This window comes from Capricornis sumatraensis, chromosome 2 (assembly GCF_032405125.1).
Source record: "Capricornis sumatraensis isolate serow.1 chromosome 2, serow.2, whole genome shotgun sequence".
NCBI classification, from domain to species: Eukaryota; Metazoa; Chordata; class Mammalia; order Artiodactyla; family Bovidae; genus Capricornis; species Capricornis sumatraensis.
The window spans coordinates 16,031,565-16,102,418 of NC_091070.1; the positions used below are offsets into that span (position 1 = coordinate 16,031,565).

Sequence of the window (70,854 nt, forward strand, 5' to 3'; positions counted from 1 at the left end):
TGCAGTGGAGAAGGAAATGGCAACCCACTCCAGTGTTCTTGCCTGGAGAATCCCAGGGACGGGGGAGCCTGGTGGGCTGTCGTCTATGGGGTCGCACAGAGTTGGACACGACTGAAGTGACTTAGCAGTAGCAGCAGCAGGTAAAACATAAATTTGGTGTGCTCTGCTGTGTCAGGTTTGCAGAAAGGGATGGGGTTTTGGAAGACACAGGATGGGGGAGAGGGGAGGGCAAGAGTGAGCAAACCTCCATCAAGTTTTCTATTATTCTGAATGTGGCTTTTTCCTGGTTGGGCATATGTTTGGTTGCTGACTTTGAAAAACTCCTATAAGAAAGCTATTTTAGCCACTTTCTAGTTTGTTTCATGTATCTGTGGGAGGGACAAGGGTGTGGAGCTTCCTGGTCCACAATCTACTAAGGGACAGGCTGGGTGGGAAGGTCAAGGAAACTGAAGACGTAGACTTGATTCCATAGAATTGTCGGGCCTTCAAGACTGCCTGCCAAGGCAAAATGGCCAAGACAGAAGTCAGGCCAGGCTACCAGAGCCTCCTCCCATGCAGTGCACTGAGCTGCAGGTCAAAGAAACAGGATTAGAAGCTTCTGCTGTGGTTTCACCTCACAGGCCTGCAGGGCCTCTACCACCCTGCCCCGCACTCCCCAGGGTTCCAGGATATTTTCAGAACCTCAAATGAGAATTATAAGCCCCACCCAAGCCCACCCTCCCATCTCACTCTGGAGAGTAACTGAGATCCCAGCTCCTCCACCTGGGAAATGGACCCATCTATAGCAGCAAAGACAGGCCAGCCCTTACCGGAAGCCGGCTCCAGGCAGGAGGGCGCCTCCCCAGGGCACTGTGCTCCACTCTTCTGGTGAGTTCACGTCTGATCACAAACCTCGCCTGGGAAGCCAGGTGGAAACACAGGCACCTGGCCTCTTCCCTCGAGGATCTGATTTGGAAGTCCAGGTGAGGGCCCAGGCATCTGTAGTCTGTCCTGGACCCACAGGTGAGGTAAATGGGCACCATTTGAGGGAGCACTGGTTTAGTTTCCTTCCTGGAGTGGCCAGCCTCTGAGCTCACCCACCTGCCTATATCTTTGGTGAGGGCTTTGCATGAAGGAGAAACCAGAACTGGCATTCAGTTCCTCTTTACCTTCCCTAGAAGTCTCATCCTAGAAGTCTTATATAACCCACAATTTCAAACATTTAAAATAACAGTAATTACGGTAAGTTTTTGAGTTTTATCAGCACATGAAAAAGAGTTTATAAGCTAGACTCAAAAGACAAATATTACTTGATTTTAGTTATATGCATTATCTAGAACAGACAAATTCATAGAAAGTAGAAGAGCTTACTAGAGGCAGGAGGAGGGGGAAAGGACAGGTTGTTATTTAACTGGTACAGAGTTGTTGGGGATGAAGAAAAACAGTTTTGGGTACATATATTGGTAATTCTTATACAACCTTGTGAAACTAATGCCATTGAATTGTGTACATGTATGACTGGGTAAAATTATAAATATGTCTATTTCAACACAATTTAAAAAATCAGGTTCATAACATGCCCAACTTTCTGGCCCATAAACTCACAGAGATGCAAAGAATTTAAGATTCTCCTTTCAGAATGAAGGAAAAACAAAGGCTTTCCAGGACTTTCCGTGGTTTGTAGGCCTTGGAAATCAGAGCAACAGTCCTTCTCCATCCCCCTGCACTCAACTCTAACCTCCAGGGAAGGAGGTGGGCCCCAAGCTCTGCTCCCATTGTCCTGGCCTCAGCTGTGTATAAGGAAGGTGAGAGCAACACCGGGGCCACCGGGGCCCCGACTGCTTTCCATGGGAAATGGGAGATACTGCGCTTGGGGAAAGCTGGTTCAATGGGCAAAAAACCTCTGCCAAACTCTAAGACACAGAATAGTCTGACATGCAGGGACTGCTCCCCAAGAAAGAACAGCAGCACAGAATTCACAGGCTCAAGCTGGTGAAGTAAGCTGAGGAATGAGATCATAAAGACGGCAACAGCAGGCTTTCTGCCTGCAGAGGAGATACCATGGGTGACAGGAAAGGCCCATCCTTCTGTCTCCCCACTTTTCTCACACAGTCACTCAGCCACATTTAATCAGACTCATCCACACTTCACCTAGGGTTGCATACACTATTGCAGTCGGCAAACACAGCTTTCACACAGTGAGGCAGTTTGGTACAATGAATACTCAGTCCCCAGTGAACACCCACTCCTCCACCCACCTGATTGCAGAGGACAGCTATGGAGCAGGCTGTTGACACCTCATCATCTCTGAACCAGACGGAAGCAATGGGGGAGGGCATACCCAGGATGAAGACCTGGGCCACGGAGCAGACGACCTGGCCCAGCATGGTGACTGGGAAGAGATGTGGCTGCAGGCTGCCCAGCTTCACCCAGGCCCCCAGGCAGTTGAGAGCAGAGCCAGTGAGGGCGATGGTTCGCAGGCTGAAGTTCTCCAAGAGCCAGGCCACTGGCAGGAACAGAGGGATGTAGGCCAGCATGAAGCACATGGACAGCCAGTCGATGGCAAAGGCACTGACCCCGTAGAAGTGCATGAAGATGTTATTGATGGCGCCGTACTGGATCCACTGGAAGGCGTTGCACATGGAGTAGCAGCTGAACACCAGGACCACCGCCCACCGGCGCCTGCTCACCTTGATCATGAACTCTCTGTCCGAGACTCTAAACAGGGTGTAGCCATGGGCTTCTGCCTCAAGTGGGGACATCTGAGAAGGGGTGCCATCATGCTCCTGTTGGTTGGGATCTTCATCCTCCATGTCTCCAACTTCTACCGGAGCCCTGAGCATGTGCTAGGGACTCCAGCAGTCTTAAGAGACGGTGCTTTGACTGGTTGTTTGAAGCCCTCAGGCCACTTGCCCTACCTGACCCAGAGTCCCAGAATAGAACCAGAGATCAAATTGCCAACATCGGCTGGATCATGGAAAAAGCAAGAAAGTTCCAGAACAACATCTATTTCTGCTTTATTGACTATGCCAAAGCCTTTGACTGTGTGGATCACAATAAACTGTGGAAAATTCTGAAAGAGATGGGAATACCAGACCACCTGACCTGCCTCTTGAGAAATCTGTATGCAGGTCAGGAAGCAACAGTTAAAACTGGACATGGAACAACAGACTGGTTCCAAATAGGAAAAGGAGTATGTCAAGGCTGTATATTGTCACCCTGTTCATTTAACTTATATGCAGAGTACATCATGAGAAATGCTGGGCTGGAAGAAGCACAAGCTCGAATCAAGATTGCTGGGAGAAATATCAATAACCTCAGATATGCAGATGACACCACCCTTATGGCAGAAAGTGAAGAAGAACTAAAAAGCCTCTTGATGAAAGTAAAAATGGAGAGTGAAAAAGTTAGCTTAAAGCTTCACATTCAGAAAACTAAGATCATGGCATCTGGTCCCATCACATTATGGAAAATAGATGGGGAAACAGTGGAAACAGGGTCAGACTTTATATTTTTGGGCTCCAAAATCACTGCAGATGGTGACTGCAGCCATGAAATTAAAAGATGCTTCCTTCTTGGAAGAAAAGTTATGACCAACCTAGATAGCATATTCAAAAGCAGAGACATTACTTTGCCAACAAAGGTCCGTCTAGTCAAGACTATGGTTTTTCCAGTAGTCATGTATGGATGTGAGAGTTGGACTGTGAAGAAGGCTGAGCACCGAAGAATTGATGAGTTTGAACTGTGGTGTTGGAGAAGACTCTTGAGAGTCCCTTGGACTGCAAGGAGATCCAACCAGTCCATTCTGAAGGAGATCAGGCCTGGGATTTCTTTGGCCACCTCATGTGAAGAGTTGACTCATTGGAAAAGACTCTGATGCTGGGAGGGATTGGGGGCAGGAGGGGATGGGGATGACAGAGGATGAGATGGCTGGATGGCATCACTGACTTGATGGACGTGAGTCTGAGTGAACTCCGGGAGTTGGTGATGGACAGGGAGGCCTGGCGTGCTGCGATTCATGGGATCGCAAATAGTCGGACACGACTGAGCGACTGAACTGAACTGAACTGAGCCTACTGAAGAGCCTAGAGCGGGGCTTCCTGTGCTCCCCTCCCAGTTACTGCTCCCACTCGGCCTTTATGTCCTCTGTCCCTGACTGCTATGCCCTCGGCTGGTGGAAAATGCCTCAAGCCAGTCCTGGCAAACTTCCAAGGCTTTCTGGCCAGTTCAGCCCATCAAAAACAGTTATCTGCTTGCACAAGAATTTTGCAGGACTCTGATAGCTCTGGGGCAGGCATTGGGGCCTGGCTCCACCTCACTCCCCCACCCTAATTCCCAACCCATTTTGCTAGACTTTCAGTATAAAGAGAAATTTATAGATTTCCCAGGCTGGTTGTGCTCTTGGGATAAAGTGAGTTATAGAAAACTTGTCTCCTATTTGCTTTCCCCCCAGACCTGGTCTTTTGTTAGGGAACTCAGAGTTGCAGCTAATTGGCAGGGTTCTTCTTTCCTTTGGATTCCCAGTGGTATTCTACACGTGGGGACCTGAGTGGGAGGGGAGAGGGGAGTTCTGAGATGCTGAAGACCCAGTGTCAGTTGAGTGAACTGCCTAGCCCAGCACACACTGTTAAGTGGGCTCTGCAGCCAGGTAGCCCTAGACTGCCCCCTGCTGGTCTGCAGCTGGTCCCAGGAGGTAAACCCTCAAGCCAAAGCCTGGAACACTCATTTATTTCAGCCCTGAGGAGAGATTAGAGGCCAGATCCTCCCTGGTTTCAAACACCAGCCCAGCTGCCCCTAGGTGTGTTCTGTAAATTAAGATTCTCCACATCTCCGTGTCTCAGTTTTTTGAAAAATCTGTGAAGCAGGGATGATGAGATAATGGTACCTACCTCACAGTATTGTTTGGAGGCTTGAGTGGGTTAAGATTTGAAAGCACTTGGAAAATTCCTGGCAGGTAGTAAGCATTCCAGGAGTGTCAGGTATCCTAACAATTAAAAACACACAAATGTTTCTATTGTGCTAAATCTGTTTACTATATTCGCTCATGTAAGCATCACAAGAATTCTGTGATAGAAGTGCTATCACTAGTGTGCGTTTTTTAGATTTGAAAACTGAGACACGAAGAAGGGAAGTAACTTCTCACTTAAGGTCTCAGCTGATGTAAGGAGGCATAATTCTCCTGCAAGTGTGTATCCGTCCATGATTCATGCCAGCTACTCAGGCACAGTCTGGGGACAGCTGTGTTGGCATCCCCTTGGGTTTATTACAAAGGCAGAAGCCTAGCTTCACCCCAACCTCCTGAATCAGCGCTGCATTTTAAAAGACCTCTAGGTGATTCGTTTGCTTGCATATTAAAGTTCAAGTGCCACTGGGTGCTGGGCTTTCTTGTTGTGTTCTTTAACTTTCACAGCAAAGGAAGAATTTAAGGCTCTGCGGATGTGGTTCTAGACTTGTTCTGCACATTAAAATCACATAGGGAAATCCACATTCCCAAAAGCCTCTGCCACACTCCAGAGCAGGTCTCTGAGAGTGGATCCAGCTGGCATGTTTAAAGTTGCAGCCAGGTTTGAGCACCCTTGTGGTTTGAGAGCCACTGGTTTCCAAGAGTGGGAACACTGCTTGAAGGCATCCAATTTTCCGGTAGAAATCATGAAGTCTTGGAGTATAGTAGAGTGTCTGAAGAGGGAACTCATACCCATCTAAGGACTTGTACATTAATTTCCCATCCTCTGTCTCAAAATTCCTAAGTTTTCCCCATCTTCTCCAGGGAGCATGGAACTTCCACTCTCGGGAAGCTCTCTCAGAGGCTCTCTCTCACTGTTTCTTTCCCTAGGTTATCATGGTTCTCTCCTAAAACTATGCAGATACATTCTTAGATCATTTTATGGATCTGGAAACTGAGACCCAGAGAGTCAGAGGGTGTTAGAGCCCCACAGCTGACTGGCATCAGAACAAGCAGACCACTTTCCTGGGTCCCTTTCCACGAGTCTCTCCCATGTGCTTCTCTGGGGCAATGCTTGAGTTTAGTGACAATTCCCAAGTATCTAACCTGGGATTCAAGTGGTATTTGGGGTTGCCTTGTGTGTGGAGGGAGTCGGGTCTACTGTGAGCCTTGGACTTAGTGTACTCAGGGTTTGTTCTACATTAGGGGCTTTGGGATCCTGGGCAGGTTATTTTACCTCTTTAGTCTTCAGTTTATGAATGTGTGAAATGAAGATTAAACTACATGTGTCATAGGGTTGCTGTGAGAATCATTAATAATTAAGATAATGTGTCAATTGTTTTCAAAAACAATATTCTGACAGCCACCAAGTACTGTAGTACTGTCTCTTGGCTGATTCCCACCAGGGAGAGGAAAGGTATACAAACGTGGGGTGGATTTTACATTGAGAGAAATATTTTGTATTCAGGGAAGAAACATTCATTGAGCAGCTGACTACATGTTCTATTCATCAGTATATTCTGTCTATGGACATCAACTGGTACACGCTGAAGCTGAAGGAGAAGTACATTTTAGCGTCTGCTTTCTTAAAGTCACCCTCTGACTCTCTGGTTCCTGGTTCTATTCCAATTGACTCCCCCAGGGAGCTAGAGAGAACCCCTGATTTTGAGTTCAAGTCTCCCTGGTTCTGCGCAGAAAGGTTAGAATGTCTGCCCTTTGGAGGCCAACACTACTACTGGCGTTAGGAGCTGATCCTGAAGTCCAAAGATGGTGTTTTGTTTTTTTTTCCTTAGTTTTCCTTTGGTTACACATCAAAGGCAAAGATGAGCTGGACTTAACGGTCAAAACAGATAGAGATGAGACAGGAAGACACCATTTGGCTGGGGATATTGAGGGAGGTAGGCCGTCCTCAATCCTTCCACCCCAAGAAACACACGTAGGGGTGGGCAGTGCCTCAGTTTTCTCTCTCCCACCTCCCACAGCACCAAACAAAGGCCTCCAACCCCAAGGGCTGCTCCCCACCGCAACCTGGGCTGTACATGCAGTGGTTTCCAGCAGTCCCAAGGTCAGGGGGTGTGGCACCCTTTTGGATCGCTTACCACCACCTCCACGGGGGCTGTAGAGTGACAGCATGGAGGATGTGGAGGGCATGGGCAGCTAAGTAGCTAACGAATCACGTTGAGGCCCTCGGTGAATCCCCCTTAAAAAGTACTGACACGTGGAATTTGTATACATGTTGCCCTTACGCATCCTGCATGTCATTTCCATGTGCAATGCTGCACTTGCGACACCCTGTCTGCCTCAGCTTCCGCGCTTCCCGGGTATTCCAGCGGGAAGCTCTGCTGCATGTCTCTGTTCAGCCGGGGACCCTGAGTGAGGGAAGCCCCACTGCACGTGCCTGTCTCAATATCTGTGTGTAGAGTGGGCTGAATTTCTTGTCACTATGGAATTTTGAAAACTGAATGAAGAGGAGAGCCGATCAGTTTACACAGAGAGAAAACAGGTTCTTAAAACATTTTCAAGAAAACAGGTGCAGAGTGTCATCAGGCTGTCGTCAAGCCTGGAACCTGGAGGTCAGTAGAACAATGTTTTCTGAAGGAGAACCATTTCCTGCCTAGAATCCTACACGGAGACCACCAAAGGGGAAAAAAAGTACTAGAAAAGAATCACACTCTCACACATGTAAAGTTTTTTAAAGGCACTTCCTTCTCTTCTCAAGAAGCTGCTAAAGGATGTGCTTCACCAAAATGAGGGAGGAAACCGAGAGAGAGTAAGATGTAAGATCGAAGAAGCCAGGACGTCAATCCCAGGAAAGGAAAGGGGACTCAGCAAGATGACAGCAAAGGAACATCCAAGGGGACAGCTATGGGCCAGGTGGAGAGACTGACTGTTCAGACTGAAGCCGATCAAAGACTCCAGGAAAGATTGGTCAAAATGACCCTGAGAAGACTGTGTTTTAGAAAACTGAAAGAGGTTACAGACTGGGAGAGAATTAGGGATGGGACTCGTGATCAGTACCACAAATATAACTAAATAAATGGGGAGGGGAGGCAATCTTAAATTCCAGTGAAATATAAAAAGCTATGGAGGAAAAGGGAACCAAGTCATGATTACCTTAAGAGACTCAGTTGTGAGCAACGCGAGCACAATCATAATAATATGAACACTGAACTTGAAACGATCAAATTTGACAAGTGTATCGGGAGGATGGGGGAACAGGAAGTGGGTACATGCATGTGGTGGAGATGAGGGTGGGGTGAGCAAAGCTGAATCCTTGACTGCCGTATTGGAAAGTCAGCGGATAATGCCAAACATGGATAAAATCAGGAGGTATCTGTACACACATGTTATTTAGGTAACTACCAAGGAATCATCTGCTAATGGCTGAAATAGTTGCCTCAGAGGACCAGGAAAGCAAGGTTGGCAATGATATATTTGGTAGATGATAATTTGAGTTTTTTAAACTATGCAAAACTTTGGCTTAAAAAAACCTCAAAATGTAAAAATAGCTCAATAATAGAGATGGAGCTGCTTCTCTGAGGCCCACAGGTGATGTCCAGGGGTGAGGTCAATTCCATCCTGGACTTTATAATGTTGGTGCCAAAATGATCAGCAAGTCTCCAACCCTGGAGCCGCAGGGAAGCCTCTTCAGTTGAGCTGTGTCCTCCAAAGCTGTGCTGGGTGTCTCCTCAGAAAAGCAGGTGTGTGTTCAGAGGCCCTGTTACCTGCACTCAGGTCTTCACCCTTCTCTGCCTTCCATCTGCTTCTAGGGGCTCTCAGGCTTGCAGCCTCTGTGGGGGTCTGATGCCTTCTATAATATTTGTGACTCACCTGCTGCCCCAGCATCCAAAGGCCGACCCAGGGCTGCTTCTCCCCTGAATCCTGTGTATCAGTGAGGAGCTCTGCCAGCTCGCAGTCAGCCAGACCCAAGCCCTGAGAGGCACCATTACTGTGTCCCCTGGGTGCTGACCTTCTCACCTTCTTCGTTCAGATCTCATGGCTTCTCACCTTGATTCTGTGATGCCATCTTCATCGTTCTTACACATCTTATCCACATCACTCAGTTCCACAGGGCATTTCACTTCCGTCCCAGCCTTTGCCCTGCCTTGAACGCTCCAGTAGCCACCTCTCGCTTCCAGAAGGTTCTCACTCCCTGACTTAGCACACAGGAGGTTGTGGTGTCACTCTGGCCTCCGCTCCCACCCCTGCTCACTCCCACCTTTCCCTCCATGTGCTGGACCCACCTGCTGCTCCCAGGCAGCACTAGGAGCACATCATGCCTGTGCCACGCTTGCGCCACGCATGCTCACAGCATGTGCCATGCTTCACTGCAGGACAAGCATCACACCCTCCAGGAAGCCTTCCTTAGCACCCAGGTCTGAGTCAGAAGTCACCTGCTCACCTTTCTGGTAGCTCCTTTCTAATGGCAGCATGAACGCTTGTTTTCCTCTTTAAGTCCTCTATTTTCCATGGGTTCTTTGAGGTTATGAGTCATCCCTCTCATAGTCAATCCTGAACCTCTTAGCTTGCTAACTGGCCCTAGAAGGGCATGAAGGTGTAACTGAAGTGACTTCCGAGAGGCAATTCCTGAGTGTGCCCCTCCAGAGACCTCAGCATGAATGAAAGCATATCCAGCTCTTACCCAGTCCAAGCTTGCTCTGCTCGCCACACGACAGGGCAGTAAATGGGAGATGAGTTGCCGGGGGCAGCGAATAATGACTTTAATCAGGAAGCTAGCAGACCAAGAATTTGACAGCCTACTGTCTCAAAAAACCTATCTTCCGTCAGTCTGAAATGGTCTCCTTTTATACTTAAAACTATCCACAACAGAGGAAGTGAGCAGCCACTGTGACGGCAACCAATGGCCGAGGGACCTCCAACGGTTTCTGGCTAACATGTCCGCCCCACCCTTATTATAATTCCCATGTATCAATCTAGATACAATCCAGTGGGGATAAGGGGTGATAATCTTTCCAGCCACTTCCTGCTAAACAGGGATGATGAGGGCGAGGTTGTGAAATGGAATTGATCAGCATTGGGCTAAGAATATTTTAAAATTTTAGTAAATAATACAATTCTCTTTCCTCAAATACAGCTATTTGAACCTGATGAAATTTCTTCTACAAGGAAATTTTAATGTCAATATTTGTCTTTTTTTTGAAGAGCAACCTTAAGGCTTTTAAGGGCTCACAAACCTATTGCACTCTAGGCCTCTCAGGAGTTGGGTCATTTTCTGATGGCAGTGGGGCTGCTTTGACCTGAATGTGATGTATCCATGGCTTTACTCCAGCTAACTTCACAGATGACTGCATGGTAAGTAAAACCAGGGGCTCCCCTGGTGGCTCAGAGCTAAAGAATCTGCCTGCCAAGCAGAGACCCGGGTTTGATCCCTGGAGAAGGAAATGGCAACCCAATCCAGTATTCTTGCCTGGACAATTCCATGCACAGAGGAGCCTGGTGGGCTGCAGTCCACTGGGCTGCAAAGAGTGGGACACGACTGAGTGACTAAAACTTTCACTATTATGTGTGGGGCTTCTATAATCAAATTGTCCACATATTGGAGGAAGAGTCCTCCATCCAATTTGAAGTTTCTACGGTCCCTAACCAACACTAACGTTTCCCAAAAAGGTCAGGGGAATCCTTTTCCTCTGTACCACGTGCAGCATGTGGGATCTTAGTTCCCCAACCAGGGATAGAACCTGTGACCCCTGCAGTGTGGTAGAGCGTGGAGTCTTAACCACGGACCATCAGGGAGGTCTCCAAGGCAGGGGAATTCTTAAATCCTTGAGGCAGGACTGTCCAACTATACTGTTGGACTATCTGTTCTTGTGGGATATTGTTCAAAAACAAACAGCTGCTATGATTCTTCTGTCATAGGAATGCAGAGAAGAAGCATCTTTCAAGTCCAAAACTGACAACCAGCTTTAATTCTCCTAGAATAGTTGAAAGCAGAGTGGATAGTTGTAAGTAGCTACCACAAGGTGCAAGTCTTAGACTATTTCATTACTAGCCCTCAAGTCTTAGACAAGGCAACACTCTGCTGAGTTTGAATTTTTAACTGGGAAGATAGGGGTGTTATATGGAGACAGACAAAGTGTAATCAGTCCTGTTTTCAAAAACTTTAGAGAATTGGCTGAATTCCCTTGTGGGTTTCTTGCTTAAGGGGGTATTAGGTGTCCCAGCATCCCTTTTGAATGGGGTTTGTATTAGCCTTGTGTTTTTGCCCTATCCTGGGGTGCCATCAGCCCGCACTTCCAGCCTTACCTTTCTGTAGGCCTCGGAGGAGAGGTGCTGGGAGACAAGAGTCTGTATCCTTTTCTGGGATGTCCATGAGTGCCATGTAGGCATACAGCATGCTCTGGTGGGACCCTGATGTCAAATTCCTCTAACAGAAAAGTTACTTGAGCATTTAATTAACAAAGGAGATCTTGGCCCAAAAGAGATTGGACACACTGGCATATGCAAGATACTGTGATTCAGCGTAAGGTCCCCTAATTGACATTCTAAAGTTTGTCAAAAGAACAATTGTGTACTTCTTCAGACACTGTCATGACCAGGATGGATTGAGATGCTTTCTGTGCCACCGTGGTGTTTACCACAGAGTGTGTTCCACCCATATCTGTCAGAAAGTCAGTCAACTTTTCCCCCTGTTGAAGTCCCCCAGGGCTCCTGTGGGGAAACTGGAACTGGATGCCTCAAGTCCAAGGGAGATCTCGGGCCTCTGCATTCATCAGAGTGCTCCTCTCTTTCTACCATATGAGAGGCTCCGGTCTTTCTGTCGTTGTTTTCTTTCTCATTCCTTATCCCTGGACATCCTGTTTTCCACTGCCTTTCCCCCTTACAGTAGGTTTGTTGTTCCCTTCCCAATAGTGGCTTACCTCTCTTCAGGTTCCTACCTACCTGGGAATCCAAAGCTGCTGCCAGAAAAGTCAGGTTCTGTCCTGTATCCTCTGGCTTCTCTTGTTGTTCCCTGTTGTTGAACACTTTAAAAGCAACATCTACCAGTAGAGAAAGCGTCATTCCAAATGCACCATGTAGCTTTTATATAATTTTATTCTAATATCTAGGGCGCTTTGCTCAATGGAGGTCATTGTTAACATTCTCAAATTTTCAGGGGCTTCAGGGTCTGCACTAGCATTGCAGCTATAAGTTTTATAACCACTTTCTAGAAACTGATGGATCCTCATTGGGTTTTGGTGTAGCTTTTGACTTTTCTTAAGCTCTTTTGCCTAGATACTCCCTTTCGAGGGCCTGCTAAGATGCACTTCCTGTAATGCTCTAGGAGCAGCGTACCTCCATTATTAGGAGCCCAGGCAGGCTCAGCAGTCGGAACTGCCAGATTCGCTTTGGAGTTCCGTTGGGATCTGCTTGAAGAGGCTGCTGTATTTCCTCTCTAGCCTTGAAGACCGTCTTCATTTCATCCCCAGTAAGCATCTATTCATAAGACTGTGAATGTCTACCCAAGAGCAAGGGTGAGCGGCAAAGGCAGAATGAAAAGTTCAGTCGTGTGGAGGGGGTCCTCTCGGTATGCAGGGTTATGGTATTTCTAATTAAATATATCCAAAGTTGAGAATAGATTGTCCATCAGTAGAAACCAGGCTGGGTGACCATCTGCATTAAGGCCTCCTATGGGATATCAACACAAGGGCAATTGCCCTGCTCTGGAAGTGGCTTCTGGTCCAAACTGGGTGCCCTTTTCAGGGGTTAGATGGTGACACCAAGCCAGGGGTCAAGATAGAAACTTCTAAATGATCCCCATAAGCAGAGGAAACAGGAGGCAGTGATGGTCTTGGTGACACAAGGAGTGGTTGGGACAACAGCCAGTGAAGCCTGCTCGACTGTAGGGGAGCCAGGCTGGCCAGGGGGCTTAAGTTTTGAAATAACATGTCCTCAGTCACGTTTTCTCCTTCTCCCTCTTGTAGAACAGGTATCCTCCTGGACTTCATTTTAGACCACTGTCCCATAAGGCGGCGGTTGTCTGACTGCTTTTCCTCCTGATGCCGTGGCATAAATGCATCTGCACACGGAGTCTCATCGTTTTTACCTTCTCTTTAACAAAACAATTCTAATTGAAAAGTCAGATGATCATTCAGTGAGCCAGTCAAGGGCCATCACTCTCCATTGGGACCACATATTGTAACAAAAGAATATCATCTTTCTTAGTCATAGGCCCACAGCTTTATTTTGCCCACTTATTTAAGGTTCACCCCAAAGGGCTTTCCTTAGGGACAAATGTAGTTGCCATATTTATAAGTTCAAGAGCAACAAAACACAAAAAGCACATGCAAATTTCAACACCAAAAGTCTAAGGAGATTCCATCGTGAATGAACGCAAAACACAAGCAAACCAACCAGTTCACAAATCCTGTAGAGTCCAACAATTCTCTCCAAAAGGGTATCACAATCAGCTGTGAAACAAACTGTCTTTTCCCTTAAAAGATAAACCCAAACTGAAAGGAGAGAATGTTCCTGGTTGTACAGAGCAGAGCAACTTGCCCTACTGTTGGAACTCCTAAATGTCAATTTCTTGCTCCGACTGCCAAGCGCTGGGGTAGCCAATGCTGCTTCAGGGAATTCTGAAGGGAAGATTATCAGGACAAGTGGTTCCGGCAGCTGCTCGGGCCTTACCTGAAAATTCTCCAACCAGGGCTGGCTGGCCTCAAGCAGCATGGTTCTTGTCTGGCTTTGCTAAAATTGTTATTGAGTCCAAGCTTGCTCTGCTCACCACACGACAGGCCAGTACACTGGGAGATGATTTGTTGAGGCAAGGAATAACAACTTTAATCAAAAAACTAGCAGACCAAGAAGATGGCAGTCTCAAAAAACCATCTCCCCTCAGTCCCAATCCAGGCCCCTTTGACAGAAAGGGCAGGGGCCCACTGCAATGCCAACTGACGACTGAGAGGGACTGTTAGTGGTCACTCCTTAACAGTTGCTCACTGATGGTTGCTTGCTTCGGGGAGGAGCCCACGGCAACACTGACCATTGGCTGAGGGGGACTGCTGATGGTAGCTTACTAACACCTGCATGCCTGCCACTGCCCTATTACACAGCTTGTTCCCCGTGTTCCCATCTCTGTTTGTCTTTCTCTTTCCTGAGGCACCTCTCCCATAGGAGTTGCCCACTGCCCCCATCTCATGGAGCCCATGGTTGGGGTGCACTCCTTTGCTGAGTGTGACTCTGGATTCCCCTTCTCTTTAGGGCCCTCTCAATACAGAGACGGAGAAGGCAATGGCACCCCACTCCAGTACTCTTGCCTGGAAAATCCCATGGATGGAGGAGCCTGGTAGGCTGTAGTCCATGGGGTCGCTAAGAGTCGGGTCAGGCACAACTGAGCGACTTCACTATCACTTTTCACTTTCATGCATTGGAGAAGGAAATGGCAACCCACTCCAGTATTCTTGCCTGGAGAATCCCAGAGACAGAGGAGCCTAGTGGGCTGCCATCTATGGAGTCACACAGAGTCAGACACGACTGAAGTCACTTAGCAGCAGCAGCAGCAGCAGCAGCAGCATCAATACAGAGTCTCCGAGCCCATCCTTGAGGGGAATGTAGGCAGGGCCTGCTGAGGCCAGAGGCAGAAGGGAGACCTCTTCTTAGAAGAGAGGGTAGGATCAGAGCCTCCTGCCTGGATGTGAAGATGCCAGGCTCTGCCCTGGGGACATGGTTTTGTTACCAAGCCCAAGCCCAAGCCAGGGCTGCTCGCTGTACGACAGGTCAGTAAAGCAGGAGACGAGATCCGGGAACAAGGAATAATGATTGTAATCAGAAAGCTAGCAGACCGAAAAGATGAAAGACTAGCATTTCTGAAAACCATCTCCCCTCAGACGGAATTCCGGGCTGCTTTTATACACAACACCGAGAAGGGGAGGGGCTCACACTGGCACTGACCAATCACTAAGCAGGACCACTAACAGTCACTGGTTGACAGTTGCTCTAAAATGGGGGCTTGCATGGGGGAGGGGCCCAACGGGGTACCAACCAATGACTGAATGGGACTGCTATAACTCCTGCCAGCCCCAGAGCTATTTCAGTTTAAAATCGATTTTTCACTTCCCTGGAAATCAAGACTATCTAGAGAGGCCACAGATGGTACCAGCCCCTCTCAAAGGAAACGGTCCATTTATCTATCTGGGTTCCATTTTGCTTCCTGTGTATGTTTGTGGCTGCCCACTATGTTGTTTTTCAGGCATTTTGATATACGTTGAGTACTTCCTAATCATTAGAAAAATTTAAAATTTGCTCCATTAACACAAGACCTAACCATAAAACATGAGATGAGAGGAAGCTGATATTAAAAAGTTTTTTTTTTTTTTAACCTGAAAGACTATACACAAAAAGGGCTAGAACTGATAAAAGAATTCAGCAAGGTAGCAGGATATGAAATTAACAAACAGATCATTTGCATTTCTTTACACCAACAATGAAATATCAGAAAAGGAATAACATAGGATGAGCTGGTTGGATGGCATTACCAACTCAAAGAACATGAGTTTGAGCAAACTCTGGGAGATAGTGAAGGGCAGGAAAGTCTGGTGTGCTGCAGTCCATAGGGTCGCAAAGAGTCGGACTTGGCTTAGTGAATGAACAACAATAAAAACAATGTTAAAAAAAGGAAAACCTTTTAACACTGCTCAAAAAAAAAAAAAAGGACCAGCCTTTAGGAATAAACCTGACCAAGGAGGTGAAAGACTTTGTGGTGAGAACTATTTAATATAAAACATTAATAAAGGGAGATGTTTCAAAGAAATGGGGAGATACCCCATGTTGTCAGAATGGAAGAATTAATGCTGTTAAACGGCCACACTGTAATAGCACTGGGGCAGGTCTGAGCTATAGCAGCCCTGCTCAGCCATTGGTTGGCACTAGAGCGGGCCCCTCCTCAAGCAAGCAACCATTTACAAGGAACTATACTTCAGTAAAAATAAATAAATAAAAAAGGCTTGTGTGTGTGTGTGTGTGTGTATAATCTACAGAAAGCCCATCAATGTGTAGAAACTGAGATCCAGTTGTGAGCAAAACAGATGTGCTTCCTCCATGCAAACAGCTTACACTCTTGGGAGGATAGCGATCAATCAAACAGTTACACCTGTAAATAAAATTGGGGTAAGTACTATAAGGGGTATTTGTAAGAATTTATAAAGAAAAGCAGGTGAACTAGATCGCAAAGCAGATCATAAGAAAGAGTGAGAACTAAGTAAGTGAAAGGGAGGGTGAGAGCATTCCAGGCAGAGGAAACAGTGCGTGCAAAGGCCTTGAGGCAGGAGGGAGCTACTCCTTCAAGTAGGTGCCAGGAGTTATGCTCCGAGCCCGTATCTCCGAACCGACTGAGAGAGCAAGTCCACCACAGTATTGCAAACGCAAGAAGGGAGTTTGTTTATTCCTAGCACGCTAGGGCCCAAGTCTCATCCCACACAAGGGAATCCGACAAGAGCCCCGAACAAAGGAGTATGGCGGCTTATATACAGGCAGTTCTTTGTCTCAGTTACAGGAGTAGCTGGGGTTACATGATTGGCCAGGCAGGATGAGCGCATATCCTGTCTCTTTCTGGTAAACATGACTCAGGTCCTAGAGACCATCGTTTGGTCCCTAACACCAGGGTCCAGCCCCCGCAGGACCCAGGGGAACCTGAAGGAAAACCGGCATCGGCGGATGATTTAGAGAGAGATAAGGAAAGAATATTGTAGATAAGAAAACAGAGGAGAGAAAGAGGCTGATATTCCTTGGTTTACATAGAAAGCCAATAAAACTTCGAGACAAGTTTGCCCTGTTCACGGAGGCCACAGGTGCCTTCCCGTTCTCCCGAAGCAGAACGTCTTCCCGTTCAGGTCTTAGAAACCCGGGCAGATAAGTGAACACAGGGAGCCTCTATGCTCCAAGAGATCAGCCTGAAAAAGAAAGTAAGAGAGAAAAAAAAAAGAGAGAGAGAAAAGAAAAACAGGGGGTGACCAAGCTTCTTCAAGCGAGGCCCATTGTTTTTATTTTCAAAAGGGTCTTTTATACCTTTACTTGTACACAGAGGGAAATGAAAGATGCAAAGTCATACAGAGTCAGCCCAAACATTGTATCTGTTTTGTCTTTATCGAAACCAGGATTTTTTCTGCAAACCTTTCCCATAAACAATATTGTGCACATTATCTTCTGGCCTTGGAGGCCTGTGAACATTTTATGACCCTCTTTAGATAAAGGCTTCTCAACCAGAAGCCTTATTTTCCCTTGAAATGTTTTTTTCTTATATTTCTAATCTACGTCAGCCTCAAAAAGTATTAAACAGAGTTACATTCTCACGAAGCAAAGGTGCAGTGAGTTACAAGAAAGAACCAATTAGCTCAGAAGTCTGATGTGGTTAATTTCAAGGCTACACTTGTTTTTCTTACTTTCCAGCTATGTTAACTAATGCACTCCCAGGTGCACAGTGGATAAGAGATATGGGAACTTAGCAACAAGCATTGGCCCAATAATGAAATCCTACATTAGCACTACTCTAATAACTTTTAACTCTTTGAAAGGCTCTATGTTGTAGGCTTTCTGTGCCTCTCACAGTTGGGAGGCTGTAAATAGTCACATGCGTAGCTGGAAGAGCCTGGATATATCTTCCAAGCAAGCTAAAATGCTAACAGAGGGGGTTTGATTGGAAATATTCTTCTCATGTCCAGGAGACTTATTAGGTATAGCCCTAAGTTGATTTTCTCCAGAGAAAGGTGGTCAGGAATAGCCCCCTGTTAATGTCAGAGGAGTTGGTGAAAGTCATGAAATAGTAAAACAGACAGATTCTGGTTTTGGGGTAGATGTTCGAGAAAGCCTAGAGAGCCCGTTGAGTTCTGAAGCCTTGCTTAACAGTTCTCTTCCACATGACTTTTGTCATGGGTGGTATCTCCCATGGTGGCTCCCAGCAAGTAGGTAAAGTTCACGTGACTGGAGCAGAGTGAGGGTGAAGATAAGACTGGAGAGAGAGGCAGCAGTTAGTGCTGCAGGATCCATCAAGGACTTTTTGCTTTATCTGAAAGCAGAGGGGAGCCACCGAGAGGAAGGATGCAGAGGAGGGTCAGATTTGTCACTGGGAGAGGCTGTTCTGTCTGCTTCCTGGAGAAGCCAGTTGGGGAGGCGGGCAAGTGAGGGGACAGAGAGACGGCTCATGAGGCCACTGTGTTACGCAGGTGAGAATGGAGTTTGTGAACTGAGCACAGGCAACGGCAGGAGGGTGGGGAGCAGTGCGTAGTGAGAGCGAGGGCTGGACGGGATTGGATGGGGAAGGAGAGGCACAGGGAGGACTCAGGATGATGCCCTTGGAGGCAGGGGAATGGCCTCCTCCTGGAAATCTTGCAGAGACAAGTTGTACAGGAAAAGCACCTGCACTATACCCCCGCCTCCTGTTTCTCTCTCCTGCTTCTCTGCCCTGGGATTTCTTTGGAAGGAATGATGCTAAAGCTGAAACTCCAGTACTTTGGCCACCTTATGCGAAGAGTTGACTCATTGAAAAAGACTCTGATGCTGGGAGGGATTGGGGGCAGGAGGAGAAGGGGACGACAGAGGATGAGCTGGCTGGATGGCATCACTGACTCGATGGACGTGAGTCTGAGTGAACTCTGGGAGTTGGTGATGGATAGGGAGGCCTGGCGCGCTGCGATTCATGGGGTCGCAAAGAGTCGGACACGACTGAAAGACTGACCTGACCTGAACTGAACTGAACTGTATACCCTAAGTATACATGTTCAAACCCACCTCCCCAAATTCCTTGAAACTAGTCTGGACAAAGTAAAAGAGAGATACGATCAAAATTAACCCATGATTCATGTGCCATAAGCCTAGGGAGTTGAACAGTGGACATTTATCAGTAGGCCTGTGGTCATACTCCAATAAGCATAATAGAATTTATGACTCTGTTCTGTTACAGAGATAATTAGCATATTCTTTTAGGCGATGGAGAGTCTAGGCAGGTACAAGTCCTGCAGCTCTTTCATCCCGGGGGGTCTGGTGTTCCATTGGTATGCCATTTCCATAGACGCTGGGCACAAAGTTCAGAGTCCATTGGGAGGGTGAGCATGCAGGTAGAAAGCGTTCACAGTCTGGCCTAAGATGGAGTCCTGCTTTCAAGATGGAGCCTGTTCTGTCTGTTCTCTCCTTCACTACTAGGCAAATGTGCTAGGCACAGACTACCAAGAAAAGGAACCCCCCCTGTGAAGGCTCACCTCCCATGGTTCCTGAGTTGCCTGGTGCTCCTTCCTTGTATCCAAACATGCCCCCATATCCGGGAGCACCCCCTCCACAAAAGGCAGCTCAAGTACGTCCCTTAGTCAGAACTGGAGGAGAATACATACCAACCTGGGTCCATAAGACTAAGAACTTCTTAGAACTAAGACGGATCAAACAGGACTGGGAAGCTATACAGATGACCCAGGCAAATATACAGATACATTCCAACACATTCTCTTGGTCTTTGACTTGACATGGAAGGACATCATGGTCATATTTAGTCCAACTTTATCTGACCCTGAACATACTAGGGTCTTGAAGGAAGCCTGAAGGTATGCTATGGGGCTTCACATGTCAAGCAATAAATACCCAGTAGGGGAAACTGCGGTCCCCTTCTCAGATCCTAGTTGGAATTATAATGACCCTGAGCACATCTGGGAAAGGGATCATTTTCTGACCTGTGTGAAGGCAGGACGGAAAGCAGCCCAGCAAAAAGTACCCAGCTATGCCTGAATCTCAGCAATAACTCAGGAGCCCAACGAGAACCCCACTGCCTTTCTAAAAAGGCTGAAGAGACCCGCTAGAAGTTTACCAATCTGGACTTAGACTCTTACGAGGGCCAGGTGATTTTAAAGGACAAATTCCTGCCCCAGTGTGCATCAGACATCAGGATAAAGCTACAACAGCTATAGCAGCAGAACCCTGTGCCCTCTTTAGATGAGATGGCCCAGACAGCCACCAATACCTTTCATAACAGAGTACAGGAGAGGGAGGCCAAGGCTCAGGAAAGGGAGAAAAGGAAAGAGACAAGGCATGCCCGATGCTGGCTGTCTTCCAGGGAAGCCCTATGGCAAACCCCGAGTCCATGAAGGACAAGGCACGAGGCAAATCTGTAGACAGGCGCAGCATTGGGCCAAAGACTGTCTAAACCGAGACAAGTCTCCTAAAACAGCTTGCTACAAATGCCATCAATTGGGAGAATGGGTGGCACTCTGCCCTCAGGACCCAAGAGCCTCAAGGTCAAGCACCAAGCCTTCCCTCACGATGGTTCAACAGGACTGAAGCCGCCCACGCCAGCCAGCCTGCCTGTCACAGATAACTATCACGGGACTGGAGCCAAGGGTGCACCTGGATGTGGCAGGTAGGTCCGAGAATTTCTTGGTTGACACAGGGGCTCCCTACTCTGTCCTGACCTCCTACTCCAGAGCCTTCTCCTCCCAAACCTGTACCATTTTCGGTGATATAGGAAAAACAATTACTTAAAGATTCACCCAAGCACTTCTCTGTTGCTGAGACAGACAGATATTTTCCCACCAGTTTCTGGTGGTTCCTGAGTGTCCTCCTCTCTTATAGGGCAGGCCCAGAGGGAGGAGAAAAAACATGTAAAAAAAGGAGCCAAATTGGGCCAGGGGGGCCTCTCTTCTCTTTGCGTCTTTTGGGTCGGCATACCCTCATAACTCAAGAACGTATTTTCCTTTACTTTCTGAATAAACTGAGCTGTAACACTGGTCCATCCAAGGGCTGTAATGCCGGTCTGCCCATCGCTTCAAATTTTTGTTGCAATGAGACAGAACCGAGGAAGTTACAAACTCCCTGGACAGTTGGATGACTTCACTGACTGGATGGACATGAGTCTGAGTAATCCCCGGGAGCTGGTGATGGACAGGGTGTGCTGGTGTGCTGCAGTCCATGGGGTCGGATATGACTGAGTGACTGAACTGACTGAAGCCTCACCCCACGAGACAGAGCCCTTGCAATGACCCCTCTTGTTGAGCGCAGCAGAACAACTCCTGGTTCGGAGTCAATCTTTCTGGGATGGAGAGGGAAAGAGCGGGGGAAAAAGAAGTCAAGACTTCTGTGGAGCCCGGATGGGAGAGGGAGGTAGGTGCAGAGCGCTATCCCCACCTGCCCATCCCAAGCGATGGGAAGATGAACCAGGTAAAAGCCTGTGCCCACGCCCTCCTCCTGGGAGAGAGGGGCGCCCCTGAGTCCAGGCAGTGCTGGCAGCTGCACTTCCCTCTCCTTGTCCGGGAACAGCTATTGGTTTCTGGGCACGCTGGGCTGAATCGCAGCGGCTGCGGCTCTCCGTGTCCTTTCCATGGGGAGCATCTGAGGACCTCCCTGGGATGGGGTGAGCAAGGGTGGGACTGAGAGCCTGATCCCTTTAGGGCGAGGATGCTCCTCAGGCGAGTGCCCTCAATCTTCCCATCACCTTCTTTCTTCCTGCCCAGCTTGCAGCCTAGGACAGGATGGCATCCCTTCATTGCTTGGAGGTTTAGTTTGTTTTTTATTAATATAAGGGATTTCCCAACATTTGGGAAAATACTGAAGAATCCTGTTGGGGATACCTGGAAGAAAACCTTGAGACTGTACCATACTGCCCATTTCGCTGAACTTGTGTAGGGATCCTTGTGGGAACTGGCTTTCCTTGCCCCCTATTTACATTATCAGATATATTAATGCATAGAAAAATAAGGTTTGGAAAGATTGAATGGTAATCTTTGAATAATAGGATTTATAGTCATTCAAACATTTTATCTGTTATTTCTATTCCATCCTCAAACACACAATGAAATGTACCTTTTCTTTATTATTTTAAAGAGCAATAGGCTAATTTCAATGTCTCTTTGATTTTTGGATCATAATTTATGATTTTCAGTAAGGGAGAATAATTTTTGAGAGCATTTTGATGGATAGTCTCCCCCCATCCCCAGCTATTTATAGCCTTGATTCAGCAGAATATATGCATTTTTTGCTTGAATTTATTTCAGTGGAATCATGATCTTATTTTACCTGTGCTTGTCATAAAGTCTAAAGAAATATTTGCTAGCATCTTAAAACCCATGTTTTTCTTTTTAACTCATGTCAGGTTTTGCTAGGAAGGAACCTACGTTTAACACAATCAGCCATGTATCTCACATTTTTCTCAAAGTTAAGTAAGCCTGTCCTTTTGGTGCACATTAGATTTAGTATGTAAAAGAAGCACAGGAAACTTAATAGCCTCTCTCTTCAAATACACAGAGGACAGACAATGTGTTTGAAAAATAAAAGCTTGATCTTTGTGTCTTATGTGAGGCACTGTGCAAAAAGCTAACCTTCTAGAGGTTGGACAGTATTTAGGTAAATATCCATTTTCATTACATAGAAGATCACCAGCAATGATGAACAAAAAGACAGCTGCATTGCATTTCAGATCCTTTGTCCCTCTTGCAGGAATCTGTGCCACCCAAATAGTTTGATCCAGCGAATGTGCAAGCAAAGGTCTCTGAGGCCCCCGTCTGCTGACTGCATGACATACTAAAGGAAATGCCAGTCATGATGGCTCAGGACCCAAGGAAACAGCATCATCCTCAGAGGATGAGGAGGTGGTGAGCTAGGAGTAAGTAATAGCAAGCCTGATTTTGACCCTTTGCTTTCAGGTTGGAAGATAGTTCTCTTTTATTTTACTCCTAGCCTCTTTTACCAATATCCTTCCTTTGGTGTTATCTGACTCTGGTTTTAGTCTCCATACATGGTCTAATTTGGGATCTTTTCTGGGGTGACCATCAGCTGTCTGAAATGAAAAAAGGCTCTGTTTCCGGCCTCATGAGTGAACATCGCCCCTAGATGGTACAGGTAGTAGCTCTTAGTCAACTCTTGATCAGAGCTCCTAACATAGGAGATTTTGAAATTTTTAGATATGGAGGAAAAGTAGGTCTCCCAACACTGTGACATTGGTTATTTTCTCCAAAGCCTTTAGGATGATAGAGTGATGATAATAAGTTATTTGAGGAAGTGTGGGACAGGCCTTTAGAATTCTGAGGCCTGTGCTGTCTATTGAGACGCATGGCTTTCTCAAGTTCTTTTAGATAAGAGTCAAGTTTCTTCATTGCTGGATTCTCACAAGAATATAAATGAAGATAGTGCTAAGTGTAGCTGTTATAGGTGATGGTAAGGGCTTTAACTGCCATATCCCATTTAACAATAACATCTGAAGATGTTATTATTCCCACTTAACTAAGCTCAGCCCCACACATATCAAAGAACTTCCTTAGGGTAGCATGGAGATTAAGTGATAGATTGAGATTCAGACCTAGGTTCCAGGATTTTGAAGCTCTTAGATGTTTCACCTCCTTTAATATTATTACATGACACAGAGAGCAAAGAGAGAATCTGGCTTAAAGATAAGATTCATTTTTAAAGTTTTCTGTAAGTCCACTAGGATTCATGTGCTATGTCATCTGAAAAGTGGGGATAGTATCTCCCAGGCTAAATATAATAGAATAATGTGTATAAAATTACCTTTAAATGACAAAGTGCCATACAAATGTTAAGGCATTATTCTTGCCGGATTTAATATTGATTTAAAAGTATATTTCTTATAATACTGTAGAAGATTATATTATTTAATTAGAAAAAATTATTGAAGCATTAGTAAATCTTTGGGGAGAGGCTTTTCATCACGTTATGTCACAGAAAATAATACAGATTTGTTATTAATGTCTTTGGGTCATTCTCATTCAGGAAAATTAAATGGATAATTTCCTCTGGGCACTTTGCCTTTTTGTGACTTTTTCTGTGTGCTGCCTCTTAGCCATTTCACCACGTTTTTAACTTGTGCAGGCATCCATCTTTCTGATTCAAGATCTTCTTCTACTTTATGACTGTCTCTTTTATTAGTGGGCTTAGGGGTTGGGCTCACAAGTATTAGACTGAACTATATGAAATTGCTATTTTGGTAAGTCAAGACAGTCAAAATATTGAGAATGTTAGATGACTCAACATAATTTCATTTTATTTTAGATGATTCAAACTAATTTTATTTTAGTAAGTGCTCTATACATACTTGCTACCCGAATGACTAACTTAATGAATGAATACATCTGGAATTTATTAATGTATAAAACAGCAAGATCATTCATTTAGAAGGTAAAACTTCAATTTTATTTTCTAAAGACAGCAACATGAAGACTATCTTTGCTTAGTTTGCATAAGCTCCCCGTCCTTGGGCGGTCTGTGATTAACACTTGTAAGTGGAGAATACCAGGAACATCATAGATACCTGGACCACCACTGCGAGCAGTCACCATTTGGTAACTGAATGATTGCTTGAGGGTAGAGGCTTGCCAAATTGTGGTCCATCCTCATCACACCAGATGAGAAGACTGTAATCACAGGTGATCTAGTAGCAATTTTCATAACTGCTGTAACTTAGAAGTAGTGATAAATGTCAATGTTATTTTGAGATGTCTGCAACTGTCATATGGTACAAAAAATCTGTCATTTCAGATGGAGCTGAAGGTGCAGGTAATGCTAATACTACTGTGGTTTGTTGCCTATATTCACAATTGAGAAGTGCTAAATTTCTAGTAGAAGTTAGTGAAAATACAGGTGTAATGCCACCCCAACTCCACCCCAGTTCATACTGATGGATGTTTGCTCCTCTTACTTTTAAACTCCTACTGTTGAGTTTTGATTGTTAATGTTCCATCAGCTCATGTCTATGAAACACTTGCTTTATACTTTAGGAATCTTAAAGTCAATCTTATTCACACTTGGAGGAACAGGCTTAACATTTCTAAAGGTTTGGAAGTTCGCAGGTCTTAAATCATCTAGGATGTTGACTTGCTCCCAAGATGTCTCTCCATGGAGGTCTGCTAGATCCGCTCAGATCCCCGGGCTGTATTAAAGTATTCATGCTTTGCAATCCTGGACATTAGAGCTAGAAACTGTCCAGGCATCCTTGTTTTGCATGACATTCTTTGCAATAGTAAATGTAAAGGGGCTCTTTTTCTATATTTTCCTTGGGGATCCCAAATTAGAAATTTATATGTATAGACGTGGAAATGTTCGCTTGGTATATAGATTCTTTAGCCCTTACAAAGTACTTAATTCTGATTGTAAAAGCTGGCTTTATATCCGTTAAAAAGATCATCAGCAAATGATTATACAGCGAGTGCTACAGTTCAGAGAATACAACTCTGTGGGCTTCAGGAGCTGGGGAAGGCTCCAGGGAGGTGGTGAGATGAGCTGGGCTGTAGAGAGTGGGATTAGGTGAACAGAGAAAGTGGGGAAGGCATTTCCAGCACAGACATTGGGATGAACGAGGCTTAGAGGCTTTGAGTTATGGAGGCTGAGTGAATGATATCTATTCCTCATGAAATAACTGTTTAAAAACCAAAATGTTCTTAGGCTTTCAATAAAGTAAGCAGTAAAACTAGTCTACTTTGGTTACTAATCTAATTTTTTTGTTCTTTCATGTCTGTAAAAGTGCAATTTCTTAATATGTCCTGGTTTCTGGTGTAAATGAAAATTTAAAGTCCCAATTTTCAGTTTCCTAATCATTTTGATTAGCAGTGGCCACAGGACCAGAAAAGGTCAGTTTTCATTCCAATCCCAAAGAAAGGCAATGCCAAAGAATGCTCAAACTACCACACAATTGCACTCATCTCACACACTAGTAAAGTAATGTTCAAAATTCTCCAAGCCAGGCTGCAGCAATACGTGAACCATGAACTTCCAGATGTTCAAGCTGGTTTTAGAAAAGGCAGAGAAACAAGAGATCAAATTGCCAACATCGGCTGGATCATCGAAAAAGCAAGAGAGTTCCAGAAAAACATCTATTTCTGCTTTATTGACTATGCCAAAGCCTTTGACTGTGTGGATCACAATAAACTGTGGAAAATTCTGAAAGAGATGGGAATACCAGACCACCTGACCTGCCTCTTGAGAAACCTATATGTGGGTCAGGAAGCAACAGTTAGAACTGCAGATGGAACAACAGACTGGTTCCAAATAGGAAAAGGAGTACGTCAAGGCTATATATTTTCACCCTGCTTATTTAACTTCTATGCAGAGTACATCATGAGAAACGCTGGGCTGGAAGAAGCACAAGCTGGAATCAAGATTGCTGGGAGAAATATCAGTAACCTCAGATATGCAGATAACACCACCCTTATGGCAGAAAGTGAAGAGGAACTAAAAAGCCTCTTGAGGAGAGTGAAAGAGGAGAGTGAAAAAGTTGGCTTAAAGCTCAACATTCAGAAAATGAAGATCATGGCATCTGGTCCCATCACTTCATGGCAAATAGACGGGGAAACAGTGGAAACAGTGGCTGACTTTATTTTTGGGGGCTCCCAAATCACGGCAGATGGTGACTGCAGCCATGAAATTAAAAGATGCTTGCTCCTTGGAAGAAAAGTTATGACCAACGTAGACGGTATATTAAAAAGCAGAGACTACTTTGTCAACAAAGGTCCATCTAGTCAAGGCTATTGTTTTTCCAGTGGTCATGTATGGATGTGAGAGTTGGACTATAAAGAAAGCTAAGCCCTGAAGAATTGATGCTTTTGAACTGTGGTGTTGGAGAAGACTCTTGAGAGTCCCTTGGACTGCAAGGAGATCCAACCAGTCCATTCTAAAGGAGATCAGTCCTGGATGTTCATTGGTAGGACTGATGTTGAAGCTGTAACTCCAATACTTTGGCCACCTGATGCAAAGAGCTGACTTATTTGAAAAGACCCTGATGCTGGGAAAGATTAAGGGCAGGAGGAGAAGGTGATGACAGAGGATGAGATGGCTGGATGGCATCACCGACTCAATGAACATGGGTTTGGGTGGACTCCAGGAGTTGGTGATGGACAGGGAGGCCTGACGTGCTGCAGTTCATGGGGTTGCAAAGAGTCGAACATGAATGAGAGACTGAACTGAACCGAACTGAATCATTTTGAATCTTTTCCTTTAGCGCCAACTGGTGGGAACATGCCTTTAGTGACAAAGCAGTGCCTGCCTTAAGTGTTTTTAGCTCCAATGGCAACCCACTCCAGTATTCTTGCCTGGAGAATCCCATGGATGGAGGAGCTTGGTGGGCTACAGTCCACGGGTTGCAAAGAGTCGGACACGACAGAGCGACTTCATTTACTGAATTAACGATTCATTGGCTACCTGTTTTCTCTTTTCAGAAGTTGTAAGTGAAAAGATTCTCTGTCAGGGATGTGGCTTTCTACAGATAGTATGATTCAGGCCTTGGCTCTTGTCAGCTGTGTGTGCTTATTGTGTTCCTGACTCGTTTCAAACATTTTTACCTTTTATCAATAATGCATCATTTGTAGGTGCTAAGGCACACTGGTGCCAGTTTGCAGCTAGAGGTGGATTGACAAGGAACTTTAGTTAGTTTCCAATGTTTCTATCTAAAGCTTAATAGTTTAACCTGCCTATTTCCCCCTCTATCTTCTGACGTAAAAATATAGTGGAAAAAAAAAAAGTTGAAAGGGATCATAGGAATAATTTGCCCCATTTTACAGATGTTTAAGGTGGTGCTTTTTCATACTATTCATACTATTTATGGGGTTCTCAAGGCAAGAATTCCAGCTGAGCTATTTCAAATCCTAAAAGATGATGCTGTAAAAGAAAAGATCAGTCCAAAGAAATCCCAGGACTGATCTCCTTCAGAATGGACTGGTTGGATCTCCTTGCAGTCCATGGGACTCTCAAGAGTCTTCTCCAACACCATAGTTTAAAAGCATCAATTCTTCGGTGCTCAGCCTTCTTCACAGTCCAACTCTCACATCCATACACGACCACAGGAAAAACCATAGCCGTGACTAGATGGACCTTAGTCGGCAAAGTAATGTCTCTGCTTTTGAATATACTATCTAGGTTGGTCATAACTTTTCTTCCAAGGAGTAAGTGTCTTTTAATTTCATGGCTGCAATCACCATCTGCAGTGATTTTGAAGCCCCCAAAAATAAAGTCTGACACTGTTTCCACTGTTTCCCTATCTATTTCCCATGAAGTGATGGGACCAGATGCCATGATCTTCGTTTTCTGAATGTTGAGCTTTAGGCCAACTTTTTCACTCTCCACTTTCACTTTCATCAAGAGACTAAGTCATGTCCAATTCCTTGCTACCCCATGGACTATAACATGCCAGGCTCCTCTGTCCGTCACTGTCTCCTTGAGTTTGCTCAGATTCATGTTTTTGAGTCGTTGAATTGATCATGCTATTCAACCGTCTTACCCTCTGCCACCCCCTTCTCTTTGTGTTCAATCTTTCCCAACTTCAGGGTCTTTTCTATCAATGGGCTCTTTCTATCAGGTGGCCAAAGTATTGGAGCTTCAGTGTCAGCATCAGTCCTTCCAATTAATATTCAGGGTTGATTTCCCTTACATTTGACTGGTTTGAACTCCTTGTAGTCTGAGGGACTCTCAAAAGAGTCTTCTGCAGCACCACAATCTAAAGCATCAATTCTTTGACACTCAATCTTCTTTGTGGTCCAAATCTCACATCCAAACATGACTACTGGAAAAACTATACCTTTGATTAGACAGACCTTTGTTTGTAAAGTAATGTCTCTGCTTTTTAATATGCTGTCTAGGTTGGTAATAGCTTTTTATCCAAGGAGCAAGCGTCTTTTAATGTCATGGCTGCAGTCACCATCTACAGTGATTTTGGAGCCCCCCAAAATAAAGTCTCTCACTGTTTCCATTGTTCCCCCATCTATTTGCCATGAAGTGATGGACCAGATGCCATGGTCTTATTCTGCTGAATCAAGGTTATAAATAGCTGGGAGGAGGGGAACCGTCCCTCAAAATGCTCTCAAAAATTATTCTCCCTTGTTGAAAATCACAAACTAGGATCTGAATATCAAACTGACATTAAAATTAGCCTATTGCTAATTAAAATACTTTAATAAAGAAAAGGTACATTTCATTGTGTTTGAGGATGGACTAGAAATAATAGATAAGAAAATGTTTGAATGACCATAATCCTATTACTCAAAGATGAGCATTCGATCTTTCCAAACCTTATTTTTCTATGCATTAACATATGTGATAACGTAAATAGAGGGCGAGGAAAGCCAGTTCCGACAAGGATCCCCTACACATGTTCAGCGAAATGGGCAGTATGGAACAATCTCAAGGTTTTCTTCCCAGTATCCCCAACAGGATTTCGCAGATTGGGAAATCCCTTAAATTAATAACAAACAAAACCTCCAAGCGACGAAGGGATGCCAACATGTCCTAGGCTGCGAGCTGGGCAGGAAGAGACAGGGCGTTCGCAAGATTGCGGACACTCGCCCGAGGAGTGTCCTCACCCTAAGAGGATCAGGCTCTCAGACCCACCCATGGCTCACCCCCATCCCAGGGAGGTCCTCGCATGCTCCCCACGGAAAGGACGCGGGGAGCCGCAGCCGCTGCGATTCAGCCCAGCGCGCCCGGAAGCCAACAGCTGTTCCCGGACAAGGAGAGGGAAGTGCAGCGGCCGGCGCCCGCCGGGACTCGGGGCGCCCCTCTCTCCGGGGAGGAGGGCGCGGGCGCAGGCCTTTACCCGCTTCATCTTCCCATCGCTCGGGGCGGGCAGGCGGGGACAGCGCTCGGCACCTCCCTCCCTCCTCCTTCACCGGCCGGTCTTCAGAGAAGTCTTGAATTCTTTTATCCGCTCTTTTCCCCGCGTCCAAAAAAGATTGACTCCGAACCCGGAGTTGTTCTGCTGCACTCAACAGGAGAGTTCACTGCAAGGGCCGAGTGCTGGGGTTGACGCTTGGGCTGCTGCAACCGCTGATTCGCAGTAAAGGAGTCCAAGACCCATGACTTCCAACAGAACGAAAACAGCCAATCAGAACGAGGACAGACAGATACAACCCAATCTAGGAGCCAGGCTGAGAGTGGGGGCGGGAACAAGGGCTGAGGTAGACTCAGGTCTGGAGCTGTGCTGGGGCAGTTTTTTTGCTGCTGCTGCTTCTGTGCTGAGAGCACCCTAGCCAGGTAGGGTGTATGTGCGGGGGAGAGGTAGGTATCTGTGTGGCTTCTAATGGAGAGGATCCGCACAGCCTGGAAAAATGGAGATGGGATAGAAGGAGGATACCCGGGAGGCAACCTTGTAGGGAGAAAAGAGATTTCAGAGACCAAGAGCAGCGGGAGCTGGGAAAAGGAAGAAAGCTTGTTAGGTATAGACGAGTGAATCGATGAACGAATGAGTGGCCACTCTGAGCCTGGCACAATGCGAGGAAGCTTTGCTTCCTAGTGTAATTCTTATAATAATCCTTGGAATAGGTAATTTTAATCTCCATTTTGCAGGTAAGGGAACTTAAGCTGTAAAGTGTGAATTACTTGCCCATGGTCACACAGCTACTGAATAGTGAGACCAGGAAAGGAACCACTGACTCCCGACTCTACTAAAAACACCACACCTTTCCTGGCCTGGGTCAGGGCAAAATTGGGGAATACAGGTTGGATTCTCTCAGAGGCCCTCAAAAGCTTTGAGGAAGCCGTGCTGAGGGACTGGCAGAGCAATTTGGCAGAGTGCTCTGGCTCTGCCTTCACCAGCTATCTTCTGGAGTTTCGGAGAGCTTCTGTGAAATGGGCATAAGTTCTGTCAAAGAGGGAGGCCATCCATGCAGGTTTTCTGACCCTGAGAGCTTAAGTCTCCTACTGAGGGAGGGAGAGAAAACAAGGAGGAGGGGAGGGGAGGGGAGTGTGTGTGTCTTGGCCCATGCTGGAACTGCTCATGATTGCATTAGAGCTCAGTCTCTCTGGACTTTGACAGAGTCCACTTTTCTGACCCATTTGCACTGAGACTTCCGTCCACTGACCCTTTTACCTCTGGAACTTTCTTTGTTTTCTGATGCGTCATACCATCTTGAGCCATTACTGATGTTAATATTTGTTTCAGCTTAGTAATGTAGGACTATAACAAAAGGCCTACTGTCAAAGTGATGAAGGAAGCCTGATAATTTATCACCACTTCAGGCCAAAGAAATTAACCAGACAGTAGATAAACCATGGGTCACATACCAAAGATGGGAAGAATCAATTCCACGATTAGATTTCTATCTACATGGTTTTTATTTAAGCATGATAATTTGAATCAGTGCTCAGCAAGGGTTGATCTAACATTTTGTTCTCTTATTTAAATGAATACTTCATACCCCGATGGTATTCTCTATACAGTGAAGACAGGTGGCTATGGTTTGCTTGCCTCACTCAAGAATGGAAACTTCATCAGAATATGCTCAGTGAGACCATCTTAGAGACCCATAGACCATGTTTTGTATCTCAGCTCTTTCATCTATTGACTGTGTAACCTCAAGCAGGTCACTTAACATCTCTGTGCCTGCCCTCATCTGTTAAGTGGAAATATTAATAGTGTCTCCCGACTATGTTTAAGGATTCAGTGAGATAATAGATGGGTTTCTGGCCCAGCACATAGTGTATACAAATAATCAATCACTGTAATTTCTTCCACAACCCAACACCGACGTAGCTGTTCCTTCTCCATCTAATTTTCTCACTATTTCTCAAGTCACCACAATTTATTTATTTTTAACTTTTATATTGTTTTTCTAATTTATGGAACATGGAATCCCTGTGAACCAAAGTAGAGAAAACTTAAAGCCTGTAAATATTTCCCTCAAGCCATACATGCCACTCAGACGTGCAAGACTTCTCTGTGCTGGGAAGGATTGATCAGCAGTAGCCAGGCAGGTGTCTGTCAGTAGATTTATAATTACCTTTGAGGTACTTGCAGTACAAAAGAATGACGTGAAGCACCAGGTTAGAAGGAAAGATCCCAGGGGTCTGATTCAGCCAAGAGAAGAGAGTTCTGCTTTACGCTAATATTTTGGAGAAATCCCTTAGCCGGAAATAAGCATGGTGCTACTTGTTGCACAGTATACTGCTGACTCACCATTAGTATGATGAAATATTGAGACCAATTTCCAGAAATCGTTCATTAGAGTCCGTTTTATTTCTTGGTAGTGATGTTTGGACACCTCCCTCTCTGTTTCCTTTCTTTCCATTTTTTCCACAGGGTCTGTCATTTCCACCCATTGCATTATTTAGCCTTTTTTTATTACTCTTGTCAGCACACTTTGAGTTAAGGTAGATATTCAAAGGCAAAGTGCCAACCCTATGAAGGGGGCACGAAGGTAGATGAGCCTCCGGCACTTGGGAGAGGAGTTTATGAAATGGCTGATGAAGTAAGATTAGTACCGCCCTCATGAATGGGACACAGGTTAACTACAGAGCTTATGGTTGAAGCACGTTAACCATCTGTTGTCTCTTGCCCTTTGCTTTTGTTTCCAAGGCAAAAAGCCCTCTCAGGTTGGAGGGGAGCCATGAGCCGATTCCTGAACGTGTTACGAAGCTGGCTGGTGATGGTATCCATCGTAGCCATGGGTCACTCGCTGCAGAGCTTCCAAGACCACACCTTTCTCTATGAAAAGCTCTATACCAGCAAGCCAGACCTCGGTAAGAAAGCAAAGACCTCCATCCTTTGTGGGAGTGGCCTAAATGGTGGTCCCCAGCCCGGGCTGCACATCACAATCACTGCAAAAAACTAAAACCAAACAAAGCACAGGGGGCCAGTTCCCTGTCCAGACCTGATTACTGAATCTCTCACCCCCTGGATGTGTCACAGGAAGTTCTTTTTAGAAACTTCCCAGGTGATTCTGATGCTGCATAAGCTAGTGATCCTAAGCCACTATGTGGTGGATAACAATTGGTCCATTTTGCCCGCAAGCTTCCCTGAATACCTTTCCCTTCATTTTACACTGCCCTCAGCAGCGGGGCTGTACAAATACCATTACAAGGACATGTGAGGAAACAGACTTCTGATGACTCTGATGCCTGATGAGGAAACCATGAAGAAGGTTTTCCTATTAGCTTCTTTTGGAAATCAGGTCATGGCGCATATCATTAATACCCTACACTGCATATGGAGAATTACTAATCCAAGGTCTTCCCAAACCATGACACAGATCCTGAAAAGATATCCAAAATCCCTCCAGGTTGGTTTCCCACATGAACTTCCACAGGCCCACGATGGCTTTCCCCAGCGTCCTGAGCCTCTCTGCTGGAAAGTGGTTGCACATTTCAGCTTGTGCTTCCTTCCTTTGATACGTGGGGTGGCTTGAGCTGCAGCACCATTTCATAGTAGCGACAATTCTATGTCATATTTATAGGTAACCCAGATTCAGGTTCTCACCTAGTTCACATTTCTGCAGCCTCTGGGTATAAAATGAAAGTAAGAAGGCTAAGGCTCACTTTGAACAAAGCTCAAGTATAATAGGCTTAGAGAACCTGGAAAAGTGGGTGGAACAATTCCACTTTTCGCCCTCCAGTGCTGTCCTCTGGTGGTCCAGGAACTCTGTATAGATTCACAGGGTTTTTGAGGTCATCTGTCCTAGCCCTTTGAATTTAAAATTGAGACAGAAAAGCCCAGAGGTTATGTGATTTGTCAAAGGGCATATAGGTGAGCAGAACTGTGTGTGTGTGCACTTCTGCAGGCCTGCACGCACACACAGCTCGGAAATAGGTCCCTCGTGACCTCCTGGGACTTTGCTGGTGATAGCAGGAGCCTTGAGCATCCAGTAGAAGAATTGCACCTGATGCCTACTCTGGTTAGCATTACTGAGATACTCCATTTTCAGTTCTCACTCATAAAGAGATGTATAGAAATAGAAAAGAGAAATTTCCTGTCGTTTCATCAGAAGCGCTATCAAAATGCTTTATAAAGAATGTAAAAAGAAAAAAAAAAGAATCTAGCTCTGCAGGACTAACCGCTATATTTTAGTTTGGGATATTTTTCTCAAAATGACTACCATCTAAAGATCTTTAGGGTTGTGAATTTAGTGTTGCTGTCTGGTTTTCCAAAGGCTGGAAAATCCTTAAAGGAAAATCATGAAGGACATTTTGGTTGTGAATCTTGTCCCTTAAAATTTCTCTTGCTCAGCAGACCAGGAAAGGAAGTATCCTTGCTTTTCACCATAGATCAATACCAGTACATTAAAATCAACAAGGCAAGGCTTTCAAAAATACCAGGGGTGTCCTGGGCCCACCTCCATAGTATATGATTTAACTGATCTGGTATCCAGGTCTTGGTAATTTTACAAAATTTCGTCAGTTGAGTCTAATAAATGCCCAGGGTCAAGAAACACTGTTATGATGGACTATGATTTAAACATTCTGGAGAAGACATTTAGCATAGCAGTGCCAGAATGAAGCTAGCAAGAGCAGAGTGGCCCCAGCTAACACGGAGCTTTGTTCCCTTCCTGCACGCACAGGAAACCAGCCTCATTAGTGCTTCATTCACATGATATAGATCTGAATTCAGGAGATCCAGGGACCTGGGTCTCTTAAAGACCAGGTGTGGGTGTCTAGACAGGGCTCAGTATTTCTGTGTTCTGTCCTGCATCAGCCTCACTGAAAGTCTAACCTCCTAGGCATCTTGCATTGACAGACCACTTGCCACCGTGTTGCCCTACACTTATCCTGATTCAGACTCACTTGCTTCGCCAACACCAGAGCAGATTCCAGGCAGACCCATAAACCACTACCCAGGAGCTACTTCCGAATTGGGCTGTTTGTTAGGTTTTTATTCTTGGAATTCGCCCGCCCAACTGTAGGCGTTTGAAGAGGGGCTGAACCAACTTTCCTTCTGGAATTCTTTCCATTCCTTCTAGTTCCCACGTGCAGCATCAGAGCCTGTACTTTGCCCAGCCAAGGGGATTGCAGGCTCAGCTCTCTGACTGCTCCAGTGAAGCTGGAGGAGTTTGGAGGGAACCCTGACACACCCTTCTCAACACTCCTGCTTGTTTCTGCTGCACAGTGAATGGCCTCCAAGCTCGGACCTTTGGAGTCTGGACACTGCTCTCATCAGTGGTTCGCTGCCTCTGTGCCATCGACATTCACAACAAAACGTATGTAAAGGAGGGAAGAGCATCTCCCTGTGTTGGCAATGGGTGCTAAGCAGAGCCATTGTGTTCTTCCCTCGAAGACTTGTTTATCCTTAAAATCAACATGGCAAGGATTAGAAAATACCAGGGGTGTCCTGGGCCCACCTCCCTAGTATATGATTTAACTGTTCTGATATCCAGCTCTTGGTAATTTGATAAAATTTCTTCAGTTGATTCTAATAAATGCCCAGAGTCAAGAAGCACTATTATGATGGACTATGATTCCATCATATGGCCTATGATTTGATATAGTAGCCTAGGATGTGAAGATAAAAGATTACTAGGTACCATTCCTTCCAGGGCTAGAAAACATCACAGGCCTGAACGTCTTTAAAGCTTAAAAATCTTTGAAATGAACACAGCAAACTGGTTATGTTGTGATCCAGTGGCCTGCATCACATCCCTCTACTTTACTAATGAGTCAGCCTTTCTTCTACTAAAGAGGTAGTGTGCTTGCTGTTTTTAGAGAGGCCATGGCATGCCTATGCTCACATTCCTCCTTGAGAGGCAGGGATGAACAGAAATCACGATCCATGATGTCATGAGCTCATCAGTAAGTGGTTGTGTGTTTACACAGAGTCATGAAGGGAGGGTCACAGAGAACCGAGGACTCTTCTGTATTCTGCCTCTTCAGAGGACTCACACAGACTGCGTGCATGTGTGCGTACACACTCATGTCCAACTCTTCGACCCCATGGACTGTAGCCCACCAGGTTCCTCTGTCCATGGTATTTTCCAGGCAAGAATATTGGAGCAGGTTGCCATTGCCTGCTCCAGGGGATCTTCCTGACCCAGGGATGGATCAAACCTGCATTTCTTGAGTTCCTGCATTGGCAGGCAGATTCTTTACCTCTTTGCCGTCTGGGAAGCCCTCATACAGACTGCTGCTGCTGCTAAGTCGCTTCAGTCATGTCCGACTCTGTGCGACCCCATAGACGGCAGCCCGCCAGGCTCCCCCGTCCCTGGGATTCTACAGGCAAGAACACTGGAGTGGGTTGCCATATCCTTCTCCAATGCATGAAAGTGAAAAGTGAAAGTGAAGTCGCTCATACAGACTAGTGTGGAACAATTGCAGGCAGTTGCAGCCCCTGGGCTAGAAAGTGTTGTAATCTAAACTGGCCACTGGAGGGGGCTTGAGCTTTCTTCCGGCAATCAAGGTGGAAACTGCTCAGGTCCCCAAGTGAGGCCACCAAGAGTGTCATACTAAAACACTTTTGTGTTAGCCAGACTCTCAGCACCTGGGCAAGATAGGAGATGGTGATATTTATTGAGCCCCTCTTATTATACCACATGCTTCCCCCATGACATTGATTAAGTCTTCTCCTAGTAGCCCTGGGAAGGAGTGATTTTTGTTGTTGATTTTGTAGATTTGCGTACTAGAGACTCGATTCATTTAAATTGACGAAGACCAGGACAAGTGGGATTTGAGGGCTGTTAGCACTGCGATCTATTCATCTTTATTTTTTTGTTTTTTTGAACCTGAAACTATGGTTTACTTGTTCTACACTGACGTATATTTTTGGAAGTAGCATGCTGCTGCTGCTGCTGCTGCTAAGTCGCTTCAGTCATGTCCGACTCTGTGCGACCCCATAGACGGCAGCCTACCAGGCTCCCCCGTCCCTGGGATTCTCCAGGCAAGAACACTGGAGTGGGTTGCCATTTCCTTCTCCAATGCATGAAAGTGAAAAGTGAAAGTAAAGTTGCTCAGTCGTGTCTGACTTAGCGAGCCCATGGGCTGCAGCCTACCAAGCTCCTCCATCCATGGGATTTTCCAGGCCAGAGTACTGGAGTGGGATGCCATTGCCTTCTCCGTGGAAATAGCATGGTTTAGTGGAAACACTCTGAGGCCCAAGAAGGAAAACTGGAAAATAGGCTCTGGTCTCATTTCTATTGGTAACTAAGTTTGAAGCAGCAGGTTCATTATAGACCTTCTCTGCATCTCAGTCCCTTCATGTATAAAATGAGACTTGTGTATCCTCTCAGGGTGACTGGGAGGGAGTAAGGGGTGCATAATCATTTTAACGACCTTTACCATGATGAAGAATTACTGACAAGTAGAAGGGGTGTATATTTCTTTGTTGTGCTTTGAGGATGAGCCGAGACAGCTGAGACTTATCTTTACCTCTCTCACCCATTCATTACCCCTTCACCCAACACAGGACAGCCAGAAATGCTGACTTCTATTTCCAACCTTTTTTTTTAAACCCTGGGATTTTAGTCCATGTGCTTCTGATATGCTCTCTGATTCTATCCCCTCCCTAACCAGAAACTTGAAATCAATTCCCAGCTGTTCTTACTTTCTGAGACAGTCTGTATTCTGCCCATTTAATGTGTATTTCTCTAAAGAAACCTATTTTCACTAAAAAAAAAAAAAGACATCAACCCCATACATACATGTTTACTAAGTATGTAAAAATATGCATAGGAATGATAAAAATCAATCTTAAGATGTTAGTTCCTTCGGGGGAGAAAGGAGGCAGGACAATGGGATCAGGGTGGAAAAGGATCCACAGGAAGGTTTGATTGAAATCTGTAATATTTTATTTCTTAGGAAAAGTATCTGAATCAAAAATGTCAAGATAATGAGATTTGATGGAGTAGGGTATTGGGTCAGTTCAGTTCAGTTGCTCAGTCATGTCCGACTCTTTGCTACCCCATGAATCGCAGCACTCCAGGCCTCCCTGTCCATCACCAACTCCCGGAGTTCACTCAGACTCTCATCCATTGAGTCAGTGATGCCATCCAGCCATCTCATCCTCGGTCGTCCCCTTCTCCTCCTGCCCTCAATCCCTCCCAGCATCAGAGTCTTTTCCAACGAGTCAACTCTTCGCATGAGGTGGCCAAAGTACTGGAGTTTCAGCTTTAGCATCATTCCTTCCAAAGAAATCCCAGGGCTGATCTCCTTCAGAATGGACTGGTTGGATCTCCTTGCAGTCCAAGGGACTCTCAAGAGTCTTCTCCAACACTACAGTTCAAAAGCATCAATTCTTCGGCGCTCAGCCTTCTTCACAGTCCAACTCTCACATCCATACATGACTACTGGAAAAACCATTGCCTTGGGGTAAATTCTATTATGTATGATTTTTTGTATTTTTGAAATATTTCATCATTTGTAAATTTCAGAAAGAAGAAATATACCAGCTATCAAAGTGGTCCATGTTCCTATAACTTCTGTCTTCTCCACCTTCTTGTCAAAACTGAGGAACGAATTTTTCTCTGAGGTTATCACTGTGTCCTCCCTCTGACCATTTTGCTAGGTTAAGATGCAAAGTATCTTAAGATGCAGGCCACATTGCAAAAGCATCTAAAAGCCCCAGAAGGTCCCTTGCTACCCATTCCTCATTCATGCCCTTCATTCGGTGGCATCCATCAGATGAGCACTGACCAGCCCCTGGCTAGACAGGTGCAAAGCGGGCTTGGACTAAAGACAATTTGAGCAAGTAGAATATGGAAATGTGATTGATCCAAAATCATCTACACTGCCTAGGAATGCCATACCCCCAGACTCTGCTTTGCTATCACTGGTTTCACCACCTTGCTAAGACTTGCAAAGGCACTCTGCTGGGTCATTCTCCTTGATTTAGCAGCTCAAAGCTTCAGTTTTGCCCTAGACATGAGGAAAATTGATGTGATCAAGCATCCAGATCTTTCACAGGACCAAGTCTCCTTTTTCTTTAGCTATAGTCATTACCTGGGTTTTGATTTGTGTGTTTCAAGTCTGACCACTTCCTCTGCACTGAAGAAGTTGTACCTTCCGTCCCGTTTCTGTCTGTTTCCCTGTAGGCTCTACTACGTCACGCTCTGGACCTTCTTCCTCGGCATGGGGCACTTCCTCTCTGAGTTGTTTGTTTTTGGGACCATGGCTCCCACGATTTTCATCCTGGCAATCCTCACAGTGGCAAGTAAGCATCGAGTGACCCTGGAACTCCCACAGGAGCCGTCCCAGCTCTAAGGACAAGCCTTATACAACTAATCTAAGAAAGCATGGTGCTTAGGTCAGCCACTAATCTTGTCTATCTGTATTTAAGGTATCTCAATCCTGGGCATGCTAGTGGGGCTCTGGCAGCTAGAAACAGAACCAGGATCCAGACAGAAGAAGAGAAACTGAGGCCAACATCCCCATGCCCAAGACTTCATCTCCTGCCTTTGCTTGCATCTTCCATCCCTATGACCTTCAATTTCATTTCTGCTCCATCATCCACTTCTAGCCTTTCACATTTGGGTTTTTTTTCCTTTAATTTAAATTTTAAGATATAACATGCATATAGGAGGTCAGTACCATTTAAATGTATGTAAAGAATCATTTTAGAATGAGTCCTCTGTACCTCCATCCAAATCAAGGAACTGCCAGTATATCCAAAGCCCACTGTGTACACTTCCGCAACCCACAGCCTCTTCCAGGACCGTTTTTCCAGCCTTCGGCTTTTTCCTTTTATTTTTAACTGTCGGCTATTTTAACATAGAGGAAACAGCTGTGTGAGCATGGAAAGAGCACTGGAGCCCAAGGACAAGGCACTGGAGCAGACGGCTGCCATCCAGACGCAGCCCTGAGCCCCTCCACACTGGCAGAACCCTCATGCACAGAGTATAGATGCGAGAACCCATTCGCTACTTCAGCGAGTGTTTACTGAACACTTACTCCATGCCAGACACTTGGGAAGGAAACATGAATGACCCAGGCAATGTCCCTGTAGTCAAGAAACAGACTGTCAACAAGCCCACACCTGAAAGAACGACCCCAGGCAGTGCTAAGACTCTAGAAAACCAGGTACCGTGATTCGGAAGAGGAGGGAGGTACAGAACCTAGATCCCTGGGAAAAGCCTCTCTGAGGAGGTGGGATCTGACTTGAGTCACAGGCATCATGTGTCTTCATATGTGAGGCAGTATCTAGGGCAGACCTAGCTGCACTTAGTCTTGTTCAAGGACTAAGGTCACTGAACTACAGAATGGTGACGTTCCTCATGAAAGGCAGGAGTTGCAAAGGGAGCAGGGGGCTTGTGAAGGGCCTTCCCAGCCAGTTAAGGCTCTTCAGGTGAAAGGAACAAAGTCTTCCTTAAACTAGCGGAAGCGATGAAGATAACATTGGCTGACAAAACTGAACAGAGGATTGTAGGCTTCAGGAATGGTTTGATCAGGACTCAGTTCCATTTCTCTGGAGTTCTTTTGACTCTGCCCTCCTGCGTTGGCTTCATCCACAGGCTGGCTTCCTTTATGGTACCAAAAGTGGTTATAGCAATTCCAGGCCTCATGTCCCCTCCTCGAAAAAGAGCTCCGTGGTATGAACTATCTTTCCCTTATCAGCCATTGTAGGAGGCAGTAAGAAAAGCAGTGATCTTACAGAGAGTTAATGTTCGGGTGGCGGTCTGCAGGGAGCCCACCTCAGAAGAGAATGAATGAAAGCACAAGACATATGGATCTCCTCGGCGTGCCTCGAGGAAGTGTGATTCCTGATAAATAAAGGCAAGATCCCGGAGGAGCTACAGATGATACAGGGTATTTGGCAGATACTCTGGCTATTCGGTTTCTCAAACAGCCCGGGCTTGGCCCCTTCCCAGGTGATTTAAAGTGGAATCCTACTGTTGTTTGTCCGCCTAAGGATTGCTGACAGATAGGATCAGAGTGCCCCAGACGCAGTCAGCTCGCTAGAGAAGAGATGTCCAGGAAAGCGATGACTGCAGCCCATTCTCGTAACGCACATAAGGTGAATGCCTTGCGAAGGGGAGAGTGACAGGAAGGGGAGCAACCCAGAGCTGCAGAAAACAGCACTGGGTTCCGGCCCAGACAGTCTGCTGCATGACTGCTGTGCTTGTAGAGCAGACACGCCAGCCACCCTGGGAGATCAGCCAGAAACCACAGTGGGCTCCTGGCAGCAGGCACTCTCGGGTAGCGCTGTCCTCGCTTGGCAGCAGGCACACTGTCCTCGAGTGGACGCTGTGTGGAAAGCAGTCCTAGTCCCGTGTTAGGCACTGAGTTGCAGTCCCCAGATAGGCCAGGTGTAACCTCTGCAGCCTCATTTTAAAAATAACCCAGTCGATGGCAACGTCTATGCAGCAGAGGACCACCTCTCATGGTATGGAGCCCCCACCCCTCCTTCCCATTCCCACCCCCAAAGCCGTCTCTGCCCCACAAATGATAAGGCAGACCACGTGGAGAATCTATCGCTGCCTTGATCATCCGATATTAACAAGTAGAAAATGACTAATTATGTTTTTAAAATGAAACAATGGTTTCAACAAGCATTTTGTTTATGCATTTTAAGGGACTGAAGAGTAAACACTTTGGCCTCATCAAAAAGTGAAAAACCATCACTGTCCACTTCCCTCCCAGCCCTAACTTGGTCCTCCTACCAGAAGTTTGACTTTGCTTATGTACAGAGGATCTGTGCACACAGACACAGACACCACGTGCCCACCTCGGGTCCTGACCCAAGCACCGCTGCCACGCAGGCAACTCCAAGGCGCTGAGGCCGAGGCAGTGGGCACAACTAAACCGCACAGGCGTCTTGATTACAGAGCTCAGGGCACAGGAGAACTGGCACAGACGTCTTATTTTCAAGCGATTGTCCCCAAGCCGTTGAGTACAGCCAGATGCAGGCAAGGCATGAGTGGTCAGCTTGGGCTGGTTGAAAGGAGTCCCTTTAAATTCAGGGTGTCTGAGAAAGGATTGTTGCTGGAGAAGGGGTGAGGAGAGGGTTTGGGGCTGCAAACACTGTCCCCACCAGAGGTGGACGTGCTTACCTAATCCAGCAGACCCGAGTCCCTTCAAGGCCCCCCACTCCTTCTTTCCTTTCACCTCTTGGGAGACCCTTGGAGTTCTCAGGGCAATGATCCAGGTGAGTTTGCAGTGAAGGACACAGACCATGGGCTGGGCTCGCCCTTCCTCTGGAGGACATCTCCCTAGAGAGGGGCTGGGGCAGGAAGGTGAGGGAGCAGTCAGGACTGACTCCAGGATTCTCTCTGCCCCCCCAGCTCCCAGAACCTGCAGAGGGAGGGCGGAGCCCCAACCTGTGTGGTGGAAAGGGCATCCCCCCCACAGAGATAGGGCAAGCTCTGGAGTGACTCCCAGGAAGCAGAGCGCTGTCCTCCAAGACACAGATGTTCCTCCCAGTTCCCCCAGAAGCTGCTCGGGTGAAGGCCGTGGGGCTGGCAGGCAGAGCTGTGCTGGCTGGAGAGGTGGGGGCGGTCCGAGTCCCCCGAGTCGCTCCTCTGCTCTCTCAGAAATGCTCCTCCTGGACAGTGGTGGGGGCTTTGTTGCTCTTGCTGTCCTCCTCCTCCTCCCCCTCCTGGGGTTTCTATAAGACAGACAAGGAGACAGCCCTTGGGGTGAGGAGGTAGGGACTCCACCCTGCTGAGTATCTGCCTGCCTGTGCGTCTGGAATCCAGGGGAAAGACCAGAGTCCCAGGCACTCAGCATCCCCGACTGAACAAGGACGAGGACAGGGGCTCCGGTCATGCACAGTGCTCCCCAGACACACACACCATCACGACAGGAGCAAAGGAGGAGCGAAAAGGTCAGCCTTCCAGGACACCACAGCCTCCAGGGACCATCTCACTGTGAGTGCCACCGAGCTCCGGTCACCCTCCTCCCCTTCTGACAGCCTCGCCCCACCTGGATGGACTCCCACGTGCCTGTGGAAGGGCCAGGTCTGCCCCCTTCTCAGGAGTGCTGACTACCCCCGGTCAGGGGCAGCCCCCAGGGGAGGAATACAGTTACCACGTGTGTGGAACAGATGCACAGGGAAGTGTTACAAAGACAGGATGCGGTATGGCTCACAGTATGTACATACTAATATAGCTCCCCAGAGAAGAGGAGGCTTGGGCTGTTTGCCATCAGATTTCTTGGGGAGGATGGCTCAGAATTAGAAGGTATTCAGGGTCACACTAACTGCCAACTTGGGCGTTTGTCTGCTGTTTCAGGAACACTTTGCTTCTTCCCTCAGGGGCTCATCTCGCTCCCAACAAGGCCTTGAGCACAGGCCGAGCCCCGCACAGCTCTGACCATCGAGGCTGGCGGAGCACACGCAGGCCACGTCAGCTGGAGGAAAAACTTTCTTTCTCAGAACATTCTAAAGGCAGCCTGTTCAGAGGCTACAGCAGTAGATCCAGCTTCCAATTGTCTATCTTGCTACTGTTTTGGCTGAGAATCTCAGCCCGAACCCCGAGACGCCCTCGTTCAGCCGCCAGCAGCCGATTTCCACTGTTCAGTCCATCTCCTCTCTTTGACACACTCATCACACACACCTGCCTCCTCCAGTGCCATCACCTTGAAATCACAACCAAAAGGCTTATGTCTCTTATGGCAGAAAACTACCAACTGGCAGAAGATGCAAACTGTCTTCCTCAAGATGACTCATGAGCCCCCAGTTAGAAGTTCTGGCTCTTTCTGCCAATGACACACCTCACTGATCAGAAAGCGCAGCTCCGGCCCGATGCGCTCCCTGCCCTGTCCTCCCCTGGCACTGAGGCTGACGTCCTGGGAGGGTCTGCAGGTCCTACTCACACCCGCCACCTCGGTGGGGAAATGACGGCTCCTTCACGATGCCCTCTGACAGCCCTGACTCCCCTGGGCCCAGCCCCGCGTGACTCTGACCCCCGTCCCACCAGCCCCCCAGGTGCATCCAGGACAGCACCGTGAGCCTGCACCCACTGGCCTCCTGGCCCAACTCGCGCTGCTTCCTGCAGTCCACACGCACAGGACTGAGCCCTCACCGCCTGCTGGGTAACAAGCCTGGCCCACGGGGGCAAGGAACTGCCTGCGAGACAGGGAAATGTGAGACGACCTAAGTAGCAAACAGGAGGAAACGGACGTGTGTACATGGGGATGTGCGGTTGGGGGGCAGTGGTGTAGAAAGGTTGTCAGACTCTCCTGCAGAAACAAGCAGGGTAGAAAGCCCAAAGAGAGGGCTGCCCAGGCAGTTCAATGGTTAAGATTCTGTGCTTCCGCTGCAGGGGGCATGGTTCTATCCCTGATCAGGGAAGTTTGCATGCTGGGTGGTATGGCCAAAAAGATAAAAAACTCAATGGCATAAGCATATCCATAGAAAACACTGGGAAATGACTAAAATGTTACTAGATTATCTCTGGGCAGTAGGACTATAGGCAACCTTTACTTTTGTCTCTTTGCCTGTATCTGCCCAGGAAAACACAGCTTATAAACTAAACATAGTAAAATCTTATCACTTGACACAATGCATCACATTGCAAATTGAAATATTTTCAAGAGAAATCTATCCTGTTTTTTTGCAAGGACCTTTACTCCAGGTTCAGGATATAGTCACCAAAGTTCCCAAATCACATGTTTCCTCATCCTTGGCTCAGAGACAAGCCCATCTCCACAGGGGTGATGGCAGGGTTCTCACAGACTCCTGAGAAGACCGCCCCTATCCCAGGCTTTCCCTGTGTCCCCACTGAACGTCCTGTCCCAGGCGCCTTGCCCCACCTGCTCCCTGCCAACTCCAGAGCATAAGATCAGACGACAAACAGGAACTAAAGATTAGCACCCATGAGCCAGCACATGTCCTTAATATACCTCTTTTAGACACCATTTTTGCTTGGGGAAATTGTCAAGGATTTTCAAAATTATATATACTCAGCATTGGCCTCATACATTGCTGAAGCAATGTCCATTGGTAGTACTGACAGACCTTTCGACAGGACAATCTGGCAATACACAGGAAAGTGTGAAAATTGGGCATAATCAGCCCAAGTCAACCTCAGCCAAATTTCCGCAATAAACACTTCTGATTTGGGGGGAAAGAGGATGCAGGTTTTCTTGTTTTTTGCTTTTTAGCTCTAGGTAAAGTAGACTCTGTGCTCTAACTCCTTAACCAGGAGTAAAGAGGAGGAAATGTCACATACAGGTGCATTGAAATAACTGTGTTCATCTGAGACACTTGGACTTCCAGTAACGCCTGGATTGCTGGCTGAGATTTCCATCTTGGATCTTTCCATCACGGGTAGCTCCAGGGATGAACAGCAAACTGACTGTCATTGAACAACTCAGATTCATGGTCAGTAGACCTCTAACAGCAGCTGTTGGAGTCAGCCAACCAAAGCTGGCTGGCAGGAGAAACTTCATCTCCAGAGAATTCGCCAGAGTCTGCTTCCCAGGGAATCCAACCTGCGACAGCTTATGCCAGATATGTTTCATAACAGCAAACACTAAGAGATCTGGAAGGTGGCTCACCCATCACTTGGATGGCAATAAAGACCCCATCAGTGGTACCTGGGGTGCAGATATCTCCAGGCAAAAGACAATACATAAAGTCTAAATTTAGAACATACATGATGAAAGTGGTTTATGAACAGCAATGCAAAATAATGTAAAACAAGAGTTTATGAAAGACAGACAAGAAAATTGAAGATCCACCTATAGTTTTTAAAACGACCCCTCCAATGAAGCAAATATACTATCTTCATGAAAGGGAATGGAATAAGTTCACAGAAGAACCTAGAATATAGAGATTAGAATTATATGGTTTCTGGTGTAAATTAAAATTTAAAGTCCCAATTTTCAGTTTCCTAATCATTTTGATTAGCAGTGGCCACAGGACCAGAAAAGGTCAGTTTTCATTCCAATCCCAAAGAAAGGCAATGCCAAAGAATGCTCAAACTACCACACAATTGCACTCATCTCACACACTAGTAAAGTAATGTTCAAAATTCTCCAAGCCAGGCTTCAGCAATATGTGAACTGTGAACTTCCAGATGTTCAAGCTGGTTTTAGAAAAGGCAGGGGAACCAGAGATCAAATTGCCAACATCTGCTGGATCATCGAAAAAGCAAGAGAGTTCCAGAAAAACATCTATTTCTGCTTTATTGACGATGCCAAAGCCTTTGACTGTGTGGATCACAATAAACTGTGGAAAATTCTGAAAGAGATGGGAATACCAGACCACCTGACCTGCCTCTTGAGAAACCTATATGTGGGTCAGGAAGCAACAGTTAGAACTGGACATGGAACAACAGACTGGTTCCAAATAGGAAAAGGAGTACGTCAAGGCTGTATATTGTCACCCTGCTTGTTTAACTTATATGCAGAGTACATCATGAGAAACGCTGGGCTGGAAGAAGCACAAGCTAGAATCAAGATTGCTGGGAGAAATATCAATAACCTCAGATATGCAGATAACACCACCCTTATGACAGAAAGTGAAGAGGAACTAAAAAGCCTCTTGAGGAGAGTGAAAGAGGAGAGTGAAAAAGTTGGCTTAAAGCTCAACATTCAGAAAACGAAAATCATGGCATCTGGTCCCATCACTTCATGGGAAATAGATAGGGAAACAGTAGAAACAGTGTCAGACTTTATTTTTTAGGGCTTCAAAATCATGGCAGATGGTGACTGCAGCCATGAAATTAAAAGATGCTTACTCCTTGAAAGGAAAGTTATGACCACCTAGACAGCATATTGAAAAGCAGAGACATTACTTTGCCACAAAGGTCTGTCTAGTCAAGGCTATGGTTTTTCCTGTGGTCATGTATGGATGCAAGAGTTGGACTGTGAAGAAAGGTGAGCCCCGAAGAACTGATGCTTTTGAACTGTGGTGTTGGAGAAGACTCTTGAGAGTCCCTTGGACTACAAGGAGATCCAACCAGTCTATTCTGAAGGAGGTCAGCCCTGGGTATTCTTTGGAAGGAATAATGCTAAAGCTGAAACTCCAGTACTCTGGCCACCTCATGTGAAGAGTTGACTCATTGGAAAAGACTGATGCTGGGAGGGATTGGGGGCAGGAGGAAAAGGGGATGACAGAAGATGAGATGGCTGTATGGCATCACCAAGTCGATGGACGTGAATTTGAGTGAACTCTGGGAGATGGTGATGGACAGGGATGCCTGGAGTGCTGCGATTCATGGGGTCACAAAGAGTCCGACACGACTGAACGACTGAACTGAGCTGAACTGAAGCTAAGGCCAGATAATTCAGAGTCTTGGATGAGAGTGAACACAGATTGTATTTTAAGATAAAGTAGGAGCACTGGCAGCTTTTGAGGAGCTGAAATTATTGTTTGAAGAAGATAAATCTGAGAGCAGAATAATTCATAATTGGCTATGATAGAAATAGTGTTGCATTGTTAGAGAGATTTCCTTGGTTCTAATTTTCATTTTAGCACTCACTGCTATATAATGTTTAGAAAGTTCAGTTAACTTTTCTGGGCTTCTACAGAATCATCATCCGTAAGATCTATATGAAATTAGGTAGGAGGGTCTTTATTAAATAATTTTTTTCAGCTTTGCTTCCAGGTTAGTCTAGCTACTGCTGCTACTGCTAAGTCGCTTCAGTCATGGCCGACTCTGTACAACCCCATAGACGGCAGCCCACCAGGCTCCCCCGTCCCTGGGATTCTCCAGGCAAGAACACTGGAGTGGGGTGCCATTTCCTTCTCCAATGCATGAAAGTGAAAAGTGAAAGTGAGGTCGCTCAGTCATGTCCAACTCTTAGGGACCCCATGGACTGCAGCCTACCAGGCTCCTCCATCCATGGGAGTTTTCAGGCAAGAATACTGGAGTGGGGTGCCATTGCCTTCCCCGTTAGCCTAGCTGCTGCTGCTGCTGCTGCTAAGGAGGAAGACCAAATATAAAATTATACTCTTTATCCAAGTGTGAGGTAATAATAAGCCAGGGAAGTAAAAGGATATATAGGAAAAGGAGGCATATGGGTCAGAGAAGTCTCTTTCGAATTGGTTGAGTCTTAAGAACCACCAGTAGACTTAAGTTAGCCAAGTTATGGTTTGAAAACGATTAGGAGAAATCCCTAACTCATACATTGACTGTGATATGACCTTAGGTCAGCCAATCCTATCTGACCTAATGTGAAAGAGTAAATAGTTTTCGTTAAGACCGTAAACAATGGGCTTCCCTGGTGGCTCAGATGCTAAAGCGTCTGCCTGCAATGTGGGGGACCTGGGTTTGATCCCTGGGTTAGGAAGATCCCCTGGAGGAGGAAATGGCAACCCACTGCAGTATTCTTGCCTAGAGATGTCCATGGATAGAGGAGCCTCGTAGGCTAAAGTGCATGGGGTCGCAAAGAGTTGGATACGACTGAGCGACTTCACTTTACTTCACTTAAACAATGGAATTCCTTAGGTTATATTCTTTCCTGTTCACTCCACTTTCCCTCACCCTAATATCTAATCTTTTACCTAATTCTTTTGTCTATCGTGGATAAACACTTGTGCTCATCTAGTTCTCTCCACCCCTCTAAGGTGAAGTTGCTCAGTCGTGTCTGACTCTCTGTGACCCCGTGGACTGTAACCTACTAGGCTTCTCCGTCCATGGGATTCTCCAGGCAAGAGTACTGGAGTGCATTGCGATTTCCTTCTCCAGGGGATCTTCCTGACCCAGGGATCGAACCCGGGTCTTCCGCATTGGAGGCAGACGCTTTAACCTCTAATTACTGCTGCAACCTTTGTGATTAATTGGCAAGGAAACTAAAGGATTATAGAAGCAAGTTAAGAAAATTAAGCCAGCTTAAATCAAACTATTTTCACAATATTTCAAGCAATTTAATACTCAAAATTATTTATGGAAACAGTAGAAAAAGAGAATGATCCAGGCAATAGAAGCATATTTAATGAATTAAAGGGTAGATACCATGTCCTAGATATTCTCACAGTTCTTTTCCATGTCTAATTTCATCAACAATATAAAACTTTTGATGTATATATAACTGCCATTTTCAGAATAAGAAACCTAGGTTTAGAGAGAAAGTAACTCACTAGCCCAGGGTGGCACCGTTGACATATTGCAGACCTGGGATTTGAATCTTGTTATTTCAGATTCCAACATCCACACACTTGTCAACACTTGAAACAACTACAGAAAGCAGCTGAAGATGGGAGACTGAATCTCAAATGAATGTTTGGGGGTTTAGTTGTATATTAAGGACTCTTTAGGTTAAGGCTGATAAATGATGATTTAAAACAGAGCTACTTCATTATGGAAGGAAGAATGGAAAGATTGCAGGAGAGGGCTGAGAAATGTACACCAACAGTTTCCACTGAACCATGGGACTCTGAATTATTAGTCTATTACGTATAGTTACAATTCCTTGTACTATGCCTTTCATTTCCTATAAAACTTTCCAGAATGGCACACTTTTTCACAAGATCCTATCACTTTTAAATTATGGTCAAAATAAACTCCAAATGAGCATCTTCTCTACTATTGCTGGTATTTCTGAGTGGCAGTTTCTTCTAGCATTAGCAAGTCAAAATAACCACAGTTTCTATGTTTAGAAGAATATAATTCTAATCTCTATATTCTAGGTTCTTCTGTGAACTTATTCCATTCCCTTTCATGAAGATAGTATATTTGCTTCATTGGAGGGGTCGTTTTAAAAACTATAGGTGGATCTTCAATTTTCTTGTCTGTCTTTCATAAACTCTTGTTTTACATTATTTTGCATTGCTGTTCATGAACCACTTTCATCATGTTCTAAATTTAGACTTTATGTATTGTCTTTTGCCTGGAGATATCTGCACCCCAGGTACCACTGATGGGGTCTTTATTGCCATCCAAGTGATGGGTGAGCCACCTTCCAGATCTCTTAGTGTTTGCTGTTATGAAACACATCTGGCATAAGCTGTCGCAGGTTGGATTCCCTGGGAAGCAGACTCTGGCGAAATCTCTGGAGATGAACTTTCTCCTGCAGCCAGCTATGGTTGGCTGACTCCAACAGCTGCTGTTAGAGGTCTACTGACCATGAATCTGAGTTGTTCAATGACAGTCAGTTTGCTGTTCATCCCTGGAGCTACCCATGATGGAAAGATCCAAGATGGAAATCTCAGCCAGCAATCCAGGCATTCCTGGAAGTCCAAGTGTCTCAGATGAAGACGGTTATTTCAATGCACCTGTATGTGACATTTACTCCTCTTTACTCCTGGGGATCCACTGTTAGAACACCGAGTCTACTTTACCTAGAGCTAAAAAGCAAAAAACAAGAAAACCTGCATCCTCTTTCCCCCACAAATCAGAAGTGTTTATTGCGGAAATTGCAAACTCACCTGGAACATTGCCCTGAGAACTCCAAGGGTCTCCTGAGAGATGAAAGGAAAGAAGAGGTGGCCCTTGAATGGGCCTTGGGTCTGCTGGGTTAGATAACCCCATCCACCTCTGGTGGGGACAGCGTTTGCAGCCCCAAACCCTCTCCTCACCCCTTCTCCAGCAACAATCCTTTCTCAGACACCCTGAATTTAAAGGGACTCCTTTCAACCAGCCCAAGCTGACCACTCATGCCTTGCCTGCATCTGGCTGTACTCAGCGGCTTGGGGACAATCGCCTGAAAATAAGACGTCTGTGCCAGTTCTCCTGTGCCCTGAGCTCTGTAATCAAGACGCCTGTGCGGTTTAGTTGTGCCCACTTTCTCGGCCTCAGTGCCTTGGAGTTGCCTGCATGGCAGCGGTGATTGGGCCAAAACCCGAGGTGTGCCCGTGGTGTCTGTGTCTGTGTGCACAGATCCTCTGTACATAAGCAAAGTCAAACTTCTGGTAGGAGGGCCGAGTTAGGGCTGGGAGGGAAGTGGACAGTGATGGTTTTTCACTTTTTGATGAGACCAAAGTGTTTACTCTTCAGTCCCTTAAAATGCATAAACAAAATGCTTGTTGAAACCATTGTTTCATTTTAAAAACATAATTAGTCATTTTCTACTTGTTAATATCGGATGATCAAGGCAGCGATAGATTCTCCATGTGGTCTGCCTTATCATTTGTTGGGGCAGAGACGGCTTTGGGGGTGGGAATGGGAAGGAGGGGTGGGGGCTCCATACCATGAGGAGTGGTCCTCTGCTGCATAGACGTTGCCATCGACTGGGTTATTTTTAAAATGAGGCTGCAGAGGTTACACCTGGCCTATCTGGGGACTGCAACTCAGTGCCTAACACGGGACTAGGACTGCTTTCCACACAGCGTCCACTCGAGGACAGTGTGCCTGCTGCCAAGCGAGGACAGCGCCACCCGAGGGTGCCTGCTGCCAGGAGCCCACTGTGGTTTCTGGCTGATCTCCCAGGGTGGCTGGCGTGTCTGCTCTACAAGCACAGCAGTCATGCAGCAGACTGTCTGGGCCGGAACCCAGTGCTGTTTTCTGCAGCTCTGGATTGCTCCCCTTCCTGTCACTCTCCCCTTCGTAAGGCATTCACCTTATGTGCGTTACGAGAATGGGCTGCAGTCATCGCTTTCCTGGACATCTCTTCTCTAGCGAGCTGACTGCGTCTGAGGCACTCTGATCCTATCTGTCAGCAATCCTTAGGCGGACAAACAACAGTAGGATTCCACTTTAAATCACCTGGGAAGGGGCCAAGCTCGGGCTGTTTGAGAAACCGAATAGCCAGAGTATCTGCCAAATACCCTGTATCATCTGTAGCTCCTCCGGGATCTTGCCTTTATTTATCAGGAATCACACTTCCTCGAGGCACGCCGAGGAGATCCATATGTCTTGTGCTTTCATTCATTCTCTTCTGAGGTGGGCTCCCTGCAGACCGCCACCCGAACATTAACTCTCTGTAAGATCACTGCTTTTCTTACTGCCTCCTACAATGGCTGATAAGGGAAAGATAGTTCATACCACGGAGCTCTTTTTCGAGGAGGGAACATGAGGCCTGGAATTGCTATAACCACTTTTGGTACCATAAAGGAAGCCAGTGTGTGGATGAAGCCAACGCAGGAGGGCAGAGTCCAAAGAACTCCAGAGAAATGGAACTGAGTCCTGATCAAACCATTCCTGAAGCCTACAATCCTCTGTTCAGTTTGTCAGCCAATGTTATCTTCATCGCTTCAGCTAGTTTAAGGAAGACTTTGTTCCTTTCACCTGAAGAGCCTTAACTGGTTGGGAAGGCCCTTCACAAGCCCCCTGCTCCCTTTGCAACTCCTGCCTTTCATGAGGAACGTCACCATTCTGTAGTTCAGTGACCTTAGTCCTTGAACAAGACTAAGTGCAGCTAGGTCTGCCCTAGATACTGCCTCACATATGAAGACACATGATGTCTGTGACTCAAGTCAGATCCCACCTCCTCAGAGAGGCTTTTCCCAGGGATCTAGGTTCTGTACCTCCCTCCTCTTCCAAATCACGGTACCTGGCTTTCTAGAGTCTTAGCACTGCCTGGGGTCATTCTTTCAGGTGTGGGCTTGTTGACAGTCCGTTTCTTGACTACAGGGACATTGCCTGGGTCATTCATGTTTCCTTCCCAAGTGTCTGGCATGGAGTAAGTGTTCAGTAAACACTCGCTGAAGTAGCGAATGGGTTCTCGCATCTATACTCTGTGCATGAGGGTTCTGCCAGTGTGGAGGGGCTCAGGGCTGCCTGGATGGCAGCCGTCTGCTCCAGTGCCTTGTCCTTGGGCTCCAGTGCTCTTTTCATGCTCATACAGCTGTTTCTTCCATGTTGTCCGGTTCTGCTTTCTCAAGAACCTGTTTCTTCTTTGTGAAGAAAACAAGAGAGGGTTCTGGATGTTCAGTTGTGTGCTCAGAATTTGGAAGGTGGGGACAGAGAGGAGGAAGATTTGACTTCATGAGAACTGAACAAGAGACGAAAGGCAGCCGGGTTTACCTGGGTCTTGCGCTGTCCTACTCATTATGGTGTATTTGATCTGCAGAAAGCTGGGATCTTCCTCTGCTAGGCCTCAGAGGAGGGCAGGGGCACTCTGGGCTTAGGGGCAGCCAAAGTACCAGGACTGATCAGAGCAGAAGGTTTCTCTATTTATCACAAATCTTGTTACACAAATGAGGCTTACTGGAGAGTCTAAAAATAGCCCAGACACTTCCAACCCTGATCCACCTGTAGGCACAAGGACAGGGGCCATGCTCACTGGCCGGGGAGCCCTTCTTGGAAGAACTGCTTGTTCCATGGATGGTTCAGAGTCTTGGGTCCTGCAGCAGAGAGAAGCCCAACCCGAGTGGACAACCCCTCAAGGCAGCCCTTGGTGGCCATGCTTTGGGCAAGGCAGCAGCTTCAGGTTTCACAGTTTGTGTGTTATCACCACACAAGTCAATTCAACACTTAAAAATAAAAGGAAAAAGCAGAAAGCTGGAAAAGTGGTCCTGGAAGAGGCTCTGTGTGGGAGACGGGCACACAGTGGACTTTGGATATCCCGGCAGTTTCTTGATTTGGATGGAGGTACAGAGCACTCATTCTAAAATGATTCTTTACATACATTTAAATGGCACTGACCTTCTGTATGCATGTAATATCTTAAAAGTTTTTTAATTAAAGAAAAAAAAAACCCCAAATGTGAAAGGCTATAAGTGGATGATGGAGCAGAAATGAAACTGAAGAGCATAGAGAGGCAAGAGGCAAGCAAAGGCGGGAGATGACGTCTTGGACGTGGGGATGTTGGCCTCAGTTTCTCTTCTTCTGTCTGGATCCTGGTTCTGCTTCTAGGTGCTGGAGCCCCACTAGCATGCCCAGGATTGAGATACCTTAAATACAGACAGACAAGATTAGTGGCTGACATAAGCACCGTGCTTTCTTATAATGCTTGTATAAGGCTGGTCCTGATGGCAGGGACGGCTCCTGTGGGAGTTCCAGGGTCATTCAGTGCTTACTTGCCACCATGAAGGGTGCCATGACGTTAACTGTGGGAGCCACGGTTCCAAATACAAACAGCTCAAGCAGTATGTGCCCCACGACAATGAAGAAGGTCCAGAGCGCGACGTAGTAGAGCCTACAGGGGAGCAGCAGAAACGGGACGGAAGGTTCAGCTTCTTCAGCGCAGAGGAAGTGGTCAGACTTGAAACACACAAATCGAAACCCAGGAAATGACTATGGCTAAAGAAAAAGGAGACTTGGCCCTGTGAAAGACCTGGCTGCTTGATCACATCAGTTTTATTCACGCCTAGGGCAAAACTGAAGCCTTCAACTGCTAAATCGAGAGGAGAATGAACAAGCCATCCAGAGTGGCTTTGCAAGTCTTAGCAAGGTGGTGAAGCCAGTGATAGCAAAGCAGAGTTTCAAGTATGGCAGTCCTACGTAGTGTAGACAATTTTGCATCAGTCACACTTACGTATTCTATTTACTCAAATTCTCTTGACTCTAGTCCAAGCCCGCGTTGCACGTGTCTGGCCAGGGGCTAGTCAGTGCTCATCTGATGGATGCCACCGAATGAAGGGCATGAACGAAGAATGGGTGGTAAGGGCATTTCTGGGGCTTTTAGGTGCTTTTGCAACATGGACTGCATCTTAAGATATTTTGCATCTTAACCTAGCAAAATGGTCCGATGGAGAACACAGTGACATCCTCACAGGAAGAGAACTTGTTCCTCAGTTTTGACAAGGAGGTGGAGAAGACAGAAGTTATAGGATGATGGACCACTTAGATTGCTGGTATCTTTTTAAAAAACTATTTAATAATTAATTTATTTAATTAATCAAATTTATTTAATCATAAATTTGAAAATTATGAAGTACTTCAAACATACAAAAAATCATACATAATAAAATTTATCCCTATGCATAATATAATTTATCCCTACTTATCAAAACTCAGTATCTTGACATGCTTGCTTCAGATACTCTTTTCCTAAGAAAATATTACAGAATTCAGTTAAAGCTTCCTCTGGATCATTTTTCCACCCTGATCCCATTCTCCTGCCTCCCTTCTTCCCAGAAGGAACCAATATCTTAAAGTTGATTTTTATCATTCCTGTGCATATTTTTACACACTTAGTAAACATGTATGTAAAGGTTGATTTCTTTTTTAAGTGAAAGTAGGTTTTTTAAGAAAAATACTAAATGGGCAGAATACAGACTGTCTCAGAAAGTAAGAATAGCTGGGAATTGATTTCAAGTTTCTGGTTAGGGAGGGGATAGAATCAGAGAGCATATCAGAAGCACATGGACTAAAATCCCAGGCTTAAAAAAAAAGTTGGAAATAGAAATCAGCATTTCTGGCTGTCCTGCGTTGGGTAAAGGGGTAATGAATGGGTAAGAGAGGTAAAGATAAGTCTCAGCTGTCTCGGCTCATCCTCAAAGCACAACAAAAAAAATATACACCCCTTCTACTTGTCAGTAATTCTTCATCATGGTAAAGGTCGTTAAAATGATTATGCAGTCCTTACTCCCTCCCAGTCACCCTGAGAGGATACACAAGACTCATTTTATACATGAAGGGACTGAGATGCAGAGAAGGTCTATAATGAACCTGCTGCTTCAAACCTAGTTACCAATAGAAATGAGACCAGAGCCTATTTTCCAGTTTTCATTCTTGGGCCTCAGAGTGTTTCCACTAAACCATGCTACTTCCAAAAATATATGTCAATCTAGAACAAGTAAACCATAGTTTCAGGTTCAAAAATAGGAAAAAATAAAGTTGAAGTGATCACAGTACTAATAGCCCTCAAATCCCACTTGTCCTAGTCTTCCTCAGTTTAAATGAATTGAATCTCTAATATGCAGATCTACAGAATAAGCAACAAAAATCACTGCTTCCCAGGGCTACTAGGAGGAGACTTAATCAGTGTCATGTGGAAGCATCTGGTACAATAACAGAGCCTCAATAAATAGCACCATCTCCTCTCTTGCCCCAGTGCTGAGAGTCTGGCTAACACAAAAAAACTTCAGTATGAAGCTCTTTTGGTGGCTTCACTTGGGGACCTGAGCAAAGTTTCCACCTTGATTGGGGAGATGATTGCTGTTGGAAAGAAAGCTCAAGCCCCCTCCAATGGCCAGTTCAGATTACAACACTATCTAGCCCAGAGGCTGTGATTGCTAGCTATTGTTCCACACTAGTCTGTATGAGGGCTTTCCAGATGGCAAAGAGGTAAAGAATCTGCCTGCCAATGCAGGAACTCAAGAGATGCAGGTTTGATCCATCCCTGGGTCAGGAAGACCCCCTGGAGTAGGAAATGGCAACCCGCTCCAGTATTCTTGCCTGGAAAATACCATGGACAGAGGAACCTGGTGGGTTACAGTCCATGGGGTTGCAAAGAGTTGGACATGAGTGTGCATGCACATGAGTGTGCACACACGCAGTCTGTGTGAGTGCTCTGAAGAGGCAGAATACAGAGGAGTCCTCGGTTCTCTGTGACCCTCCCTTCATGACTCTGTGTAAACACACAACCACTTACTAGTGGGCTCATGATGTCATGGATCGTGATTTCTGTTCATCCCTGCCTCTCAGGGAAGAATGTGAGAATAAGGCATGTCATGGCCTCTCTAAAAACAGCAAGCACACTACCTCTTTAGCAGAAGAAACGATGACACGTTAGTAAAGAAGTAGAGGGATATGATGCAGGCCACTGGATCACAACATAACCAGTTTGCTGTGTTCATTTCAAAGATTTTTAAGCTTAAAAACCTTCAGGCCTGTGATGTTTTCTAGCCCTGGAAGGAATGGTACCTAGTAATCTTTTATCTTCACATCCTAGGCTACTATATCAAATCATAGGCCGTAGGATGGAATCATAGTCCATCATAATAGTGCTTCTTGACTCTGGGCATTTATTAGAATCAACTGAAGAAATTTTATCAAATTACCAAGAGCTGGATATCAGAACAGTTAAATCATATACTATGGAGGTGGGCCCAGGACACCCCTGGTATTTTCTAATCCTTGCCATGTTGATTTTAAGGATAAACAAGTCTTCGAGGGAAGAACACAATGGCTCTGCTCAGCACCCATTGCCAACACAGGGAGATGCTCTTCCCTCCTTTACATACGTTTTGTTGTGAATGTCGATGGCACAGAGGCAGCGAACCACTGATGAGAGCAGTGTCCAGACTCCAAAGGTCCGAGCTTGGAGGCCATTCACTGTGCAGCAGAAACAAGCAGGAGTGTTGAGAAGGGTGTGTCAGGGTTCCCTCCAAACTCCTCCAGCTTCACTGGAGGAGTCAGAGAGCTGAGCCTGCAATCCCCTTGGCTGGGCAAAGTATAGGCTCTGATGCTGCACGTGGGAGCTAGAAGGAATGGAAAGAATTCCAGAATGAAAACTGGTTCACCTCCTTTTCAAATGCCTACAGTTGGATGGGCGAATTCCAAGAGTAGAAACCTAACAAACAGCCCACTTTGGCAGTTATTCCTGGGTTAGTGGTTTACCGGTCTGCTTGGAATCTGCTCTGGTGTTGGTGAAGCAAGTGAGTCTGAATCAGGATAAGTGTGGGGGAACACGGTGGCAAGTGGTCTGTCAATGCAAGATGCCTAGGAGGTCAGACTTTCAGTGAGGCTGTTACAGGAGAGAACTCAGAAATACTGAGCCCTGTCTAGACACCCACACCTGGTCTTTAAGAGACCCAGGTCCCTGGATCTCCTGAATTCAGATCTATATCATGTGAATGAAGCCCTAACGAGGCTGGTTTCCTGTGCTTGTGGGAAGGGAACAAAGCTCCATATTAGCAGGGGCTACTCTGCTCTTGCTAGCTTCATTCTGGCACTGCTATGCTAAATGTCTTCTCCAGAATGTTTAAATCATAGTCCATCATAACAGTGTTTCTTGACCCTGGGCATTTATTAGACTCAACTGACGAAATTTTGTAAAATTACCAAGACCTGGATACCAGATCAGTTAAATCATATACTATGGAGGTGGGCCCAGGACACCCCTGGTATTTTTGAAAGCCTTGCCTTGTTGATTTTAATGTACTGGTATTGATCTACGGTGAAAAGCAAGGATACTTCCTTTCCTGGTCTGCTGAGCAAGAGAAATTTTAAGGGACAAGATTCACAACCGAAATCTCTTTCAGGATTTTCCTTTAAGGATTTTCCAGCCTTTGGAAAACCAGACAGTAACACGAAATTCACAACCCCAAAGATCTTTAGATGGTAGTCATTTTGAGAAAAATATCCCAAACTAAAATATAGCGGTTAGTCCTGCAGAGCTAGATTCTTTTTTTTTTCTTTTTATATTCTTCATAAAGCATTTTGATAGCGCTTCTGATGAAACGACAGGAAATTTCTCTTTTCTATTTCTATACATCTCTTTATGAGTGAGAACTGAAAATGGAGTATCTCAGTAATGCTAACCAGAGTAGGCATCAGGTGCAATTCTTCTACTGGATGCTCAAGGCTCCTGCTATCACCAGCAAAGTCCCAGGAGGTCATGAGGGACTTATTTCCGAGCTGTGTGTGCGTGCAGGCCTGCAGAAGCGCACACACACACAGTTCTGCTCACCTATATGCCCTTCGACAAATCACATAACCTCTGGGCTTTTCTGTCTCAATTTTAAATTCAAAGGGCTAGGACAGATGACCTCAAAAACCCTGTGAATCTATACAGAGTTCCTGGACCACCAGAGGACAGCACTGGAGGGCGAAAAGTGGAATTGTTCCACCCACTTTTCCAGGTTCTCTAAGTCTATTATACTTGAGCTTTGTTCAAAGTGAGCCTTAGCCTTCTTACTTTCATTTTATACCCAGATGCTGCAGAAATGTGAACTAGGTCAGAGCCTGAATCTGGGTTACCTATAAATGTGACAGAATTGTCGTTACTATGAAATGGTGCTGCAGCTCAAGCCACCCCACGTATCAAAGGAAGGAAGCGCAAGCTGAAATGTGCAACCACTCTCCAGCAGAGAGGCTCAGGATGCTGGGGAAAGCCATCGTGGGCCTGTGGAAGTTCATGTGGGAAACCAACCTGGAAGGATTTTGGATATCTTTTCAGGATCTGTGTCATGGTTTGAGAAGACCTTGGATTCGTAATTCTCCATATGCAATGTAGGGTATAAACCATACGCCACATGACCTGATTTTTGAAGGAAGCAACAGGAAAACCTTCTTCATGATTTCCTCATCAGGTATCAGAGTCATCAGAAGTCTGTTTCCTCACATGTCCTTGTAATGGTATTTGTACAGACCAGCTGCCAAGGGCAGTGTAAAATGAAGGGAAAGGTTCAGAGAAGCTTGTGGGCAAAATGGACCAATTGTTATCCACCACATAGTGGCTTAGGATCACTAGCTTAGGCAAAATCAGAATCACCTGGGAAGTTTCTAAAAAGAACTTCCTGTGACACATCCAGGGGGTGAGAGATTCAGTAATCAGGTCTGGACAGGGAACTGGCCCCCTGTGCTTTGTTTGGTTTTAGTTTTTTGCAGTTATTGTGATGTACAGCCCGGGCTGGGGACCACCATTTAGGCCACTCCCACAAAGGATGCAGGTGTTTGCTTTCTTACCGAGGTCTGGCTTGCTGGTATAGAGCTTTTCATAGAGAAAGGTGTGGTCTTGGAAGCTCTGCAGCGAGTGACCCGCGGCTATGATGGATGTCATCATCAGCCAGATTCGTAACACGTTCAGGAATCGGCTCATGGCTCCCCTCCAACCTGAGAGGGCTTTTTGCCTTGGAAACAAAAGCAAAGGGCAGGAGACACAGATGGTTAATGTGCTTCAACCATAAGCTCTGTAGTTAACCTGTGTCCCATTCATGAGGGCGGTACTAATCTTACTTCATCAGCCATTTCACAAACTCCTCTCCCAAATACCGGAGGCTCATCTACCTTCGTGCCCCCTTCATAGGGTTGGCACTTTGCCTTTGAATATCTACCTTAACTCAAAGTGTGCTGACAAGAGTAATAAAAAAAAGGCTAAATAATGCAATGGGTGGAAATGACAGACCCTGTGGAAAAAATGGAAAGAAAGGAAACAGAGAGGGAGGTGTCCAAACATCACTACCAAGAAATAAAATGGACTCTAATGAACGATTTCTGGAAATTGGTCTCAATATTTCATCATACTAATGGCGAGTCAGCAGTATACTGTGCAACAAGTAGCACCATGCTTATTTCCGGCTAAGGGATTTCTCCAAAATATTAGCCTAAAGCAGAACTCTCTTCTCTTGGCTGAATCAGACCCCTGGGATCTTTCCTTCTAACCTGGTGCTTCACGTCATTCTTTTGTACTGCAAGTACCTCAAAGGTAATTATAAATCTACTGACAGACACCTGCCTGGCTACTGCTGATCAATCCTTCCCAGCACAGAGAAGTCTTGCACGTCTGAGTGGCATGTATGGCTTGAGGGAAATATTTACATGCTTTAAGTTTTCTCTACTTTGCAGTTCCAGCATGGGCCAAGACACACACACTCCCCTCCCCTCCCCTCCTCCTTGTTTTCTCTCCCTCCCTCAGTAGGAGACTTAAGCTCTCAGGGTCAGAAAACCTGCATGGATGGCCTCCCTCTTTGACAGAACTTATGCCCATTTCACAGAAGCTCTCCGAAACTCCAGAAGATAGCTGGTGAAGGCAGAGCCAGAGCACTCTGCCGAATTGCTCTGCCAGTCCCTCAGCACGGCTTCCTCAAAGCTTTTGAGGGCCTCTGAGAGAATCCAACCTGTATTCCCCAATTTTGCCCTGACCCAGGCCAGGAAAGGTGTGGTGTTTTTAGTAGAGTCGGGAGTCAGTGGTTCCTTTCCTGGTCTCACTATTCAGTAGCTGTGTGACCATGGGCAAGTAATTCACACTTTACAGCTTAAGTTCCCTTACCTGCAAAATGGAGATTAAAATTACCTATTCCAAGGATTATTATAAGAATTACACTAGGAAGCAAAGCTTCCTCGCATTGTGCCAGGCTCAGAGTGGCCACTCATTCGTTCATCGATTCACTCGTCTATACCTAACAAGCTTTCTTCCTTTTCCCAGCTCCCGCTGCTCTTGGTCTCTGAAATCTCTTTTCTCCCTACAAGGTTGCCTCCCGGGTGTCTTCCTTCTATCCCATCTCCATTTTTCCAGGCTGTGCGGATCCTCTCCATTAGAAGCCACACAGATACCTACCTCTCCCCCGCACATACACCCTACCTGGCTAGGGTACTCTCAGCACAGAAGCAGCAGCAGCAAAGAAACTGCCCCAGCACAGCTCCAGACCTGAGTCTACCTCAGCCCTTGTTCCCGCCCCCACTCTCAGCCTGGCTCCTAGATTGGGTTGTATCTGTCTGTCCTCGTTCTGATTGGCTGTTTTCGTTCTGTTGGAAGTCATGGGTCTTGGACTCCTTTACTGCGAATCAGCGGTTGCAGCTGCCCAAGCGTCAACCCCAGCACTCGGCCCTTGCAGTGACCTCTCCTGTTGAGTGCAGCAGAACAACTCCGGGTTCGGAGTCAATCTTTTTTGGACGCGGGGAAAAGAGCGGATAAAAGAATTCGAGACTTCTCTGAAGACCGGCCGGTGAAGGAGGAGGGAGGGAGGTGCCGAGCGCTGTCCCCGCCTGCCCGCCCCGAGCGATGGGAAGATGAAGCGGGTAAAGGCCTGCGCCCGCGCCCTCCTCCCCGGAGAGAGGGGCGCCCCGAGTCCCGGCGGGCGCCGGCCGCTGCACTTCCCTCTCCTTGTCCGGGAACAGCTGTTGGCTTCCGGGCGCGCTGGGCTGAATCGCAGCGGCTGCGGCTCCCCGCGTCCTTTCCGTGGGGAGCATCCGAGGACCTCCCTGGGATGGGGGTGAGCCATGGGTGGGTCTGAGAGCCTGATCCTCTTAGGGTGAGGACACTCCTCGGGCGAGTGTCCGCAATCTTGCGAACGCCCTGTCTCTTCCTGATCAGCTCGCAGCCTAGGACATGTTGGCATCCCTTCGTCGCTTGGAGGTTTTGTTTGTTATTAATTTAAGGGATTTCCCAATCTGCGAAATCCTGTTGGGGATACTGGGAAGAAAACCTTGAGATTGTTCCATACTGCCCATTTCGCTGAACATGTGTAGGGATCCTTGTCGGAATTGCCTTTCCTCGCCCCCTATTTACGTTATCACATATGTTAGTGCATAGAAAAATAAGGTTTGGAAAGATCGAATGCTCGTCTTTGAGTAATAGAATTATGGTCATTCAAACTTTTTCTTATCTATTATTTCTAGTCCATCCTCAAACACAATGAAATGTACCTTTCCTTTATTAAAGTATTTTAATTAGCAATAGACTAATTTTAATGTCAATTTTATATTCGGATCCTAGTTTGTGATTTTCAACAAGGGAGAATAATTTTTGAGAGCATTTGGAGGGACGGTTCCCCTCCCCCCAGCCATTTATAACCTTGATTCAGCAGAATAAGACCATGTCATCTGGTCCATCACTTCATAGTGTCACGCGCGTGTATGTTCCTCGATTCTTTGTCTCGTCACAACAAAGATTTGGAGTGACGGACCTTAGAGCCCCCTTGGTGTGTCGCAGCTCTCAGGTCTTGGATAGACCGTGTTATAGCTCTCAGGTCTCGAATGGACCATGTTATAGCTCTTAGACAAATCAGTGTTACAGCTCAGTGTTACAGCTCTATTTTATTTAGAAGATAGCAGGAAAATACTTCTTCAAGGCATGAGGGCACGTCGATCCAAAGACACAAGGAGAAGAGCACCCCAGCACGTGGGGGGAGAGAGAGGGGGCGGGGTGGGGGAGAGAAAGTGGGGGAGAGAGAGAGAGAGAGAGAGAGAGAGAGAGAGAGAGAGAGAGCAAGCTAGCTTTGGCTCCTCTTTTTATATGTTTATCTCTCCCTGGGCCTGTCCTACGTAAACTGGGCCAGCCAGGAGTGTTGTTTGTTTTACCTGAGGTCCTCACTCCGGTCCTCAGACCTTCTTTTGTTCTATTTCCGCGGGCTTTTCCCTTCCTTGTCTTGTAGCCACCGCCATTTTGGACTCCTTTTCCCTATTCTACCTGCCTAACATTCCCCCCGCAAGAGATGGGAGGCCCAATTCTTTGGGAATAGGGGCATTGTGGTCTTTCTGGCTCCTTCCTGCTGAACTGGGATGGCGAGGGGTATTGGGCCTCCCCTATAGCAGTGTCCATCTAAGGGTGTGTGATATTTTCCGTGGTCGGCTGTAGTTTTACATCTTTGTTGAACTGGCACTGCATGTTGTAGCTGGTTGACCTGGGCAGAGACAAAACAGGTTAGACAATTGTTAATACATGGAGCAATCATAAGCAGCATCGATATGGCATAACAAGGACTAGTAGGGTCATTAGTCAATTTTAAATTCACATCACCAGGATGGCTCAAGTCCCTCCTTGTTCAAGGATCAGAAGATCTATCTCCTGTCTGTTTTGGAGTACTATCTCTACCAAGCTGTGTTGGCTATTTAGAGATATTCTGAGAAATCTTATGTCCAGAAACCAGATTTTGGGGGTGTTCATTAGAATGGCGCTCATTGGTAGTCCTGAATAGGTATCTGAGATCTCCCAGGGGCTCACAGGTATATTGAGTGTCCTCTTCTGTTTTCTTCCATGGCTTGACTCGTGAGTAGTGAATCCAGGAGTCATGTCCTGGTACCTTGACTGCTGTGGGGGTAGAAAAGTATTACAGGGTAGGGGCCCTTCCATGTGGGCTGGAGTTGAGCCTTTGGGGACCCATCTTTCCAGACTTTAATTAGGACTTGAGTCCCTGGGGCATATAGTGGTGACTCCTTAGAATCTTCTGGGTCCTGGTTCATACCCCACAAGCGTATATCCTGTTGGAATTGCCCAATGGCCATGGTATAAGACTGGAGGGTCTGAGCCTCTGGATCTAGGAAGAGGTCATTGACATAAACGAAAGGTCTCCCATAGAGCATCTCATAACGACTAAGACCAAGCTGTTCCTTAGGGGCAATGCGGGTACGGAGGAGAGCTATCGGTAAAGCCTCCTTCCATCCCAGGGAGGTCTCCTGGGTTATCTTTTTTATCGCTGATTTTAAGAATTGGGCTCTTTCTATTTTTCCTGAAGATTGAGGCCTCCAGGCACAATGGAGATAGTAAGTAATGTCCAATGCTTTCGAGACCCCTTGGGTGACCTTAGAAGTAAATGATGTCCCATTGTCACTTTGTAATGACCTTGGCAGACCAATTCTTGGAATGATTTCATGGAGCAGTTTTTTTTACCACCTCCTCAGCCTTCTCAGTCCGGGTGGGAAAGCCTTTAATCCATCCTGTGAATGTATATATCATGACTAATATGTATTTATACCCTTGAGAAACTGGCATCTGGGTGAAGTCCATCTCCCTCTCTTTCATGGACATAAAGTTGGAATGCTTTTTCTGGGTCTGGCAACCTCAAGGCAGGTGCCTGAGTTAAGGCCTGTTTTAGTAGTGTAGCCTCTGCCTTCTTTTGAGGAGTTCCCCACATCAGTGGGATTGAATCATCTTGTCCCTTTAAGCTTTCATATAAGGGTTGGGCAGTTAGACCATAGTTGGGTATCCAGATTTTACAATATCCAGGTAGCCCCAGGAAAGCTCGCAATCATTTTCGAGTCGTGGGGGAGGGCAACTGGAGGATTCCTTGTACCTGATCAGAGGACAGCCTCCTGGACCAGTGTGTAATCTGAACTCCCAGGTAAGTGACCTTTGTCTCCACCATTTGTGCCTTAGCACGGGAGACTTTATATTCCCTTTCTGCCAAGAAGTTTAGAACCTGAATTGCATGTCGTTGGGCACTTTTTTTTTTTTAATCTGGAGAGCAGATTAGTAGGTCATCTACGTATTGTAATATTTTCCCATTAGGTCCCAGGTCCAGATCTAGGAGATCCCGGCTAAGGGCCTGTCCAAACAGGTGGGGGCTATCTCTGAAGCCCTGAGGTAATACTGTCCAAGTCATCTGTTGGCGTTTTCCTCCTGGGGCCTCCCACTCAAAGGCAAAAGATATTGGGATTCTTTAGCCAGTGGTATGCAAAAAAATGCATCTTTGAGATCCAAGACTGTAAACCACTTGGCACTGGGTGGGATTTCTCCCAAGATTACATAGGGATTGGGTGCTGTGGGATGGAGGGGGACTACAGCTTCATTTATGATCCAGAGATCTTGAACCATGCGCCAGCTTCCGTATTTTTTCTTTACTGAGAGGATCGGGGTGTTACATGGCGAACTGGTGGGGACCATAGCCCACAAGCAAGGGATTTATTTATTAAAGGCTGTAGTCCCTCCTGAGCCTCTCTTTTGAGAGGGTATTTTTTCCAGTTAGGAAACCGAGTGGGATCTTGGAAGATAATGATGACTGGTTCAGCTTGGTGGGCTCATCCAGGAATCCCCTGGTCCCACAACTGGGGGTTAATTTAGTCCTCCCATAGTTTTTGGTCCCTCTCTATTGAAGGTGTAATGGTTTCTTCAGTAGTAACCAGGAGCTGTAGAGCTCTAGAGGCTGAAAAACTTCCCATCACGAGGGTGGTCCCCAGCTTAGTGAGTATATCTCTTCCCAATAAGGGAGTAGGACACTCAGGGACCACCAGAAACTGGTGGGAAAATATTTGTCCATCCCAGCAACAAAGAAGTGCTCAGGTGAATCTTTTAGTAGTTGCTTTTCCTGTAGCACCCAAAATGGTACAGGTTTGGGAGGAGAAGTCTCCGGAGTAGGAGATCAAGACAGAGTAGGTAGCTCCTTTGTCAACCAAGAAATTCTTGGACCTACCTGCCACATCCAGTTGCACCCTTGGCTCCAGCCCCGTGATGGTTATCTGTGACAGGCAGGCTGGCTGGAGTGGGCGGCTTCAGTCCTCTTGAACCATTGTGAGGGTAGGCTTGATGCTTGACCTTGAGGCTCTTGGGTCCTGAGGACAGAGTGCCACCCATTCTCCCAATTGATGGTATTTGTGGCAAGCCGTTCTAGGAGACTTGTCACAGTTTGGACACTCTTTGGCCCAATGCCCCACCTGTCTACAGATCAGGCATTTGTCTCGTGCCTTGTCTCAAGGACTCGGGGTTTGCCATAGGGCTTCTCTGGAGGGCAGCCAGCATCTGGGCATGCCTTGTCTCTTTCTTTCTCTCCCTCTCCTGGGCCTTGGCCTCCTTCTCCTGTTCTCTGTTATAAAAGGTATTGGTGGCTGTCTGGACCATCTCATCTAAAGAGGCAGCAGGGTCCTGCTGTTGTAGTTGTTGTAACTTAATTCTGATATCTGATGCGCACTGGGGCAGGAATTTGTCCTTTAAAATCACCTGTCCCTCATAAGAGTCCAGATTGGTAAACTTTTGGAGGGCCTCTTTCAGCCTTTCCAGAAAGGCAGTGGGGTTCTCATTGGGCTCCTGAGTTATTGCTGAGGCCCAGGCATAGCTAATTACTTTTGGTTGGGCTGCTTTCAGTCCTGCCTTCACACAGATTAGAAAATGATCTCTTTCCCAGATGTGTTCAGGGTCATTATAATTCCAATTAGGATCGGAGGAGGGGACTGCAGTTTCCCCTACTGGGTATCTATCGCAGGACATGTGAAGCCCTGTTGCATACCTCCGGGCTTCCTTTAAGACCCTAGTATGTTCAGGGTCAGATAAAGTTGGACTAAATATGACCATGATGTCTTTCCATGTCAAGTCAAAGGCCAAGGTAATATGTTGGAATGTATGAATATATTTGCCTGGGTCATCTGTATAGCTTCTCAGGTCTTGTTTGATCTGTCTTAGTTCTAAGAGGGAGAAGGGCTTATGGACCCCAAATGGTCTGAATTCTCCTCCAGTTTCAACTAAGGGACATACTCGAGCTGGCTTTTGTGGAGGGGGTCCTCCTGATATGGGGGCATGTTTGGATACAAGGAAGGAGCACCAGGCAACTCGGGAGCTGTGGGAGGTGAGCCTTCATGAGGGGGTTCCTTTTCTTAGTTGCCTGTGACTAACACCATTTGCCTAGTTACTGAGGTCCAGCCTCAGCAGAATCCAGGGATATCCTCAGGATGGATGACATCGGCAAATGAAGAAAGATAGAGAAAGAGATAAGGAAAGAATGACACGGGGTGACCAAGCTTCAGTGAGCGAGGCCCCTCACTTTATTTTCAGAGAGGGCTCTTATATCCTGAGTTGTACATACAGCAAGGTGAAAGATGCAGAGTCAACTCAACGTTCCATCAGTATTAACTTTTATCGATATCAGGTTCCTTCCTGCAAGAGTCTTATTTTTTGTACATTATCTTATGTCCCAGAGGCCTGTTGATATTTTATGACCTCTTTTTGATAAAGGTTGGTCAGCCAGAATAATAATTTTCCCTTAAAGTGTTTCTTAAATTTCTAGCCTGCGTCACCCTTAAAATACAGAGTTACATTTTTATGGAGCAAAGATTCAGTGGGTTACAACAAAGAAAGAACTTATTAACTCAAAGTTTAATGTTGCTAATGCTAAGGCTATTACTTGTTTCTTCTACATCCTGACTATATGCACTCCCAGGAACACAATGGATAAGGGATGTGAGAACTTGGCAGCAAGCATAGGCTCAACAATGTTGCAAGGTCTGGATAAACCTGCCAAGTAAGCTAGAATGCTAACAGGGGGGTTGAAACACTCCTTTCATGCCCAGGAGATTTATCAACTAGAGTCCTAAGTTAACTTTTTCCAGAGAAAGGTGGTCGGGGACAGCCCCCTGTTAATGTCGGAAGAGTTGGTGAAAGACAGACAGATTCTGGTTTGAGGGTAGATGCTCAAGCAGGTCCAGGGGGTCCCTTGAGTCCTCATCTCGCCTTGCCCGTCAGGTCTCTTCCTCATGATCTTTGCCATGGGCGGGGTTCTCCACGCTGGCTCCCAGCACCTAGTGGGCTCACTTTTAGGGCGTACAACAATCCCATACTTAAGACAGAGTTCCTTCATATCTCTTAGTCGGAAGAAAATTTGGACATAGAGGATCTCTGTCCATTTCCCTTGTCTTTTGCAGAATAATTCTACTTGCGGGATGGTATTGTAAATTAAAGTCCCGCCCTCAGGCCAGTGTTCCTCGTCCCCCAGTAGATACTGTGGCCACGCAGTGGCACAAAAGAATTTCAAGCGACTTTTCCTTAGAGCTAGAGGGTCAAACAGCTTCCAGTTATCAAGGATGCATCTAAAGGGCGTCTGCCAGGAAGTGGATTGGTTATTTCCCATCTGAAAGACAGTCATGACAGGGAGAAAAGAAAAAGACCTCTTTCGGTTTTATGGGTGGACTTCCTTTGGTTTGAGTCTTTTTGAAGCTTATCCTACCCAGAACTGTTGCAACCTGAGAGCCAGGCATCCCTGGGTCAGGGTGCAGATCCCCAGGCAGGCTGAGGCATGACAGCCTCCTAGAGATCGAATCCCTGGGCAGGTTGAGACGTGACGACCTCCTGGGACCCCTGGGACTAGCGGATCCCTGAGCGGGTTGAGACGTGACAAACTTTCGAGGACCAGATCCCTAGACAGGTCAAGGCGTGATGACTTCCTGGAACCCCCAGACTGGAGTTGGGCATCCTCAAGATCTCAAGTGTAACCAGTACTGGGTAGGATTAGGGGGTTGGATATTATAGAGTATTTCCCTCCCAAGGCCAGCTATTTTCTGGTTGTCTCTCCAGAAGATTGTAGAGGCAACCTTGTGGGTCTGGATGGGGCTTGGGAAAAGAGCATGAAACAGAAGGGAAGGGGGCAGAGCACAACCTTTGAAAGAATGGCATAGCACATGGGTATAATGTAAACCAATTAAAATCATTTGGGTCCAAGATGACAAGTCAAATTCAAGTAAACCTTAATCTCCAATCTATAAGCCAACAGACACCCAGAGGTGGCAGGACAGCTCCAAGTCACTGTCAAAAGATGAAGGAGTGGGTGGTTCCCCAGTGGCTGGGATGATCCTGTCAATCATTAGCATATGAATTCACCCTGCTCGCAAAACCTAGCCAGGCCGCATTCCATGGCCAGTACCCTGTAGAGTGGGCTCTTCTCTCTGAGTCTTAACAAGTCTACCTCTTATCTATTGCTTAGACTCTCAATGAATTTTTGCAATGAGACCTCAGAGCCTGAGCTTTATTACGTACCTGAAGCCATTCTAAAAACCAGCTTGAACATCAGGAAGTTCACCATTCACGTATTGCTGAAGGCTGGCTTGGAGAATTTTGAGCATTACTTTACTAGCATGTGAGATGAGTGCAATTGTGTGGTAGTTTGAGCATTCTTTGGCATTGCCTTTCTTTGGGATTGGAATGAAAACTGACCTTTTCCAGTCCTGTGGCCACTACTGAGTTTTCCAAATTTGCTGGCATGTTGAGTGCAGCACTTTCACAGCATCATCTTTCAAGATTTGAAACAGCTCAGCTGGAATTCCGTCACCTCCACTAGCTTTGTTCGTAGCGATGCTTTCTAAGGCCCACTTGACTTCACATTCCAGGATGTCTGGCTCTAGATTAGTGATCACACCATCGTGATTATCTGGGTCGTGAAGATCTTTTTTGTACAGTTCTTCTGTGTATTCTTGCCACCTCTTCTTAATATCTTCTGCTTCTGTTAGGTCCCTACCATTTCTATCCTTTATCAAGCCCATCTTTGCATGAAATGTCCCCTTGGTATCTCTAATTTTCTTGAAGAGATCTCTAGTCTTTCCCATTTTGTTCTTTTCCTCTATTTCTTTGCATTGATCACTGAGGAAGGCTTTCTTATCTCTCCTTGCTATTCTTTGGAACTCTGCATTCAGATGCTTATATCTCTCCTTTTCTCCTTTGCTTTTCACTTCTCTTCTTTTCACAGCTATTTGTATGGCCTCCCCAGACAGCCATTTTGCTTTTTTGCATTTCTTTTCCATGAGGATGGTCTTGATCCCTGTCTCCTGTACAATGTCATGAACCTCCATCCATAGTTCATCAGGCACTCTATCTATCAGATCTAGGCCCTTAAATCTATTTCTCACTTCCACTGTATAATCATAAGGGAACTGTGAACCATGAACTTCCTGATGTTCAAGCTGGTTTTAGAAAAGGCAGAGGAGCCAGAGATTAAATTTCCAACATCCGCTGGATCATGGAAAAAGCAACAGAGTTCCAGAAAAACATCTATTTCTACTTTATTGGCTATGCCAAAGCCTTTGACTGTGTGGATCACAATAAACTGGAAAATTCTGAAAGAGATGGGAATACCAGACCACCTGACCTGCCTCTTGAGAAATCTGTATGCAGGTCAGGAAGCAACAGTTAGAACTGGACATGGAACAACAGACTGGTTCCAAATAGGAAAAGGAATACGTCAAGGCTGTATATTGTCACCTTGCTTATTTAACTTATACACAGAGTACATCATGAGAAATGCTGGACTGGAAGAAACACAAGCTGGAATCAAGATTGCCAGGAGAAATATCAATAATCTCAGATATGCAGATGATACCACCCTTATGACAGAAAGTGAAGATGAGCTAAAAAGCCTCTTGATGAAAGTGAAAATAGAGAATGAAAAAGTTGGCTTAAAGCTCAACATTCAGAAAACGAAAATCATGGCTTCTGGTCCCACCACTTCATGGGAAATAGATGGGGAAACTGGAAACAGTGTCAGACTTTATTTTTTTGGGCTCCAAAATCACTGCAGATGGTGACTGCATGAAATTAAAAGACGCTTACTCCTTGGAAGAAAAGTTATGACCAACCTAGATAGTATATTCAAAAGCAGAAACATTACTTTGCTGACTAAGGTCCATCTAATCAAGGCTATGGTTTTTCCAGTGATCATGTATGGATGTGAGAGTTGGACTGTGAAGAAGGCTGAGCACCGAAGAATTGATGCTTTTGAACTGTGGTGTTGGAGAAGACTCTTGAGAGTCCCTCAGACTTCAAGGAGATCCAACCAGTCCATTCTGAAGGAGATAAGCCCTGGGATTTCTTTGGAAGGAATAATGCTAAAGCTGAAACTCCAGTACTTTGGCCACCTCATGAGAAGAGTTGACTCATTGGAAAAGACTCTGATGCTGGGAGGGTTTGGGGGCAGGAGGAGAAGGGGACGACAGAGGATGAGATGGCTGGATGGCATCACTGACTCGATGGACGTGAGTCTGAGTGAACTCCGGGAGCTGGTGATGGACAGGGAGGCCTGGCGTGCTGCGATTCATGGGGTCGCAAAGAGTCGGACACGACTGAGTGACTGAATTGAACTGAAGCCATTCTGGGTTTTGGTCCAGCTCAAGTCCTGGGAAAGGGCTGAAGGACAGGAGGAAAAAGCAGTGGGAAAAACGTGCCAAGGAATCCCCTTCATAGCCCGCCAGAAAATTTGCTAAATATCTGACCAGTGCTCACAATTTCATTGGTCTGATCCTTGGCACAGAAAACAGAAAGGACAGAAGAACCCCCACCGGCTTGTGTAACCACTACTGGGGCTCAGCAGATAGTGCCTTTGGGACATGCTGAGGAGTAGCCTCTCCAGAGTCCCTCAATTGTGCCGCCTGCCACCCGCCTGTTCGAGGGAGGTTCGAGGAAACAAGAAATGAGAGATTGTAAAGGAATTAAGA

The 70,854-nt window shown here is 46.1% G+C and overlaps 3 protein-coding genes across 5 annotated transcripts in view; 1 reads left to right on the top strand and 2 right to left on the bottom strand.

Annotated features, from left to right (window-relative positions):
* FLVCR2 (FLVCR choline and putative heme transporter 2) overlaps positions 1 to 2,792 on the bottom strand; it is a 31,185-nt gene extending 28,393 nt beyond the window's left edge. Inside the window, 1 exon segment of the mRNA XM_068965006.1 lies at positions 2,238 to 2,792. Within this exon segment, the coding sequence (XP_068821107.1) occupies positions 2,238 to 2,792 (555 nt within the window).
* A 27,023-nt stretch (positions 2,793 to 29,815) lies between these two features.
* Positions 29,816 to 44,564, top strand: LOC138074054 (ergosterol biosynthetic protein 28 homolog). 3 transcript variants are annotated; one of them, XM_068966067.1, is made up of 6 exons: positions 29,816 to 29,860; positions 32,181 to 32,344; positions 34,704 to 34,794; positions 38,614 to 38,732; positions 38,859 to 42,384; positions 42,771 to 44,556. In XM_068966067.1, exons 2-5 carry the CDS (start codon positions 32,212 to 32,214, stop codon positions 38,936 to 38,938), a joined length of 423 nt encoding a protein of 140 aa, XP_068822168.1. In that variant the 5' UTR covers positions 29,816 to 29,860; positions 32,181 to 32,211; the 3' UTR covers positions 38,939 to 42,384; positions 42,771 to 44,556. The 3 variants fall into 3 exon arrangements, with proteins under 3 accessions (XP_068822168.1, XP_068822169.1, XP_068822167.1); XM_068966068.1 differs by having other exon boundaries at positions 29,825 to 29,884; positions 40,133 to 42,384; positions 42,771 to 44,564; XM_068966066.1 differs by having other exon boundaries at positions 29,825 to 29,884.
* An 8,593-nt stretch (positions 44,565 to 53,157) lies between these two features.
* LOC138074259 (ergosterol biosynthetic protein 28 homolog) lies at positions 53,158 to 59,053 on the bottom strand. The gene is made up of 4 exons (XM_068966333.1): positions 58,921 to 59,053; positions 56,475 to 56,565; positions 53,364 to 53,482; positions 53,158 to 53,237 (listed from the first exon to the last, which is right to left on the bottom strand). The coding sequence occupies exons 1-4, from the start codon at positions 59,051 to 59,053 to the stop codon at positions 53,158 to 53,160; spliced, it is 423 nt and encodes a 140-aa protein (XP_068822434.1).
* Between the last annotated feature and the right edge of the window lie 11,801 nt (positions 59,054 to 70,854).

Excerpts from the sequence above, each read along its gene's own strand:
- LOC138074259 (XM_068966333.1), bottom strand. The coding sequence starts at position 59,053 with ATGAGCCGATTCCTGAACGTGTTACGAATCTGGCTGATGATGACATCC. Across the intron at positions 56,566-58,920 it reads TACCAGCAAGCCAGACCTCG|TGAATGGCCTCCAAGCTCGG; the intron begins GTAAGAAAGCAA and ends TCTGCTGCACAG. Across the intron at positions 53,483-56,474 it reads ATCGACATTCACAACAAAAC|GCTCTACTACGTCGCGCTCT; the intron begins GTATGTAAAGGA and ends GCTCCCCTGTAG.
- LOC138074054 (XM_068966067.1), top strand. The coding sequence starts at position 32,212 with ATGAGCCGATTCCTGAACGTGTTACGAAGCTGGCTGGTGATGGTATCC. Across the intron at positions 34,795-38,613 it reads ATCGACATTCACAACAAAAC|GCTCTACTACGTCACGCTCT; the intron begins GTATGTAAAGGA and ends GTTTCCCTGTAG. Across the intron at positions 38,733-38,858 it reads GGCAATCCTCACAGTGGCAA|GTATCTCAATCCTGGGCATG; the intron begins GTAAGCATCGAG and ends TCTGTATTTAAG.